This window comes from Nuphar pumila, chromosome 5 (assembly GCF_984573655.1).
Source record: "Nuphar pumila chromosome 5, dmNupPumi1.hap1.1, whole genome shotgun sequence".
In the NCBI taxonomy this organism is placed as follows: Eukaryota; Viridiplantae; Streptophyta; class Magnoliopsida; order Nymphaeales; family Nymphaeaceae; genus Nuphar; species Nuphar pumila.
The window spans coordinates 109683765-109755853 of NC_143253.1; the positions used below are offsets into that span (position 1 = coordinate 109683765).

General features: G+C 37.0%; 1 protein-coding gene across 1 annotated transcript; it reads right to left on the reverse strand.

Annotated features, from left to right (window-relative positions):
* Window positions 1-431: 431 nt before the first annotated feature.
* On the reverse strand, window positions 432-59310 carry FK (Ergosterol biosynthesis ERG4/ERG24 family). Its single transcript, XM_090006360.1, has 13 exons — window positions 59215-59310; window positions 58989-59106; window positions 57127-57197; window positions 26312-26368; window positions 24716-24807; window positions 23477-23524; window positions 11915-12035; window positions 11784-11830; window positions 9279-9360; window positions 2303-2379; window positions 2045-2164; window positions 857-931; window positions 432-770 (listed from the first exon to the last, which is right to left on the reverse strand). Exons 1-13 carry the CDS (start codon window positions 59251-59253, stop codon window positions 617-619), a joined length of 1101 nt encoding a protein of 366 aa, XP_089862486.1. The 5' UTR covers window positions 59254-59310; the 3' UTR covers window positions 432-616.
* Window positions 59311-72089: the final 12779 nt, after the last annotated feature.

The window sequence follows — 72089 nt, forward strand, 5'->3', positions numbered from 1 at the left end:
GATCACTTGATAAGCCTTGTGACTGAGCACATATCAGATCTAGTGAATTGGACCAGGGATCCGTATATCAGATCCAACCTTGACTGGATCTAAGCGCATAAGGTTTGGTAAAACTTTACCCATTTTAGGCTAACGTCTGGGCTTCAGCTTAACAGGATCTGATCGACATCCAACTTGTTGCTTCCCTCAAGTCAATGAAACATAACTGAAGTGGTGGACAGCGTACATGCAGGTTACATCTTTTTTTTTTTTTTCTTTTTTGGGATAAACAGAGAAAAACCATCTCGCTCACCAATTTCATTGGTCTAAAACCCCTTGTCCCCGTACATTCAGCTTCAGCCTTGTGGCAAAGGATGCATGCCCTTGGGTTTCAAACTTGTGACATCCCGTCAACTTGGTGACGTTCACGACTTGCCCCTACCAGATGAGAATTCCAGCAAACAAGGTTTATCGGATACATCAAGGAAAAAGAGAGAAACATCGTTAACATAAAACTTCATATCATGGTTGTTAAATAATTCAGTTAAAAATTTCTTTGTTCATGATTCGGAAAAGACCCGCTTACTAGCCGCTGATTCTTGAACAATGCAGGAAGAATGAAGCACAGCCGTCTTTGCTAGTACACATATGGCAATATCCGCCATGGGACAAGCTTGCAGTACTCAACCCAGTCTTCTTTATACTTCTGCCTGCACCTAGCTTCATCTCTTCTTTCTCTCCAAATCAGCAGAATTAGAAGATATGTTGGATAAAAGTAAGGAACCACAGAACTGTAAGAGTAGAAGCAATTGCAGGATCAGTTGTAAACAAGCTTGCATAGTACATAATACATGTTTAAGTATGGTACGTAGGTTACCTAGCTCCACAAGGCAAGCTAAATGACAAAGCTAGCAACAAGTCCCCCAGGTAATTACAGTGCCTAGCGATTCCCCTGCACCAAAAATAAACAGCATTGGACAAGTCAAAATTTGAGTTGCTCTAATGAACATAAAGACACAAAAGTGCATCCTCAAATGAGAAGAGGAGAGGGAAGGAATACAGCTGTTTGGAGAATCATGAAACTTGAAAGTATAAATGAGACATCTAGCAGCAGATTCACAACCTCTTCATGCAATGCAAGGTTTTTTGTTTTTTGGATAGGGAGCTAATCACATGATTTTCGCCTTCTAAAGCTTATTAAATACGCAAATTTCTGATGGATGATGAAGTTTAGGGGGCTAATCGGATGAATTCCACCTACTCTGGAAGCAATTTCTGATGGACATGCAAGCAAACAAATGGGAAAAAAATATGCAGCTGATGTCACTGATACTCTAATAGATCAGTCATTTCCAATTAAAGATACGGGGAAAGAGAGAGTGCTCATCTGGTTGGGAAAATAGAGATAGAATATGATCCTAGTATAAAGATGGCCACAAGCGATCAAGGATGGATGTAGAGAAAAGGGAAGATCTTGCAGCACTGATTCCTTGAAACAGGGAGGATCAATCATTGCAGCATCACTTTTCATGATCAATGAAGAAAAGTTCACTATAGACCAAAGAATGCAGGGTGACAGTATGTATGGCTCAGAGACCTAGACGTTCAATATTGTTGCTTCATTTGGTAGTTTACAACCTAAACAGTTTGATACTGTTGTGTTTTGATTTTCAGGATATGTTAGGATAGAAGTAGTGATTTACTATCTGTTTTATGAGATTGCATTTCTCCCTGATAAATACTGCTGATTTCAATCGAAGTTTTCTATCTTTTATCACAAAGAACAACTGCACTGTAATTAACAACGTTTTTCAATTACCTTCCTTGGTTTTCTTTGCCAGAATATCTTAATATTTATACATTTATTTTTATATGTTTTGTCAAACATTTTCAACTTTTTGTTCAAAACGCATGAACCTTTGCAGCAAAACTTGAAACTATTTGAAAAAGCTCAATTCAGAGAAAATACAAAGAGTAAAAATGATGATTAACACTTTCTTGCATGTTTACACTAGTTTCAAAGCTAGACTAGGATCTATATACTGCACAAAGCCAAGAACAATACCAGTAGCCAGAGGCAAGCAACTTTCCACCAATAACCTTTGGAGGCTTCCCCCATATGTGAACTTTGGGGTCCTTTTTGAAAATATGCTTCTGCTTGTTTGACCCTCTAAATACCTGATAACTGCACAGTTCAAGAGTAACTTTAAGGAAAAAGAAGTATATGCACGCATGTGCAGGCACACAGAGACAGAAACACACTCACACACATGATCATACTGAAAAAAAATGTTAATAAAGCATAAAAAAGAGAAGCTATGACCCAATCACAAAAACCAAGGTGTTGATGACAGCCGCAGCCTTTGTCAGATCCACTTTGTTTTCCAAAAGCCACCAGCCCTAGGCCAAAGATGAAAATTTATTAGATCAACTAAATAAATCAAATGGCTAAAAATCTAAAAGCTTTTGTATACTCTGCACTTGTTATAAAAACTTTGTACCAATAACAGATCTACAAATTACCAAGAAATAAGGAGGGTTTAAGCATTAGAAATTTTAGCAAATTTCATCTGTAAGACAAAAAGTCTACCACACCCAACTATGTTATATCTTCCTGGATTTATCAACCAACCAAAAGATTAGAAGCTTGAGGAGTGCCAAAGAGTAAAATAACCCAGATCTAAGGAGACCTCTAGGAATAAGGCAAGAGGGCCATTCAACTAAAAGATGGGTCCGTGTAACCAGTTCTATATGTGTGTGAGTGTGCACACGTGTGTTCAGAATGTAACGAAATGCTAAAGCTTGTTGAGACTAAAGGCTATGTCCATAATGCATATTTGTCAGAAAGGTATTTCCAACTCATATAGTGATTTAATATCATACGTATATAATGAAGGATCTTAGCATCAATCTCAATATATGTTGACATCTAAATGTTTCTCCTGAGAGAAATTTACAGAAAATATTTAATGGCAATGGATGAAATTTGGTAGTTTTATATGTTAAAATGTGTGTGTGTATATATATATATATATATATATATATATATATATATATATATATATATATATATATATATATATATATATATATATATATATATATATATATATATATATATATATATATATGCTTGTACATGTAGGAAATACATATATACATAATATATTATGTATATATATTTTTGTAAATACTGTTTTTGTATTTTTATTCTTTTTCTGCATTTTGACCTAGTCAACATAGTGTTGACTAGATGGCATAGAGCTGTTGGAACTAGTCCAATGGCTATAATTATAGCCGTTGGACTAGCTTCAACAGCTCTATGGGCCCCTCTTGTTGTATATGAAAGGGGATGACTCCTCACATTGTATGGATAAATTATTGCATTATCATGTTAATAAAATATTATTGTTTTTATATTTCTTGTGTGACCCTTGTGTGGGTTTTGTGAGAATACCCCTTTGTGGATTTTGTGTGTGGACTCCATAGTGAGCTTCCTCTTGTTGATTGTCCACTTGTGTATCTATTTGGTGGACTTTAGTAGTGATATTTGAAGATCACCATTTCAATACATGGTATCAGAGCTTGGAAGTGTTGAAGCTCATGTGTGAGTTTTATTCAAGTACTCGTGAGATCGTGATTGTGCAAGTGCTCGTGTGATCGTGATTATGCATTTAAAAATTCAAGTGCTCATGTGATTCATTGGTGGTGCTTGTTTGGTGGTGGAGTGCTTGTGTTCTTCACCTTGCTTCTTCTTCTCCTTTTTCTCCCTGTTCTTCTTTTTTGCCTTTCTATCTCGCTTAGCCCTTGTAAAAATAGATGATAATGAAAATGTCACTATTAAACCCATTCAATGATTTCAACTATTTAACATGGACTTCAATCATGAAGCACCTCATATAGGGAAAAGGATTATGGGGACTTGTGTATCTATTTGGTGGACTTTGGTAGTGATATTTGAAGATCACCATTTCGATACATGGTATCAGAGCACAAAAGTGTTGAAAGAAATTTGTGACTTTTATTCAAGTGCTTGTGAGATCATGATTGTGCAAGTGCTCGTGCGCTCGTTATTATGCATTTAAAAATTCAAGTGCTTGTGTGATTCATTGGTGGTGCTTGCTTGGTGGTGGAGTGCTCGTGTTCTTCATCTTACTTATTTTTCTCTCTATTTTTCTTTCTTCCCTTTCTATCTCGCTTAGCCCTTATAAAAATGGATGATAATGAAAATGTCATCATTAAACCCATTCAATGATTTCAACTATTTAATATGGACTTCAATCATGAAGCACCTCATATAGGGAAAAGGATTATGAGAACTAGTTGTTGGGTCTGAACCAGAACCTAAGGATTATGGGGACTTGTGTTGAAGATCATGTGTGAGTTTTATTCAAGTACTCGTGAGATCGTGATTATGCATTTAAAAATTCAAGTGCTCATGTGATTCATTGGTGGTGCTTGTTTGGTGGTGGAGTGCTCGTGTTCTTCACCTTGCTTCTTCTTCTCCTTTTTCTCCCTGTTCTTCTTTTTTGCCTTTCTATCTCGCTTAGCCCTTGTAAAAATAGATGATAATGAAAATGTCACTATTAAACTCATTCAATGATTTCAACTATTTAACATGGACTTCAATCATGAAGCATCTCATATAGGGAAAAGGATTATGGGGACTTGTGTATCTATTTGGTGGACTTTGGTAGTGATATTTGAAGATCACCATTTCGATACATGGTATCAGAGCACAAAAGTGTTGAAAGAAATTTGTGACTTTTATTCAAGTGCTTGTGAGATCATGATTGTGCAAGTGCTCGTGTGCTCGTTATTATGTATTTAAAAATTCAAGTGCTCGTGTGATTCATTGGTGGTGCTTGCTTGGTGGTGGAGTGCTCGTGTTCTTCATCTTACTTATTTTTCTCTCTATTTTTCTTTCTTCCCTTTCTATCTCGCTTAGCCCTTATAAAAATGGATGATAATGAAAATGTCATCATTAAACCCATTCAATGATTTCAACTATTTAATATGGACTTCAATCATGAAGCACCTCATATAGGGAAAAGGATTATGAGAACTAGTTGCTGGGTCTGAACCAGAACCTAAGCTAGTTCTTACCAAAGTAGAGGGTGAGAAAGAAATACCTCTTACGGAGGTTGAGAAAACTAAGGTTATGACTACCTATAAAAAGAAATGGAAGGAATAGAGGATGGGGCATCCCAAGATTATGTCTTGGCTTATTAGTAGTGTAGATATCAAAAAGTGTTTTAGCCTTACCAAATTTGAATATACAAACAAGGCGTGGGAATAGCTCAAGAGAATGTATTCTCTTAAGGATATTGCACATGTGTGGAATTTAAAAGACAAGATCCAAAATATGACTCAAGGGGACAAAAGTATTAGATAATACTATAACAAATTTTTTGAGCTTTGAGAAAAGTTGGCTCTTTTAGAACCAAAATGTCATTGTCCCAAAGATACAAAATTTCACCAAAAGCAAATAGATGTGAAACATTCCTACCAATTCATCAAAGGATTAAAGTCGGAATTTGAATCCACAAAATCAGTTATCCTTCATAGAGGAAAAGTTTCTCTATTGAAGACACTATAGAAGAGTCAAGTATAGAGGAGAATAAGTTAAAGAAACGTTCTACAAAAAATGAGGATAATTTAGTCCTTGCCGTATCTAGACCAGGAAATTACATACGTACTTACAAGCCACCACATTATGGAAGACAAAGAAATCAGTATGATAAGAAAAATATAATTTGCCACTATTGCCACAAACCGGGACACATCAGGTCCCAATGTCCCAAACTTAGGACTTATAAGAAGGCTGCTTGGGTTAGCTCTCCACAAGAGCCAAATGACATTGCTCCTACTCAAGAATCAACCATTAAAAACATGTCCCTAGATCAACTTATAGATGCTCTTCAACCTCTTCTCAAAGGAGCATCATCATCTATTGGAGTCGTTGTCTCGTCCTTGAATCCCGATAAAAATCCTTGGCTTCTTGACTTCGGTGTCTCATTTCATGACACCTTATGGTGATGTTTTATCTGAATGTCATGGTAACTCAAGTGTGTCTGATGTGTTTACTGTTGATGGTACATTTCTTGAAATAAAAGGAATAAGAAATTTTGAAAACTTTTCTCAAAAAGAAAAATATATTTCAAAAGTTAGATTTATTCTTAAACAGAACTTAAATCTTTTATTTGTTTCACAAATATCTGACCATGGATGTTATGAAGCCTGATTCAGGGGGTTTTTCCTTAAATTTTGTAGCCCAGAAAATTTTAAAAAAAAATAAAAAAATAGACCAAAATGACCCTGGGTGCGTTGACCGCACCCAGGGTCGGGTTGACCGAGTCTGAGCCGCACCTGTGTCTGTGCGTGTCGACGCGGGTGCGGTGACCTTGGAGCCGAGTCCGTGTAACATAGCTTATAGCAAACCAAGTACCAAAAGATTTTTGGGTTGAAGCTATTTTAACTATTGTGTATCTTATCAATAGAATGCATCTTCCGTTTTGCAAAACATATCACCAATTGAAAAACTTTTCAAATTAGCTCCTGATTATTCTAGATTAATTTTGATGCAAATGTTTTGTTTTTACCAACAAAAATGATAAATTTTATCCTTGTGTCTTTTAAGGTTATGCAGATAACCAAAAAGGCTATAGGTGTTTTGATTTTAAAAATGAAAAATTGGATGTTTCCATAAATGTATCTTTCTTAGAAAATAAAAGATTTTTTTACTTTAAAAATTCTAAGAAAATAACATAGTATTCCTTTTTTTTTATCTAATTTCAAAATATGATGATGATTGTGAGTATGATCTTAGTGAAGATCATGAGCCTAGGAATGACTTGGTAAATGAAGACCAATCCTATAATGATGAAAATGGTAAAGAGCAATCCCATAAGGATAAAAACTGTCTACAATACTCTAGGCGTAGGGACCCTAAACAACGATGTGCATTAGAAAAATATTTCAACACTGAAGCCAGTCCAAAGTATCAACTAGAAGGTCATCTAAAATCTCAAAACCACCTGAGAAATTTGTGTCCTATGACTCCCCACCTAAGTACAAAGCATGCATTGCTTTAATTCATTCATATATAACCCACTACTTATGCTCAAGCCAGAGAACATCCTCAGTGGAGAGAAGCCATGAGAGTAGAACTAGAAGCTTTAGAAAAAGCAAAGACTTGGACTATTCAAGACATCTCACATGAAAAGACGCCCATGGATTGTAGATAGGTATTTAAGGTGAAACCAAGAGTGATGGAACTCTTGAAAGGTACAAAGCTATGTTAGTTGCCAAGGGATATTCTCAAGAATATGACATAAACTATGAAAAACCTTTTGCCTCAATTGCTAGGATGACCATCATTAGGACTTTAGTAGCCTTAGTCTCTGTTAAAAAATGACCTATATACCAAATGGATGTCAAAAATGCATTTCTTAATGAAAACCTAGTTGAAGAAGTATATATGAAAGCTCTACCTGGTGTAACTATTCTTAAGGAAAAAACTCTTCGTTTAGACAAAGCTCTTTATGGTATTAAACAAGCATTGAAAACCCAGTATAATAGGTTTGGTTGGGTCATGCTTGATATTGGGATTTGATCTTGTTTGATTGACACTATATTATTTGTTAAGATTTCTATTACAGGTATTATCATTCTTTTTCTTTATGTGGATGATATGATCATCACTGGCGGAGATAAACAGGGAATCAAAAACATTAAAAAACTTTCTCAAAAATTATTTTGAAATGACTGATTTAGAATTTTTTAAATATTTCTTAGGGATTGAAGTTGCTTACTCTCCTAGAGGTTATCTATTGTCTCAGTCTAAGTTTGCCTTTGATATTGTTTCCAGGTTTGGTATCACAGATGACAAGAAAGTTAATACTCCAGAGATTGTCAATGCAAAAATAAGAATTGATTATGGGGAACCACTTACAGATCATACACCCTATAGACAGTTAATCAGAGCTCTTTTTTATCTTTCAAACACTAGACCTGATATAGCACATGTTGTACACACTAGTCAATTTTAGTACAGTCCTACTTATGTTCATAGGGGAATTGTTTTACACATTATTAGATATAATAGGCATTCTACCTATCAAGGTCTTTTCTTGTCTACTTCGTCTATCTTGGATTTAACTACCTATACTGATGTTGATTGGGTAGGTGATCCTAATAACAGACACTTAACCACAGATTTTTGTGTTTTCTTAAGTGAATTTTTAATTTCATGGCGATGCAAGAAGCAACAAAAAGTTTCTCTCTCCTCAACTGAAGTTGAATATTGGTCATAGCTACAACAACGATAGAGGTAGTCTGGCTTAGAAGATTATTGGTCGGGAGTTCAAATATCACGACTGTATTATGACAACAAAAGTTTCATCTACATTGTCAGCAATTGAACCTTTCTATGAGTGTACCAAACACATCGAGATGAACTGTCACTATGTTCGAGAAGAGTATCTAAATAGCACTATTGATCTACCATATGTTACATCCGAGTAACAGTTGGAAGACTTCTTCACCAAAGCTCTCGTCGCTCCTCGTTTTCACTTTCTCTTAGGCAAACCTTCGGTTATCATACCGTAAGTTTAAGGGCAAGTGTTAAAATGTGTGTGTATATATATATATATATATATAACATATATATATACCATATATATGCATGTATATGTAAGAAATACATATATATATGTATACATATATATTATGTATATATATTTTTGTAAATACTTGTTTTGCATGTTTATTCTTTTTATTCTTTTTCTTCTTTTTGACCTAGTCAACATAGTGTTGACAAGAAGGCATAGAGCCGTTGGAACTAGTCCAACGGCTATAATTATAGTTGTTGGACTAGTCCTGATGACTCTATGAGCCTCTCATGTTGTATATAAAAGGGGATGAGTCCCCTCATTGTGTGGATGCTTTCTTGCATTCCCGTCTTAATAAAATATTATTATTTTTATATTTCTTGTGTGACCCTTGTGTGGGTTTTGTGAATACCCCTTTGTGGGTTTTGTGTGTGGACTCCATAGTGAGCTTCCTATTGTTGATTGTCCACTTGTGTATCTATTTGGTAGACTTTGGTGGTGATATTTAAAGATCACCATTTCATTACATTATATTGGTGCCCAGGAAAAGAACGATTCATTAAGTACCATCATACAAAATAAATTGAGCATTCAGTAATCACAGATTATATGAGAAGAAAAGCAAATTCTTTCACTTATGGAAACTGAAACAGACAGAAACAAAATTCGAGGATGGTGATTGCATGCCTGTATACTGAAGGTGAATGGGATCCAAACTAAATCTCCAAAAACCAACATGAAGCCCAATCTCTCTGCAATAATGTCCCATCTGCATGTAAAAACTATATTGTGTTGATAGAGACAACATACATGCTAGATCACTAGGAAAACCAAAAGATATTTTAGGAGAGGATAAATTGCAAGTTTCTCTCTCTCTCTCTTTGTGGCTGGTGGCTGTTGCTGGCCACTAGATGGTTTCCAGTGGTTGACTGTGGCTGGGTGTTGCAGGTCACCATTGCAACAAGAAGAAAAGGAAGAGGATGAAAAAGAAGATCAGGACGAAGAAAAGAAAAGGAAAGAGGAAGAAGAAGGAGAAAAGAGGGATGGGGACCTCGGTCATTGGAACACCATCCTGCAACCAAGTTCTAGCCTATGTCACATAGGTGCGGGTGCGGTTACTGGTGTGGATGCGGTGATGCGGCACTTTAAAAAAACTTAGGTACAGGGGTGCGAGGAGGGTATATATATATATATATATAATTTTTAACAGTTTTAAGTTAACACTACGTGTATGTTTATGCATTTATGTATTTATATATATAATATAGATAAAAATGGACTTGATTAGGGTTAACTGAATCTACTTTTGGATAGAAATGGACCTCAATGTGGTGGACTTCACCTAACACAACGGAAGTTGTGTCCAAGTGTCGCACTCGCACCTAGGCGGGTGCGGTGCCCTGTTAGAAGAGTCTGTGTGACATAGGTTCTAGCCTTGACCAACCACTCGTGACCAGAAAACAAGAGATCAGGAGAGGAGGAGAAAAGTGGAACGATTGCCAGGCACCAGTCGCCAACAATTGGCTACCAATGCCGACAAGCCATGGGTAACTGGGTTTCCTAAAAATGAAAGAGAGAAATCCTGCAATTGAGGGGAGAGAGAGAAAGAGAGAGGTTTACAACATCTTAATGAATTTACAGGAAAGTACATCTCATCTTTTCCAAAAAGATCTTTTAGATTTGATAAATATAAATAAAAAAGGAGGTTTGTGCTTTCTTATAAGTTCACTAAATATTATTAAAATATCCTTTGTTTGCCGACTAATACATGTTACCACCATTGCATTCTAATAGTAGTTACAGCCAAGAAACAGTTGTGGTAACGTCCATTGGAAATGTATGCACATTCATGTGTGTGTGTGTGTGCGTCAACCAATAAAGATGAGAAGCCACCATAGGATTAGAGACACAACTCTCAACTTCAATTCCTTTAGAAAACTAGATTGAAGGATAACTAATAGGATGACTCCAATCTTTTAAGAAAGGAGAAAACCAATGTTGTATGATATCATGCAATAAATCATAGTATTGTAGGTCCATACGGTATGAAACACCCTTTGTATTAGAAAAAGGGTGCAACATACTGTATCAGATAGTATTGTACTGTGCAATACCATATCACCTTAGATATAACTCTCTTTTTGGTTTTTTCAAATCCAAACTTTTCAAACAAAAATGTTTTCTATTTTTTAATTACACATTTTTTTACAAGTAAAATTTTATGAATCCTCATTTAACTTAATTGTAAATGAAATAAACTTTTTTCGTAGCTTATTATAGTAACTTTTTGGACCAAAAAACAGAAATGAAGAAGGATAGAAAGGAAAGGATTCTATGGACGAATACCCATTCTTTATTTTTTTTTCATAATGATTATTGAAACAAATCAATAAGAGAGATCACGAAACCTTTTTATTGTTATTAAATTATTCTATTTGACACTTTCAAACTTATCATACTCTTAAAATTAATTCTTAAGGGCTGATGGTCTATTTACAATTTTTAAGGTGTGGCTTACTATTTTGTCCAGAACCTCTTTCTCTCTCTCTCTCTCTCTCTCTCTCTCTCTCTCTCTCTATGAATATGTCATCATGTGGTTGCCAATACATTGCATTTATGCTTATGGTTATTTTTGTTGATATCACATATTTATATCCAGTAAATATATATTAATTCTATAATTCCTATTTATACCATAATTATTGTACTTATATTCTTTTGCATATGAGCATCTATCATCTTTTGCCTTAATGATAAATTTTTTTGAATTTTAGCAATTTTCATTTCAAATGGCATTCTAGAATTTTAAGATACTATTAAAAAAAAAATTTAAATTCAATCCATTTTTTACATGATATCGTATGATATAAAACAAATTTTTTTACATCTGACCGTTCTGATACACTATACACTTTTTTACAACATTAGGAAATACAATCATTTTCTACTTGAATAGATACCATTTTTTTTATTTAATGCTGAAATCTGGTCAGAGGATTTCTTTCATAGCAAGTGTTTATGAACTTAGCATCCAAAGAAATATTCATCCAAGGTATATACAAAATTACACATACATCCATGAATATTTAGCATGTGTCAAAGAATAATCTACATAATATTAGATTAGCTTGAACATACACTAGTAGCCCTATAAGAAGTATAATAACATAAGAAACAAAAGATACAACTTACGTGGTGGTCATGAACTCCTCGTACCAGAAATAGTCCAAAACATACAACTGAAACAAATAAAAAATAAATAAATAAATAAATGGAAATACACAATATAGTTCAATGAAGTCCAACAGACAAGTGAAGAATACCGTGCAATATGTTTGGTAAAGGATCATTGAAAGGGATAATTTATCATCAATGACGCTTTTTGCCAAAATAGAAAGATTGATAAGAAGCCATCCCATCATCCCAGCTCTAACAAAAAGGAATCTACACAAGCAGCAAACAGGGTGTCATAATCCCCATAAATTCTGAGATAAAAAGGATACATATGGAAAATCATAAAAATGATGGACCAGTTGAAATATATCATCTGCAAAACCATAAGATTATGCTGTAAGATATATGTTTTGTGGGATGTGTGTGTGTGTGTGTGTGTGTGCAAGCTAACATAAACTTTTCACTCTTGACTATGTTGTATCATAGCCTATCATATGATATGCTATGATACATATCGTACCTATCAGCTAAAGCAATATGACACGTGAAACCCAATTAGGGTGTGTATTGTATGTGTATCCAGGGTGTACGATAGGCCCCTGTATCTTGTAAGATATTATCTTCATTATTGAATGTCCGATGTTTTATATAGTTCATAATTGTTTGATATATGACATTATGATTTCCTTTGTTGTTAACATCATTGTTTCTTGCATTATGAATTTTTTTATAAATTTCTAAAATTGTATGAATTTTTATTTACAAATATGATTTTTTTACGATATGATATGAGTTGTACATACATTATTTTGGGCCTGGCATATACGGGCATCGAAACACTTTTTATGATCTGACTCTTGAGAAAAGAAAAAAGCTAAAGCGTTCAGACTTTCTCCAATTCGCAATACCAAGAATTGAAATTTGACTGAGGTATTCTCTTCCCTATAGCAATTCCTTCACATGTATCTTGTGGAGAAGTTGGTATTTTGTATTACTCTGCCGTTATAGTCTATAAACATAGCAAACCAGTCTTTTCGTTAAGAATACACCATATCTTCTCCAACTGAAGAACATGATCGATCAAACATGCCATTTTAAGTTGTGCACAGACCAAAAGCAGTGTCCCACCAGAGGAAAAAAAATCTGTTTACTGCAAACCCTGGATCATAAAAATCTTTATCCATGGTAAGAAACAATGGATGAATGAGTTTTTGGTAGTTTAGATTCTTTAGAACATAAATATACTTCATAAATGTTGACTAAGTTATGCTCCCATTTGCAACCATTCCAGATCTAGTTGTTTTATTAAATATTATTTTAAGGATGAATTTTATGTACTTTAAACAACAACAATATGAAGGTTCATATATCGCATCTTTTTTAATTTTATTTGTCTACCTCAATCAACCAAATATCTATCAGATATTGTTGTCCATATGAAGATATCTACGACTCTCCTAGTACTTCACCATAAATTTAGTGAGAAGCACAACGAAGTTACAATCCCATATGCCTGCATTATATTGGAGAGATGCAGTGTTAACTGCTGGTTTTCTCATAAACCGCATGCCTTCAACCTCTGTAGGGGATCGTATACCTATCCAAATTCTTCATCCAGAGGCTTCTCTTTTTCATATTCCACCTAAAGTGTTCGGGTGTTTGTGCTTTGTACATAGATTGGAACAAAATCGGGACAAGCTAACAGCTCAATCTACCAAATGTGTTTTCCTTGGGTATCCTCCAAACCAAAAGGGGTATCGTTGTTATGACCCAATATCCAAAAAGGAGTATATTAGTGCGGATGTTTCTTTCTTTGAGTCGATTCCCTATTTCTCAAGTGGTCATCCTCAATTGCAAGAAAGTCAAGGTAATATTTTTCCTCTACCTATTCCTCCTTTTCCCTTGGAGTCTGTTCCCCAAGAGTCTCTTGTTGAGTATCCTTCTGTGCAACAATACCGGGATCCTCCACAGGTATACACACATCGATCGTCACTTGATTGCATGTCTCCATCTTCCCCCTCCCCTGAGGTGAGTATTCCTGATCATCCTGAAACATTTGTTGTAGATGATGATCTGCCTATTGCTTTACGCAAAGGAAAAAGACAGTGCACTCTTCATCCTATTTCTAAGTATGTCACAGATGTGCGGCTTGGAAGGAACATGCGGAATTTCATCTCAGCATTGTCTGTGATATCTGTTCCCGTCAATCATCATCAAGCTCTTCTGGATCCCAATTGGAAGCAAGCAATGCAAGATGAGATGGATGCCTTATTGTCACGTGGTACATGGGATCTAGTTGTTCCGCCCAATGATGCAGATATTGTTGGTAGTAAGTGGGTCTTCTCTCTTAAGTATAATTCAGATGGCTCTCTTGAACGGTATAAAGCTAGATTGGTAGCCAAAGGTTATACTCAGACCTATGGTATTGATTTCTTTGAAACTTTTTCGCCTGTGGCTCATCTTGGCACCATCCGGTTGGTTTTATCTGTTATTGTACACTATGGTTGGACCCTTTCTCAACTTGATGTGAAAAATGCCTTTTTATACGGGGATTTAATGGAAACTGTCTACATGCAACAACCTTCTGGATTCGAGGTTGAGGGGGAGTGTAAGCAACAACATCTGTTGTAGATGATGATCTACCTATTGCTTTACGCAAAGGAAAAAGACAGTGCACTCTTCATCCTATTTCTAAGTATGTCACAGATGTGCGGCTTGGAAGGAACATGCGGAATTTCATCTCAGCATTGTCTGTGATATCTGTTCCCGTCAATCATCATCAAGCTCTTCTGGATCCCAATTGGAAGCAAGCAATGCAAGATGAGATGGATGCCTTATTGTCACGTGGTACATGGGATCTAGTTGTTCCGCCCAATGATGCAGATATTGTTGGTAGTAAGTGGGTCTTCTCTCTTAAGTATAATTCAGATGGCTCTCTTGAACGGTATAAAGCTAGATTGGTAGCCAAAGGTTATACTTAGACCTATGGTATTGATTTCTTTGAAACTTTTTCGCCTGTGGCTCGTCTTGGCACCATCCAGTTGGTTTTATCTGTTGTTGTACACTATGGTTGGACCCTTTCTCAGCTTGATGTGAAAAATGCCTTTTTATACGGGGATTTAATGGAAACTGTCTACATGCAACAACCTCCTGGATTCGAGGTTGAGGGGGAGTGTAAGCAGCAGGTGTGCAGATTGAAGAAGGCCATTTATGGTCTTAAACAAAGCCCTCGTGCATGGTTCCAGAAACTTTTTGAGATAATGCCAGCATTTGGCTTTGTCAGGTCAGCCTCAGATCATTCTCTGCTTATTAAAACTTTTTGCGCTGGGATTGTTGTGATGGTGGTATATGTAGATGATATCATACTAACAGGCAACAATGCCAAAGAAATTTTAGATACAAAGGCCCATCTTCAGACTCATTTTGTTACTAAAGATCTTGGTCCTCTTAGATATTTCTTGAGAATAGAAGTTTCAAGGAATCGTGAGGGTTTGGTATTGTCCCAACGAAAGTATGTTTTAGATCTTCTTAAGGAAACAAGAATGCTAGAGGCTAAGCTTGAAAATATTCCTATGGACCCTAAGGGCCACATGTATGATGAGGATTCAGAATCCATAGACAGTGGTAGTTTTCGTTCCCTTGTTAGCAAATTGTTATATGTGACAGTGACCAGACCTGACATTTCATTAGCAGTGAGCAAGATAAGTCAATTTATGGATAAACCTAATAAGGATCACTGGCAGACAGCTATGATGGTTCTTAGGTATTTGAAAGCATCTCCAGGAAAAGGGTTGTTGTCCAGTCAAACCCCGCCATTAGAAATCATTGCTTATTCGGATGCCGACTATGTTGGGTCTGTTAATGACAGAAAGTCGACAACTGGGTTTTGTGTATTTGTGGGAGGAAATCTGATTACTTGGAGAAGCAAAAAGCAGACAGTGGTAGCCAAGTCAAGTGCAGAATCAGAATACAGAGTTATGGTTCAAACTGCTGCAGAAATGATGTGGATCAAATCAGTGCTAACTGATCTTCAAGTGAAAGTGTCATGTCCTATGGCGATGATGTGTGACAACAAGGCTGCTACCTATATTGCCAATAATCCGGTGTTCCATGAAATAACAAAACATATTGAAGTTGATTGTCATTATGTACGAGACTTGGTGCAGACTGGGCACATCTATACTAAACATGTTTCATCTGAAGATCAAGTAGTTGACGTCTTCACCAAGCCTCTTGCTAGTTCCAGTTTCCTTAGATGTTGTGACAAGCTGAGCATGATTGATATCTATGCTCCAGCTTGAGGGGGAGTGTTGAGAGTATTAGGCATGTGCCTTTTATACTCTCGTTAGTTTAAACATAGAAAGGGGTAGTTTGTTATTATGCATTTTTTTCAAGTCTCTATTGTAACTTAGGTTTTTTGGCTAATCTCTATTTAAAGGTGATTAGACCTAATGTTAAGTGAATTCTTTTTCGGCGTCAAACTGCTCTTCACGCACTGCTCCTCACGCTCGTTCTTTTCCAGCGTCAAACTGATCTTCACGCAATGCTCTTCACGCAACAAGGAACATAAAAAAGGTTATAGATGTTATGAATTAAAAAATGAGAAGCTATATATTTTGAGAAATGTGACTTTCCTTGAAGATGAGAATGGTTTTGAGAAATAAATGATTAAGAAAGATAATGATTACTCTTTCCTATTTGATTTAATGTCCAAGGAAGTAAATGAATCATCAAACATTGATGAAGTATATGTGAATGATGTTGATAATGATTGCACCACTAATGAGCCCAGTACTATTAGTAACGACCATAATGATATTTTTTATAATGTCTCTCTGAACATCATTGGTAGTGATGATAATGTTAACAAGACCAATGATGTACAAGAGCTTAATATCTATTCCTGGTGAAACAAAGAGGAATATCCATGTGCACTTAATACGTATATGCAAAATCAATCCATAAATAATACCTACCTTAGGAGATCTGATCGAGTATCCAAAGCCCCTAGTAGATTTATGTCATATGAGTCCTCTCCTAAATATAGAGCCTATCTATTAGCTATTTATGCCTTTTATGAACCATTTACATACAAAGAAGCAAAGGATTATCCTCACTGGGTAGAAGCTATGAAAGATGAATTGGATGCCCTTCATAAAACCAAAACTTGAGAAATAATGAGTTTTCCCTTAGGAAAGAAAACCATAGGAAGCAAATGTGTATTCAAAGTTAAAACTAAGAGTGATGAAATATTAGAAATGTACAATGCTAAGTTAGTGGCTAAGAAGTATACTCAGGAATATAGGATTGACTATGCGAGAAACCTTTGCACCAGTAGCTAGAATGAAGTGTTAGGACTCATATAGCAGTAGCCTCGATTAAGAAATGACTGATTTACCAATTAGATGTTAAGAATGCATTTCTTAATAGGGATCATAATGAAGAAGTGTACATGGATCCTCCATCCGAGTTAGGCATTGAGGAAGGTAAAATAATTCAGCTTAAGAAAGCTTTATATTGTCTCAGACAGACTCTTAAAGTATGGTATGTCCGTTTTAGCAAAGTTATGATTAATCTTGGCTTTATTTCTTGCTACACTAACACTGCTCTTTTGATAAAGAATGCAGGGACAAGCATCATTATTTTACTATTATATATGTAGAAGATGCACTGAGCCTTAGATAGAGAGAGAAGAGACAGAGAGAGAGAGACGGCTGCACAAGAAAAAGAGAACTCGATATTGTTATTAGGGCCTCTCTCTATGTTAAATAGAGAGAGGCTTAAAAGCATAATTATAAAAGCAAAAATACAAATAGCATCTAATATAAAAGGACTTCACTTAAAACCACCTATTCTCAACACTCCCCCCTCAAGCTGGAGCATAGATATCAATCATGCTCAGCTGCTTGTCACAACATTTTGAGAAATTTGGTCTAGCAAGAGGTTTTGTAAACATATCTACAACTTGGTCTTCCGACTTTAGAAATTTGGTAGTGATATGACCAGCTTGAACCATATCCCTTACATAGTGGAAATCAACCTCAATGTGATTTGTTCTCTCATGAAATACAGGATTGTTCGCTATATATGTTGCAGCTTTGTTATCGCACATCATTGTCATGGGAGAGGAAACCTTCACCTGAAGATCAAGAAGAACAGTACGAACCCACATCAATTCAGCAGTTGTTTGGGCCATAGCCCGATATTCTGATTCTGCACTCGACCTAGAAACCACATTTTGTTTCTTACTTCTCCAAGAGATCAAGTTGTCTCCCAGGAACACAAAATCCCGTGGTAGATTTTCTATCCACTACAGATCCTGCATAGTCAGCATCAGAATAGGCCACTATCTCCAGAGTTCCACCTTTCCTGAACAATAACCCCTTTCCAAGAGAAGATTTTAGATATCTGAGAATCATAATAGCTGCATTCCAGTGTACCTCAGTTGGTTTGTCCATAAACTGACTAACTTTGCTTACTGCTAAAGCAATATCCGGTCTGGTCACAGTTACATGTAGTAGTTTCCCTACTAGGGAGCGATAGCTTTTGCTATCAACCAGTTTTGACCCTTCTTTAGACAACTGAACTTTATGGTCCATGGGAATATTTGCTCATTTAGCTCCCAACATTCTCGTTTCCTTTAATAAGTCAAGAACATACTTCCGTTGAGACAAAACCATCCCTTCACGGCTCCTGGCAACTTCTATACCCAGAAAATACCTGAGTGAACTAAGGTCTTTTGTAACAAAGTGTTTTTGAAGATGAGCCTTTGTGGCTTCAATAGCTTTCACATCATCTCCTGTAAGAATGATGTCATCCCAGGGTTACCGGAAGCGCCTAGCTAAAAGGGGAAGTGCGAAACGCCGCGCTTTCGAAGCGTGGGGGGAAGCGTCCCCCTTTTTTGGGAAGCGCGCTTCCCTTTAATGGGGGACACGTTTCCCTTTAATGGGGGACGCACTTCCCTTTAATGGGAAGCACGCTTTCCATCACGCTTCCCGTCACGCTTCCCCCTCGCTTCCCCTGTTTTTTTCAATTTTTTGTATTTTTATTTTTTATTTTTATTTTTTTCGCTTCCCCCTCGCTTCCGAGACGCTTCCTAGGTCGCTTCCGAGACACTTCCCGAATCGCTCCTAATTGGTCCCACGCTTCCCCGCTTCCTAAAATTTTGAAAGTGCCTCGCTTCCCGCTCCTGCTTCCCGTATCGCTTCCCGCTCCCGCTTCCTCAACTGGCAACCATGTGTCATCCACATATACCACCATAACAACTATGTCAGAGCTAGTTTTCTTTATAAATAGTGTATGATCTGCTGCTGACCTATTAAAGCCAAAGCGTGACATCACTTCAAACAACTTTTGAAACCATGCACGAGGACTTTGTTTCAAGCCATAAATTGCCTTTTTCAATCTACACACCTTCTGACACTCCCCCTCAACCTCGAATCCTGGAGGTTGTTGCATGTAAACGGTCTCAGATAAGTCCCCATATAGAAATGCATTTTTCACATCTAATTGGTACAAGCTCCAACCATGTTGAACAGCTACTGAGAGAACAAGACGAATGGTACTCATCCGTGCAACAGGAGAAAAAGTTTCAAAGAAATCAATACCATATGTCTGAGTATACCCTTTGGCTACTAATCTGGCCTTGTACCTTTCAATAGAACCATCAAATTTGTACTTTATGGCTAGATCCCATCTTAGATATTAAAGCACTTATTTCTTCTTGCATAGCCAGCTTCCAGCGAGTATCAAGCCCTGCCTGCTGATAGTTCAGAGGAATAGTTTCAACAGATAAGGCTGAAATAAAAGATTTCATCTGATTTTCAATTCTGGCATCAGAGACAAAATGAGATATGGGATATAAGGTACATTGTCGTGTCCCCTTTCGTAGAGCAATAGGCTTGTTATCATCATCATGAAGATCACTATTGTCAGTAAAACTTACCTCAGGGGAAGAAGAAGATGAAGGCACTTGCAGAGGTGGATCTCTACGCACATATACCAATGGAGGATTATGAAATCTGGAAGAGGATGAAGTTTGGTTCGAGAATGAGGGCATGGATTCCAAAGGAAAAGGAGATATAGGTAATGGACAAGACTCAGCTTTATCAACCTGCAGCGGGGAACCGGTACTAGAGTAATATGGAGTGAATTCCAAGAAAGATACATCCGCACTGACATACTCTCGACGAGAAGTAGGATCATAACATCGATATCCCTTTTGATTTTTGGGATAACCTATAAATATGCATTTTGTAGCTTGAGCAGCTAATTTATCACGGTCAGGGCCAAGTTTGTGTACAAAACAAACACATCCAAATACTTTGGGCGAGAGGGAGAAAAGGGGGGTATTGGGTTTTAGGATATGAATTGGAATTTGATCACCCACAAAAGATGAAGGCATGCGGTTGATCAGATAACAAGCAGTTGTAATTGCATCACCCCAATATAACGCAGGAACATTGGATTGAATCATAATGGTCCTGGCAACATCAAGTAGGTGACGATGTTTTCGCTCAGCCACCCCATTTTGTTGAGATGAATAGGCACAAGAAGTTTGGGGTTGGATGCCATTATCTTGGTAAAATTGTAACAGACCTTTTGATTTAAACTCGAGAGCATTATCAGTGCGAACAATCTTGACACTAGATTCAAACTGAGTTTTTATTTCAAGAATTAAAGATTTGATAATACTTGGAACGTCAGATCGTTCCTTTATTAAAAACACCCATGACAACTTAGAGAAATCATCAACAATAACTAAATAGTATCGACACTGAGTCCTAGTAGGAATCTTACTAGGACCCCATACATCTGCATGAAGAAGTTCAAAGACTTTATTACTAGACTGACTCTAACTCGAAGGGAACGAACTTCGATGATGCTTGCCCAGCTGACATGCTTCACACTGAAATGATGTGGTGGAGGAATCTGAGGAAAGACCGAACGGAGCTTTGACAATAAAGGATGACCAAGACGACGATGCCACTGAACAGGACTGAATGAATGTTCCACTGCAGCATGAACAGTACCCATTGGATGATGTAGGTAGTAAATTCCATTTTCTTCATAGTCTCCACCAATCTTCTTCCCCGTCAGCAAATCCTGAAAATGACAACCCATTGGATCAAATATTACTCTACAGTTTTGTTCTTTTATAAGGCAACTAACAGAGAGTAAACTTTGAGGAAATTTTGGAGCATGAAGAGCATTTTTCAACTGTAATGAGGAGGATATAGAAATATTTCCCTGACCAACAACCGGGGAGGAGCTCTCATCGGCTAATGAGACTCCAAGTGAATTTGGATCTGAAAAAAACAAGTGAATTTCCACACAAATGTCTGGATGCACCAGAGTCAATAATCCACTTACTGTCAGTCGGATGAAGATGATTTCCGGTAGAATAGGCAACACCAGCTACAGGAGGGGTGGAACTCAAAGGACGAAGAGCTATCAGCTCATCATATTCAGCATAACTGAGAGTGATACTACTGTCACTTGCAGAAAAAAAAAATTCAGCACGACAGTGAATCACGACCAACATAACTTCTGCATACGCAGAACCTGTTTCATAACAGGGGCAGCTCCCCAGACATATACAGCTCGACAATCAGTCATTTTTCAATCACGAGCAACACCACTACGAGTTGGATTGCTGTTTCTCAAAAAAAACAGGAAGTCGCGGCATGAAATCACGATAAAAACAAACTCAGGGCCCAAAAATCAGGGTATCACGACTGAAATAAAAGCACTGATATCTTTCACACATTCACTGCAGATCAGAAAGCAAAGAGAGTAACACACAGGAGCTAACGTGGTTCAGTGCAAACTGTACCCATGTCCACGATATCAAGATCTCATGCAATAAAAAAAACTGGGCCCAAACATTTGCAGAATCACCAACAACAATCAAACTCCCAGCGTAGGTAGTCACGAGAACTCACAGCGAAATTACAACCAACATTTTCAGAATCACCAACAACAATCAAACTCCTAGCGTAGGTAGTCACGAGAATCACGAGAACTCCCAGCGTAGGTAGTCACGAGAACTCACCAACAGCAATCAAACATTTGCAGAATCACGGCAGGAACTACCAACTCGGCAGTAGGTAGTCACGAGAACAAAAAAAAACAACACCGACGAGCTACGAAACCCACAACAAGCATCCACAACCAGCAGCACGCCCAGATCTGTCATCAGATCTTAAAAAAAAATTTAATCGCTGACTTGATTGGAAAAATATTCATTGGATCGAAGTTTGATCACGATCAAGAAAGCCTCCACGATCGACTGTGCTTTGATCACACTCGATCACGCTCCCACGATCGGCTAGGCTCTGATACCATGTAGAAGATGCACCGAGCCTTAGATAGAGAGAGAAGAGAGAGAGAGAGAGAGACGACTGCACAAGAAAAAGAGAACTCGATATTGTTATTAGGGCCTCTCTCTATGTTAAATAGAGAGAGGCTTAAAAGCATAATTACAATCAAGCCCCATTATAAAAGCAAAAATACAAATAGCATCTAATATAAAAGGACTTCACTTAAAACCACCTATTCTCAACAATATGTAGATGACATGATTATTACTGGTAGTGAAAAGATATAAAAATTATTCTTAAAAATAATTTTTATATGTATGTCTGATCTTAGTTATTTAAGGTATTTCCTAGGGGAATTTAAGATTGTTGCTAGATCAGGATTGTTAACGAAAAGGTTTTGGACACACTTGAAGTCATCAATGCTAAATTGAGATCTAACGATGGAATCCCTTTGGAAGATCCAACGCCTTATAGACAGCTGATTGGATCTTTTACTTTTTTATTACTCGACCTGACATAACATATGTGGTACACAACACTAGTCTGTTTCAGTATGCACCCACTTTAATTCACATGTGTGGTCATGCGGATCATCTAATACATCAAGGGCACTTTAACTAGAGGATTATTTCTCCTCTTCTTCTTGCTTAAATTTAATTGCTTATACTGATTCAGATCGAGGAGGCAATCCACCAAATGATCATATTTTTACATGTTATTGTATTTTTCTTGGTGACTCACTTATTTCTTGAAGGTGCTTATCACTATATTTGCGAAGAGTTTCTCAGGGGCACTATTGGGCTTCCCTATGTAACATTTGAATATCAACTTACGGACTTCTTCACCAAAGCATTCTCGGCACCTCACTTTTCCTTTCTCCTTATCAAACTTTCAGTGATCTCACCATCAGTTTGAAGGGGGTGTTTTATATATATTCAAGTGAATGTATATATATATATATATGTATTTTTATTTTTAGAATATATTTTAGGTTAAAATGTACTTTTATTTTTTTATTTTTTTTATGTATTTTACCCCTTTTATAAGGGGTATTTTTTCCCCATCTTGCTAGCTGTTGGGACTAGACCAACCGCTAGCTCTCATTCCTCTCTCCTCACTATTGTGTATAAATAGGTGTTAAAACCCATCACTCCATAATGCTTCTCTTGAGCATTTTGAGTATTAATAAAACTATATTTGTTTACTTTGTGAACTTGGCTCTTTAGTGGCTTGTGTGTGCTCTTGAGTGTCGACTTCTAGCCCTTAGTGGCATATGTGCATGTCCTATAGTGGACTTGTGTGTGTGCACATCCTTTCCTTGTTTCATTACACAAATATCATGAGAAGAGATGACAGAATAACAAGATCTAACTCAAGGGATTTACATACTTGAGGTCAATCCCAAGGATGTCTGGATTTAATTGTACCCCGTACCACCTAAAAAATGAAATGAATAGAATGAGAAAGAGAATTCCACTGCTAATAAAAAGTCAAAACTGGACAAGAGAAATACAGTAAACCCTTAGGGTAAAGAAATTGCAGTCATGCCCTAGGTTCAATACGAGCATGAGAACTAACACTTGTAAGAATTCTAGTATATTTATTTTAGCAGTAAAATCTGTGACAGACATGAAAGAATTATACTGCGGCATGCCTTTTAGGAGCTAAAACGTTTTCAGGTTTTTCAGGATACCATTATCTAGAAACAGGCTTCTTTAGAAAATGTATCACACCAGCAGCCTTGGGTGGTTTGATGGGGCCCTTCGCAACTACATGGTTGAAAGGAACACGGTTGTATTCTTCCTCAACAGTAAGACATAATATAGTTTCCACACAAAAAGCAAACTCAAACAGATCATGTGCAATAGTTGCAGTCAAATGACTAGAATGGCCATCAATTTTGGAAAGGAAAAACAGAAGAGTGATAACACAGGAAGATATCAGAAACCCTCAGTCAGGTCGATTACTTTGCTATTAGCTTCCTGAAAAATTAGAGGAAAGTAAATTGGTGCAAAAATGAGCTGAAACAACAGATAACTATAGAAAACACCCTTCTATGATGGCCATAAATCTGGACTACACCTATTGTGATGGGACTGAGATTAAACAGCTAAACTGGGATATGTTTTGCAGAAAGTTACTGTAAATACCAAGGGTAATCTTAATTTTTATCCTTTTCCATACACACAAAGTGCCTGAATATAAAAGATTCTTCAAAATAAAAAACTGATACAATGTTGGTGCTTGGGTTGGATCAAATCATGAAAAGTACCTGATGAAATGCACAGAAGCAGGAAAATTAGCTTTTCCTTTATTTTTTTGAACGTCCTATTGAAATACTGATTTCCAGCTTCTGTACATTTCCTCACATATTTTTCATGATTTGATCCAACACAACCACCAGTATGTAATTCTACACATTTTTTGGAAAATTAACTTTGCTGAAATCATTAAGGGACACTAAAGATTGTGACTGTGTGCATGTCTTTGCCTGTGTCCTCCTTCAAGTGTTACAGGAAAAAATATTCTTAACATCAACACTTTTATGTACAGAATCTATTGAGGTGGTTCAGTAATAAAAACCACACCAAATTAGTGAAACTGGGTAAGTGGCTTTCTTGTTATTACCAGTCATGAATAATATTTCCTGTAACATGTGCTCTTAAGGATGAACCCTTGTCACCAGACCCACGACCCACAGCATATAATATTGAGGATACCTGTGCTAAAACAAAGAGGAAAAGATAATAATGATAAGTTTAAACAGCAACTGCCTAGGTGCACCTAGTTGTTTTTAGTACAAGAAACTAGGTGCACAAATTTCAAGCAAGACAGATCTTGGCTATAACAATTAACCCATGCTAGTAAATAGAACTTCTAGAGTGTGTATCGGATGTAGTTGCATAACATCCTGGGTATCTTCCATCAGAGTGTTTTTCTTCTGTATTGCAGGGACTCCCAAGAGAAGTCTGACAATTGAGCTATAAGTTTTCCTTTACTGCATCTTTTTATTTGAAATGAGGGTCACATTACTATAATGAATGAGATGTACAGCTTTCTATTTACAACCTGGTCACATTTTGACAACGTTGTCTTTTATATTCCTCTTCACTTGTCAAGAAATATATTTCAGCAATAATATGGAAAAGAAAATCACATTTAAGAGAGTTGAAGGTAAACGAAGTTTCTTTGGTTGTAAATAAGTTCTTATACTATTATGGCAAAAGCTGATATTTTTTGTCCTTGACTCGGTTATGTTTCTTCTATAAAGTATTTTGCTCCAATTAACTGTTATTATTTGGGTGCTCCAACAGTGAAGCAGAGATTGATCAGGCCCATTATGAACAGATTTTAAGATTTGCATTGTGAATCTGGTATTCTTCAATGGCTGTAACACAGAAAAGGAGAAAGTGTAAAGAAGGAAGAAGAGAAAAACAACACTTTGCAAGCCAAAGAGAAAGAGCTACCAATTGGGTGCTCCATGGCCTTATTTATAGAAAAATAATTTACTTGGACTACAGATTACCTTTACATCTACTTATACAATATTAATTCATTTTTTATCTACCTTTACATAAAAGGACCCTGGTACAGTTGGAACATGAGGTTGCAGGTTACAGGCTGTAGCATAAGATGAAGAACACAGGGACCGCAAAATTAAAGCAAGCATTATTATCAACCAACCAAAAAATTCAGAAACAGAACTAGTAATTCAAAAGTGCATGAATATTAAGAATATTACTACTTAACTAATATCATAATGGTTTATCTCATCCACCAAATGAAACTTCAATGACTCGTCAAAAAAAGCACTAGCAAGGGTAGTTCAACTTGGTCATAAAAATTCTCTGGAAAAGTTGATAAATATATTTGACAATTTCACTTTTATGATCCTAAGATATATAAATCATATCTCGTTCAAAAAAATTCAACTTCTTCCTGGTTTTTTGGCAGTTATGCAACACAAATTAATTACGGTGTCATAACCATTCAACCTCATGTTTGTTTCACTAACACAGCCATAACTCCTAATTATGTGTTCCCCTTCTTTCTGCCGATGCCCAACAATGCCAAAATTCAACCTGAAATCTTTTTTTCGCCCCTCTATTTATAAGATTTTTATTTATTGACTCTCCATTTGGGCCACATATAAATTTAAGGAAAAAAAAAGCTATTAATTAGAACCGAATTTACCAAACTAACTAAATACAGAAATGAACTTACCAATACACTGAACAGAAGAGTAGTTGAGAGTAGCTCTCCACCCAAGTCAGACACAACCTGCATATCCTCTTCTGATGTCATTAAGACACTCGTATGCATGCTAAACATTAGGTAACGACCACAGTTAACTATTCAACATGCCAAACAATGACACCACAACAGCAAGAAAACGAAAGTCTTGTTCTTCATCAAATGCATGCTTGTCAAGATAAAGATGACAAAATGGTGCATCCATACAATGTCATTGTGGTTGTAGAAGATTGACTAGTTTTTAATAACTCGTGTGGAATCATTATTAGAGACCATAGATTAGGTATTGGAAGCCAGCCCTTGTTTTATATATATATATATATATATATGTGTGTGTGTGTGTGTGTGTGTGTGTGTGGTTTATTAGAATGTATTTTGAGTAACTATGTACTTTTTTATTTTTCTGTTTTTATTTGTGTAATATACCCCTTTTATAAGGGGCATTTTAGACTTATTGGCTAGCCAGTTAGCCATTGGGACTAGCCCAACAGCTAACTAGCTAACCGTCTCCCGTCCCTTCACTTTGTGTATAAATAGGGGATTAAACTCCTATCTCTAATATGCTTTGCTTGAGCATTCTTGAGATTAATAATTTTTTATTGTGTTGAAGCCCATTAGTGGCTTGTGTGTGTTCTTGAGTGCTTGTTATAGCCCTTAGTGGCTTTTATACTTTCTTCCATAGTGGATTTGTGTGTGCACTACTTGTTCAAGTTTCATTACATGGTATCAGAGCCAATAGGCTCTTGATTCTATCGGTGGCCCTACGCAGTGATCGAGCTTTGTCATGGAGAATGTGCCAAAGCCATCAAATCTTCATCAACTCTCTCTCTCTCTCTCTCTCTCTCTCTCTCTCTCTCTCTCTCTCTCTCTCTCTCTCTCTCTTGCTTCAATAACTCGCTTGCTCATCATGGAAAAAGAGTTTGTGTTCATCATGCCCATCAAATTGAATGGCTCTAACTACCGTACTTGGGCATCTACTATGGAAAATCACATACTATCAAAAGGACTCATCAAGTACATCAAGGGAGATTGTCCAGAGCCTTAACTTTCATTCACAAAGATTGTGGATGAAAACGTGAGGTTCTTTGAAGAAGATGAAAAGATTATTGCCACTCTTGAGTTTGAAAGAAGACACACGGACTGGTGAATACACAATGCAAAAATTCTTGCATGGATTGTAGTAGTGTCGATGCTTCCATTCTTGATAGTGTAGCCCAATTCAAAATTGCCAAGGAAACATGGGAGTTTTTTAGAGACATGTATACTATGAAAGACATGACTCATTGATGGAACCTCCATAAGAAAATGATGTCATTAAAACAAGGCAACAAAATCACCCGTGACTACTATAACGAGATGACTCTTCTATGGAGGGAACTTGTCATCTTGAAACCTAAGTGGGAGACCAAAAGGGATCTACGCCTTAAACAAGAACAACTAAAAAGCGAATAAATTTTTATGTTCCTCAATGGTCTAAGGCCTGAATTCGAAGGGTTGAGAATGATGTTGCTCCATAAATCCAAGATTTCTTCTCTCCACAAGACTCTTACAGAGTTAAGTATGGAGGAAGATTGAAGGAGAACAAAGAAGAAAAAGTAAGTGACACCGTTCTTGCCGCTTCCGAATTCAGGGCTACTACCAAAGCATATAGGCCTCCACACTTTGGAAAACAAAACTATTGATGACCTAGAAAAATTATTTGTCACTTTTGCAATAAGCCAGGACACATAAAGCTGACTTGTCCAAAGTTAAAGAAAGTGTCTTTGGTTAGAGACTCCTCTACAACAAGTAATGATGTCAACAAAGGAAGAGAACTTAAAGATCTCTCAATTGCACAATTGGCAGCAACTCTACAATAATACTTGAAGACTTCCACATCAAGTGTCATGGTATCATCTTCGTTTCTTTCAGGTATGTCACCTTGGATCTTTGCCTCAAGAGCTTCTTTTCGCACGACCCCTAATGCATCTCTATTCCAATTGTCGCACCAATGAAAATTTTTTTAGTGTTTCTATCGCCAATGACACTTCTCTAGAAATTACAACTATTAGGGATTTAGAAAATAATTTTAAAAACTTCTTTATTCTAAAAGTAAGTTATTCCCAAATTAAATTTAAATTTACTTTTGGTTTCTCAAAATTTGATCATAGGTATGAAATATCTTTCTTATCTAAGGGTTGCTTTGTGCAGGACCACCAGTCAAAGAAGCTGACTGAGGAAGGCCATAGAAGAGGAGATTTATACTATATGAATTTTTTATGTGTACCAAGAAAATCTTTTTGTAACTATGCCCAAGAAAAAATATTGAAACTTGACATAAAAGATTAGGTTATCCAAATGTATTTAAACTTTCTTTTTTTCCTTTTTTTGGAAAAAATTTGTAATGAGAAAGAATTTATGTAAAGATTATCTTATGAAACTAAAAGACCTTTTGAATTTGTGCATTCGAATTTGTGTGGACCCGCCCCGGTCATGTCTAAAGGAAGATTCTCCTATTATGTTACATTTATTGATGATTATACTATATATACTTGGATTTATTTTCTTAAGCAAAATCAAAAACAATTTTTTTCTTTAAGAAATTTCATAACTTAATTAAAAATCAATTTCAAACTAACATTCATATCTTTTGCTCAGATTCGGGAGGTGAATTTCTATCAAATGAGTTCAAATGTTATTTGAAAGAAAATAGAATTTCACATCATATATCTTGCCCAAGAACCCCTCAACAAAATGGCCTTGCCAAAAGAAAACATAGGCACATTATAGAAATCATTATAACCTTACTTATTTCAAAAATTGTTCATAAAAACTTTTGGGCCGAAGCCGCTCTCACTGCAATCTATTTAATAAATAGAATGTCATCTTTCGCCTTGAAAAACATCTCTCTTAGAAAAGCTCTTTGACATTGAAGAGGATTTTAAAAGACTAAGGGTTTTTTGTTGTAAATGTTTTGTGCTTTGTGAAAGAACTAATAAGTTATCCCCTAAGGGCATTGAATGTGTCTTTCTTGGTTATGGGTATTAAAATTGTATATATACATATTTTGTAGATACATATGTATATGTATATGTATTATGTATATACATATGTGTATATATATATATATATGTATTATATATATATATATTGTAATTAGGTTAGTTTTTCTTTTCCTTTTCTAGTTCTTTTTGAACTAGTCAACACAAGGTTGACTAGTCCAAAGGAGACATTGGAGTAGGTCCAACGGCTCTACCAGCCCCAACGTCTCTATGGAGCTCCCATGATATGTATTTCTCATTGGACCAGCCCCAATGTCTTTATGAGAGGGGTGAAACCCCTCTCATAAAGCAATGCTTCTTGCACGTATTTATCATTAATAAAATATTGTTTTTTATATTTTGTGAGCCTGTTTTGTGTGCCCCTTTGTTGGTTTTGTGAGTGAGCATATTTGTGGATCTTTGTGTGTCCACTTTGGTGAGTTGGTGGACCTTGTTGTGGCTTTTTTTTTTATCCACTTTGGTGATTTGGTGGACTTTGGTGAAAGCTCTCATTTTCTTACATGGTTCCAAGCTTCATGTTGATGTTTGTGGGATCATGGTTGCATACTTAAAGATTCAAATCTAAGTGTTCGTGTGATCTTTTGGAGGAGTGATCGTGCTTGCCTCTTTTTTTCTCCCTCTATATCTTTATCTCTCTCTCTCATATCTTTTCTCTCTCTTACCCTTGTAAAATGGATGACAAATAAAGTATTACCATTATGCCCGTGAAACTTAATGATTCTATGTAACATGGTCTTCAATCATGAAGCACCATATTTGGGGAAAAGGGTTGTGGAGACTAGTGGATGAATCTGATCCAGAACCTAAATTAGTCCTCACTAAGGTAGAAAAAGATAAGTGTCTTTGAGAATGAAAAATGCAAAGCCCTTGTTACTTATGAGAAAAGAATGGAGGATGAGACATGCCAAGATCATGTCTTAGCTCATTAGTAGCATTGATATCAAAAAATGTTAAGTCTTGCAAAGTTTGAGCATGCAAATAAAGCTTGGGAATACTTCAAAAAGATGTATTCCCTTAAAGATATTGCATATGTGCGCAATGTACAAGATAGAATTCAAACTATGACTCATGGGAAAATAAGCATTAGAGAATTTTATAGTGAATTATCTAATCTTTGGGAAGAGTTAGCTCTTCTTGAGCCAAGATGGCAATGCCCCGAGGTTATAGAATCCAGATAAAAACAAATGGATGTGGAGCACTTCTATCAATTTGTAAATGGTCTAGGACCAGAATTTGAGTCTACAAAGTTGGCTCGCCTTATAGAGGGAAAGTCTCTTATATTAAGGACACAATTGAGGAGTTAAGCATGGAAGAAAATAGTCTTAAGAAGAGGATTACTAAGAGTAATGATGACTAGGTACTAGTTGTATCTATGCCAAAAAATTATGTTTGTACCTACAAATCACCACACTATGAAAAGCAAAACAATGAGTATTATGAAAAACAAGACAATGAGTATGAGAAAACAAAATTACTTATTAGTGTCCTGTCTTAAGTTAAAAAGGCCATATGAGAAGAAGGTTACCTCGGTTAGTCCTCCACACAAGTCAAATGATGTCAGAACCACACAAGACTCATCTATTGGGAACATGTCCTTGACACAACTAGTGGACGCTCTTCAACCTCTCCTCAAATGAACGTCTTCATCAATTGGAGTCGATGTTTCATCCTTTGGCTTCTTTGATCCCGATAAATCTCTTTGGCTTCTTGACTCAAGTGTTTCATTTCACATGACACCAAATGGTGATTTTTATCTGAATGTTGTAATTCAAGTGGGTCAAATGTGTTTACTACTGATGAGACATCTCTTGAGATAAAAGAAATAGAAAATTTTGAAAATATTTCTCCAAATTAAAATAAAATTATTTCAAAAGTTAGATATATTTCTAAATTAAATTTAAATCTTTTATCGGTTTCTCAATTATCTAACCATGGATGTAATATTTCATTCTCCTCTAATGGTTGTCAGGTGCAGGATCGCAAGTCTAGGAAGCTGATTGGGGAGGGTCATAGAGATGGAAGCTTATACGACATGGATTTTTTTAAAATACCCAAGAATACTTTTTGTTGTAATGTTTAGAAATTAGATTTGGATTTATGGGATAAAAGACTTGCTCATCCTAATGTATCCAAAATTCAATATTTTTCAAAGATGGAAAAATTTTGTAATTCTGAAAACTTTACATGTGAAGATTGTATTCTTGGTGAAATGAAGAGATTATCATTTTAAGAATGAACCTTTGTTTCTTTTAGACCACTTGAGTTAATACATTCGGATGTTTGGGATCCAACGACTGTTATATCTAAAGGTGGAGATGGTTTTGCGTACTATATAATTTTTGTTGATGAGTTTTCTAGACATACTTGGATCTATTTCCTTAAACATAAATATAAAGTTTTCTTATATTTCCAAATATTTCGTAATTTGGTCAAAAATAAATTTAAAAATAATATTTTTATCTTTCGCACTGATTCATGAGAAGAATTTTATCAAAAGAATTTAAAGATTACCTAAATTGCATCAGACATCAAAAATATTATCTTTACACTCCACAAAAAAATGGTTTGGCTGAAAGAAAGCATAGGCACATTATGGAAACAACAAGAACCTTTCTTATTGCAAACCAAGTACCAAAAGATTTTTAGGTTGAAGCCACATTGACTGTTGTTTATCTCATCAACAGAATACTATCCTCTTCTTTGCAAAATGTGTCACGAGTTGAAAAACTTTTCAAACTAATTTCTTATTATTCCATATTTAATCTTTGGATGCAAATGTTTTGTTTTTACTGACAAGATTGATAAATTTTCTCCACGTACCATTCCTTGTGTCTTTTGGGGATATGCAAATAACCAAAAAAGCTATAGATGCTTTGATTTTAGAAATAAAAAGCTATATGTTTCAAGAAAGATGTCCTTAGAAAAAGAAAAATTTTTTTAATTTGAAAAATCTAAGGAAATAACTAAGTATTCGTTTGTTGGATTTAATTTTAAAACATGATGATTGTGATTTTGGTCTGGATAAAGACCATGAGCTTAGAAATGATATAGTGAGTGAAGAACAATCTTGTGATAATGAGATTAAATAAGAGCAATCCCGTAAGAATAAAAATTGTATATAATATTCTAAGTGTGATGATTCTAAATGCCCACGTACACTTGAAGGTATGCTAATAGCGAAAACCAGATATAAATACAAATTAGAAGGTCATCTAGAGTCTCAAGACCCCCTGAAAAATGTGTATTATGACTCATTTTCACCTAAGTACCAAGCCTACAATGCTTTAATGCATTCCTATATAGAACCCTCAACCTATGTTCAAGCAAAAGAACACTCTGAATGGGTAGAAGCCATGAGGGCAGAGCTAAAAGCTTTAGAAAAAGTCAATACTTGGACTATTCAAGACATTTCCTAAGGAAAAAAATGTATAGGTTGTATATGGGTGTATAAGATAAAAACCAAAAGTGGCGGAACTCTTTAAAGATACAAAGTCAAATTAATTGTCAAGGGATATTCCCAAGAATATGGCATAGATTACAAAGAAACTTTTGCTCTAGTTGCTAGGATAACCACAGTTAGGACCTTAGTAGCCCTAGCCTCTGTGAGAAGATGGCCCATATATCAGATAAACGTTAAGAATGCATTTCTTAATGAGAATTTGGTTGAAGTTTATATGGAAGCACCACCGAGTGTAATTATTCCTAGAGAAAAAGATCTTCGTTTAGATCTTTTATGGTCTTAAACAAGCACCGAAGGCTTGGTATGATAGGTTTAGTCAAGTTATGTTTGATATTGGATTTCAATCTTATTTGACTGACACAACTTTGTTCGTTAAGATTTTTTATGCAGGTATTATTATTATTCTCTTCTATGTGGACCACATGATCATCACCGGAAGAAACAAACAGAGAGTTGAACACATTAAGAAACTTCTCAAAAAACATTTGAAATGACTGACTTGGGTTTTTTAAAATATTTTCTTGGAATTGAAGTAGTTTATTATTCTAGAGGTTATCTATTGACTCAATATAAATTTGCTCTAGATATTGTTGCCGGATCTGAAATCTCATATGATAAGAAGATTGACACTCCCGAGGTTATCAATGCTAAGATGAGAATTGATGATGGATAACCACTTGAAAATCTTATCAATGCTAAGATGAGAATTGATGTTAAGGCTGACACGCCATAGAGATAGCTTATCAAGGTACTTTCTTATCTTTCAATTACGAGACCTGATATAGTGCATGCAGTTCACACAACCAGTTTCAACATGCTCCCACTTCTGCTCATATGGGAGAGGTTTTGAGCATTATTAGATATATTAAGACTTCTATTTATTGAGACTTTTTCTTATCTGCTTCATCATTAAACTTAACTGCTTATATTGATGCTGATTGAAGAGGTGATCCTAATAACTAGCACTCAACGACATGTTTTTGTGTTTTTAAGCATCGAAATGTCTCTCTCTCTCTCTGACTGAAGCAGTATATCCACTATGGAAGTGATTTGGTTTAAATAATTGTTGGCTGATATGGGAATTCAAATTAAAGGAGACATTGCTAGCAACCGGACCTTTCACGAGCGTACTAAACATATTGATGTTAAGACTGTGTTTCTAATATATATATATATATATATATATATATATATATATATATATATATATATATATATATATATATATATGTAAACCGAAATATATCTTTCTAATATCTTGTTACTTTTAGTTTTAATCTTATAGACCCACGTGCATCCTATAGTTTTCTTTCATTTAGGTAATGTTTGAATTTTTCAAGTTTTTGCCTTTTAAAGCAATAGGCAAAAATTGTACCCTTAGGGGCTGACTATACCCTTTATTTTATTTTTGTTTTTTTTACCTTTTCCTTTTTATGACAGCGATTGGGACATCTCCAACTAGCTGTTGGAGCTGCTCCCAATGGTCACAACCCAAGATCTAGTTGAGTTGCTCCCTATCTCATTCTCTTGTTCTAAATAGGGGTTCTCCCCTTATATTCTTTAATGCTTTCTCAAGCATTGTGCAATACAAAAGCTTTATTTTTATTCTCTTGGCCCTTGTGTGGGTGGTGTGGATTGTTCTATAAGTGGTTCTAATTGTGTTCTTGTAAGCCCATAAGAGGCTTGTGTTGGTTTTTGTTCTTATTTCATTACATGGTATTAGAACTTTGGTGCTCTTAGGTTGTGATTCATTCGTAAAAGCCAAGAAAAAGATTGTGAGATTGGTGGAGCATCGGTTCGTGGGATCGTTGCATTGAGAAGCGCACCATCAAAGTTTCTTCAACAAAATGCTTGTTACCTTTTTTTTTCTATTTCACTCTCTCTAAAAATGAAGGGTGAAAGAGAAGTGGTCATCTTTATTCTCGTGAAACTTAATGATACTAACTATGTGATGTGGGCATCCATAGTAAAACATAAAATATGGGAAAAGGGTCTATGGGGGTTTGGTTGATGGCAACGAAAGAGAGCCTAAACTTATACTTACCAAGATGAAAAATGGAAGGAAGTGGCTCTTCAAGGAGAAGAGATGTCTAAGGCTATCACCGAATATGAGAAAAAATGGAAAGAATGGAGGATGGGTCATTTCAAGATAATTGGATGGTTCATCAATAGTGTTAACATCAAAGAATGCTCTAGCTTAGCAAATTTGATTTTGCTAATGATGCATGAAAGTATCTTAAAAATATGTATAACATCAAGGATATAGCTCACATATGCAATGTGCAAAATAAAGTGAGAACTATGACCTAAGAAGAGATGAGTATTAGGGAATATTACAATATTCTCTCTTCTTTGGGATGAATTGGCTCTTCTAAAACCAAAGTGGCATTGCCCCCAAAATGTAGAACTTCGTGAAAAACAAATTAGAACGGAACACTTCTACCAATTTGTTAATGGGCTTAGACCCAAAATTGAAAGGACCAAATCGGCCCTTCTTAGTAGAGGAGGTGTACCTACCATAGTTGAAACTCTTGAAAAATTAATTATGGAGGAAAATAGGTTAAAAAATCATTTGCTTTAAAAGAGAGAATCTGTGCTTGCTATGTCAAGGCCCGAAAATCACACAATTGCTTATAATCCCCCTCACTTTGGAAGAAGTAAAGAGAATGAAAGAAATTTCAATGACTATAGAAGAAGCCAAAGTGACAAAAGAGGTGATCATGAATACAAAAAGAATGGCAAACTAATATGCTATCATTGCTATGAGCCGGGTCATATCAAGCCTTTTTTTTCTTAGAAGAAGGAAAGAAGATAAGAGATGATAAGAAGGTGACTTCGGTGGAACCATCTCTTAAAAGAAATGGTGTACATGACTCCAAATGCATCGACTCATTATCCTTGACACAACTCATGAAGGCAACTAATGTTCAAGAATCAAGCTTCTTCCTTCTCGGTCGTGGGTACATCAAGCTTCTCCCTTCTCGGTCGTGGCCGTATCCACATACATTAACCCTGGTAAAACTTGGATTCTTGATTCTGGAGCTTCTTTTTATATGACCCTAAATGAGTTCACTATCTGAATGCCATACTAACTCAAACTATTCTTATGTTTTAATTGCCGATAGAATTTCTTTAAAAATCAAAGGTTTTGGGTCTTTACAAAAATATCAAACATTTTTTTGTACCAAATATTAGAGTAGTACCAAAATTAAATTTAAACCTCTTATCTGTTTCCCAAATTATGGATCATGGATGTAAAATCTTGTTTTCATCTAATGATTGTTTGATACAGGATCTCTAGTCCAAGAAGCTGATTGGGTAGAGGCCATAGCAGAGGAGATCTCTATGTTATGGACAATCTTGAATTATCAAAACATACTTTTTGTAATTTTGTAGAAAAGAAAGATATAGAAAATTGGCACAAGGGACTAGGATATCCTAGTGTGTCAAAATTACATTTGTTTATATTTCTTACAAGTTATAAAGAAAGGGATTTTATTTGTGAAGATTACATCCTTAGTAAAATGAAATATTTAGCTTTTGAGCCTCGCCATTTTATATCAAAAAAACCATTTGAGTTTATACATTTGGATGTATGGGGACCGGCTCCGGTTATATCCAAAAGAGTATCCTATTATATTGTTTTTATAGATGATTATAGTAAACACTCTGAGATATATTTTCTTAAACATAAATCTGAAGTATTTGATTATTTTCAAAAATTTCATTGTTATAGAAAGACTCAATTTAAAACCAATATTAAAATCTTTAAAACTGATTTCAGAGAAGAATTTGTATCAAAGGATTTTAAAAACTATCTTGACTTACACAGAATTATTCATCAAAAATCATGTCCTTATACTCCTCAACAAAACTAGCCGAAAGAAATCATAGACATATTATTGAGACTACTAGAACACTTCTTACATTAAGAAATGTTCCAAAAATGTTTTGGGCCAAAGCCATTCTTACGACGGTTTATTTGATAAATAGAATGCCTTCAAAAACTATTGAAAACATTTCTCCCATTGAAAAATTATTTATAACATCACCTGATTATAAAAGGTTGAGCCTTTGGTTGTAAATACTTTATCCTTACCTACAAAAATGATAAACTTTCCTCAAAAGCTATTTCTTGTGTTTTCCTAGGCTACGCTGAAAACCAAAAAGGGTATAGATGTTATGAAATAAAAAAGAGCAAGCTATATGTGTCAAGAAATGTCACTTTTCTTGAAAATGAAAATGGATTTGGTAAAGATAAAAGCTAAGAGCATTGTGACTATTCATTTCTTTTTTACCTTGCCAATGAGTGTGTGAGTTGTGATGACATTCATGATTTGCATGAGTGACAATGAGAACACTCATGATGCACATGGGTATACGAATAAGGATCTTGATAATATAGATCAACCTCATAGTGAAATTCAAATCTATACTCGACGTACCGAAGACCATCCTCCATGTGCTTTAGAAAGATATTCTCAAAATCAAGACATAGATTCCTCTAGTGTTAGAAGATCCATGAGAATTTTAAAGGTTCCTAGTAGATTTGTATCTTATGATTCTTTTGAACCAAAATATAGAGTATATCTAATAGCTATACACTCATATGTAGAACCATTGTCTTATCATGATGCTAAAAATCATCAAAAATAGATTAGACCAATGAATGATGAATTTGAAGCTTTAAAAGGCAAAAACTTGAAAAATTCAAACATTACCTAAATGAAAGAAAACTATAGGATGTACATGGGTCTATAAGATTAAAACTAAAAGTAACAAGATATTAGAAAGATATAAAGTCAGACTAATAGCCAAAGGATATAGCCAAGAATATAGAATAGACTATAATGAGACATTTGCTTCAGTCGCTCAAATGACTACTGTTAGAACTCTTATTTCTATAGCATCAATTAAAAAATGACCCATTTTTCAAATAGATATGAAAAATATTTTTTTGAATGGTAATCTCAATGAGGAAGTTTACATGGATACCCCACTAGGATTAAGTTTAGCATATGAAAAAATTCTTCGAATTATGAAAAGCATTGTATGGTTTAAAACAAGCCTCTAAGGCTTGGTGCGATCGATTCAGTAGTGTGATGACACAACTTGGTTTTAAATCTATACTGACACTGCATTATTTGTTAAGTCTTCTAATGCAGGAATAATGATATTACTTCTCTACGTTGATGATATGATTATCATAGGAGGTGATAAGCAAGGAGTTAGTCATATCAAAGATGTGCTCAAAGCCAACTTTGATATGACAGACCTTGGTTTTTTACGGTATTTTTTTGTAATAGAAGTGACTTACTCACATCGTAGCTACTTGTTATCGCAGACTAAGTATGCAGCAAAAATCATCGAATGGTCGGAACTCTCAGATACAAAATGAGTTGATACTCCAGAGGTCATCAATGCAAAGATGAAGAAAGATGGTGGAGAACCTCTGAAGGATCCAAGCGAACTTCTTCACTAAAGTACTCCTGTCACCTAAATTTCACTTCCTACTTGGCATACTCTCAGTTGTTACACCATGAGTTTGAAGGGAGATCTTAAGATTATACTTCTAATATATATATATATATATATATATATATATATATATATATATATATATATATATATATATATATAAAATCTGAAATACCCTATTTCGATCATTTTGCTTAGTAATAGAAGTCAACCCATTAGGGGCTCACTATACCCTTTATTTTATTTTTGTTTTTTTACCTTTTCTTTTTTATGTCAGCGATTGGGACAACTCCAACTAGCTATTGGAGATGCTCCCAATAGTCACAACCCAACATCTAGTTGGGTTGCTCCCTATCTCATTCTATTGTTATAAATAGGGGTTCTCCCCTTGTACAATACAAAAGCTTTATTTTTATTCTTTCGACCCTTATGTGGGTGATGTGGATTGATCCATAAGTGGTTCTTTTGTAGGTTGGTTGGGTTCTTGTAAGCCCATAAGAGGCTCGTGTTTACTTTTATTCTTATTTCATTACAATTGAGATGGACTGTCACCATATACGAGAGGAGTATCTACAAGGCACTATCGATCTTCCCTATGTTACCTCAGAATACCAGTTGACAGATTTCTTCACCAAAGCTCTCATTGCTCCTAGATTTCACTTTCTCTTAGGCAAACTTTCAGTTATCCAACCGTAATTTTGAGGGAGAGTGTTAAAATTGTGTGTGTGTATATATATATATATATATATATATATATATGTTGTAACTAGGTTAGTTTTTCTTTTTCTTTTCTAGTTCTTTTTAACTAGTCAACACAAGGTTGACTAGTCCAAAAGAGCCATTGGACCAGCCGAAATGTCTCTATGGAACTCCCATGACGTGGATAAATAGAGGTGAAACCCCTCTAATAAAGCAATGCTTCTTGCATGTATTTTTCGTTAATAAAATATTATTTTTTATATTTTGTGAGCCTCATTTGTGTGCCCCTTTGTGGGTTTTGTGAGTGAGCATATTTGTGGCTCTTTGTGTGTCCACTTTAATGATTTGGTGGACCTTGTTGTGGCGCTTTTGTATGTCCACTTTGGTGATTTGGACTTTAATGAAAGCCCTCATTTCTTTACAATGGGAAAAATAAAAAAGGTTATAGATGTTATGATTTAAAAAATGAGAAACTCTGTATTTTGAGAAATGTGACTTTCTTTGAAGATGAGAGCAGTTTTGAGAATGGAATGATTAAGAAAGATGATGATTACTCTTTCTTATTTGATTTATTGCCTAAGAAAGTAGATGAATCATTAAACATTGATGAAGTGTATGTGAATGATGTTGATAATGACTGCATCACTAATGAACCAAGTATTGATAGTGATGATTATAATTATATTATTGATAATGTCTCTCAAAACATCGTTGGTAGTGATAATAATGTTAACAAGACCAATGATGTTCAAGAGCTTAAGATCTATTCCCAGAGAAACGAGGAACACCCATGTGCACTTGATAAGTATATGCAAAATCAATCCATAAATGAGACCTACTTTAGGAGATCCGATCAAGTATCCAAAGCCCCTAGTAGAATCGTATCCTATGAGTCCTTTCCTAAATATAGAGCTTGTCTATTAGCTATTCATGTCTTTTATGAACCATCTACATATAAAGAAGCCAAGGATTATCTTCACTGGGTAGAAGCTATGAAAGAGGAATTGGATGCCCTCCATAGATCCAAAACCTGGGAAATAGCGAGTCTTCCTTTAGGAAAGAAAACCATAGGATGCAGATGTGTATTCAAAGTTAAAACAAAGTGTGATTGAACATTAGAAATGTACAATGCTAGGTTAGTGGCTAAGGGGTATGCTCAAGAATATAGGATCGACTATGCGGGAAACCTTCGAACCAGTAGTTAGAATAACAAGTGTTAGGACTCACGTAACAATAGCCTCGATTAAGAAATGATTGTTTTAGCAATTAGATGTTAAGAATGCATTTCTTAATGGAGACCATAATGAAGAAGTGTACATGGATCCTCCACTCGGGTTAGACATTTCAGAAGGTAAAATGCTTTGGCTTAACTCTTAAGAAAGCATTATATGGTCTCAAGTAGGCTCCAAAAGCCTGGAATTACTGTTTTAACAAAGTTATGATTAATCTTGGTTTTATTTCTTATTATACTGATATTGCTCTTTTTGTCAAGAATGCAGGGACAAACATCATTATTTTACTATTATAATGTAGATAACATGATTATTATTAGTAGTGATAGAAAAGAAGTTGAAGATATAAAAACTATTCTTAAAAATAATTTTGATATGTCTAATCTTAGTTTTTTAAGGTATTTCTTAGGTATCAAAGTTGTCTACTTTCCTCAAGGGTATGATTTTTCTAAAGTGAAATTTATATGTGAGATTGTTGCTAGGTCAGGATTGTTTGACGAAAAGGTTGTAAACACACCTGAAGTCATCAATGCTAAACTGAGAGTTAACTCTGGAATCCCTTTGAAAGATCCAATACCTTATAGACAACTGATTAGATCTCTTACTTGTCTATACTCGACCTGACATAGCACATGTGGTATACAACGCCAGTCAGTTTCAGCATTAACCCACTTCAGTTCACATGAGTATAGTCATGCGGATCATCAGTTACACTAAGGGCACTTTAACTAAAGGATTATTCATCTTATCTTTTTCTTGCTTAAATTTAATTGTTTATACTTATTCATATTGGGGAGGCAATCATAATTATCGTATTGATAGGTTACTGTGTTTTTATTGACGACTTACTTATTTCTTAGAGGTGCAAGAAGCAACAAAAGGTGTTTCTCTCTTCCACTGAAGTCAAGTACCATGCAATGGCAACTACCACCCTAGAGATTGTTTTGTTGAAAAGTCTTTTGAAGGACATAGACGTTATCATTTCCACTCTATCGAAGATGTGTTGCGATAACAAGAGTACCATCTACATTGCCAACAATCATACCTTCCATGAACGCACGAAGCACATAGAGATGGATTGTCACTATGTTATTGAAAAGTAGTTTATCAGATGCACTATTGAGCTTCTCTATGTAACATCCAAATACCAAATTATGGACTTCTTCACCAAAGCATTGTCAACAAGTCACTTTTCCTTTCTCCTTATCAAACTCGCAGTGATCTCACCGTCGGGAGGGGGGTTAATATATATATATATATATATATGTGTGTGTGTGTGTGTGTGTGTGTGTGTGTGTGTGTGGTTTATTAGAATGTATTTTAGGTAACTATGTACTTTTTATTTCTTTTTATTTTTGTTGTTTTTCTGTTTTTATTTGTGTAATATGCCCCTTCTATAAAGGCATTTTAGACTTTATTGGCTAGCCATTAGGCTGGCCGTTGGGATAGCTCTCTCTCCTCTCCCTTCACTTTGTGTATAAATAGGGGATTAAACCCCTCTCTCTAATATGCTTTGCTTGAGCATTCTTGAGATTAATAAATTTTTTTTATTGAGTGTTGAAGCCCATTAGTGGCTTGTGTGACATCCAGGAATGTAGATGACATGAAAGATGGGGGCATCTATTGATTACCCTATCAATAGAGTATCAAAGACTATTCAGAATAAAGAAGCAAATAATCAAGTGAACTTTGGTCATATAACTGGATACAAAACTGAGAGTAACCATAACAAGTCAAGTATAATATAGAGAGAAAAGAAAGCAATTTACTAAAACAATAAGACCGTCAAGAGATAGAAAAAGACTTAATAATAGTAAGGACAATGGTGGACCCTAGCTTGCGATCTCAGCCAAGGTTTTAAAACTCGCCGAGTCAACTCGGCTCGGCTCGGCTCGGCCCTCCAGCGAGTCAACCCGGCAAGGCAAACTCGGGTTGCCAAGACTCGGGCTTGACTCGGCCGAGTCACGAGTCATGCTGAACTCGAGCGAGTGTTGTCATTTTCGGCTTTACAAAACTCGCTAGAGGGATCGCTTGGACTCGGGCGACTCGAGCCGAGTCACGAGTCAAATAGAATCGAACAGTTCGTGTTAATGACAATTTTGCAATATTTGTTTCTTTTACCTTTTAAGTTGTTAACGAAAACCCTTAAGGTCTCCACTGTTCAACCCTCGACGGAAGAGAGGAAAAGCCAAGAAGGTGCGGTGCGGTGCGGCTGCAGCTCCAGCCATCCGACGAGAACTCCGGCGTGAACAGCGACGCCGGAAAGGAGTTTCCGACGTGAATAGTAACTCAGGCGTGGTTTGCCATCGTGTTTATTTTTTTGCATTTTGTATTTGCATCGCGAACAGTAACTCCGGCGTGAACAGTAACGCCGACGAAGGCACATTGACGGTGAATACTGAATAGTAAGGCGGCGTCGCAGCTCCGACGCGTCTTATCCAGCAAAAATAGTGCATCGACGAGATTTTCCGACGCCACTAGGTATGTTTTTTCAATTTTTCCCTTTTTGTGTTTCTTTTTGCCGCTGCGAGAATTTCTGGCAAGATTTTTTGGCGAGTTTTGTGAAGGTATGTATGTTGTACGCACTCGTTACACTAGAGCGTGGGACAAATGAATATTTTACAAGGCCACAAACTTGGAATTGCAAATGGACCACCGAGAGCGTTGTAAGGTTATGACTTTGGCCTTTTTATCTGGTTCGGTCAGACAGAGAGTGAGTTCAACCTTAAATTTTATTTTGATTCGGTTGACTATTGCTTGAGCCTTCGTCATCTACTTGATCAGTCCATATCAAGGTGGTCCAATTCCATGGCAGGAAGGCTGTAAGAGTTCCAAAATGTAGGCTATGAACAAATGATTGCCTGTCATGTAACAAAATTTTCTCTTCAGACTCTCAGAGACCAAGGAACACAAAAACAATTAATGAAGAATATTAGAGACCAAGGGGCATGATTTCTGAGAAGTCCAAATCTGTCGGTTTTGGGTAACGGGTACAGGTTTTTAGGATTCTGATTTGGTTTCGATTTTGGGTTCTCCCTGTATAATTTATTTTTTTTGGCAACGAAGCATGCACTAATGGTTTTTTTTGTTGTTGATAACTTGATCATGCTAGTGTTAATAGTAAAAAAAAATGATAACTTGCTTATGCTGATGAGCATATACAATGTTCAGTTTGTGTGCATTATGTAGTGTACCATGTATAGTTTTATGCGTGCATCGATTTTTGGGATCATGTGCAGTTTTGACCAACTTGTAAATCTGTTTTGCAATCGATTTGAGGATTCATGTGGACCGAACCTCAATCGATTTCAGGTTACAGTTCACTGATTTTCTTTGATAGGTTTGGAGTCTTTGGACTGATCCATAATAAAAATTGGGTTGACCAACTTTCCTTGGAGGGTTTGGACTTCTCTACAATGAAAATCGAAAGTGGCTGGACTAATCGTATCTATGTTATTAACTTTCCTTGGTGGGTTTGTGCATAATCTTTTTAACTTTTCAAATTTAGCAGTTCTAGATTTATCAAATCATCAAAGAAATGTCAGAAGAAGGATCTTCAAGGACTCCAAGTACAACATTCACTAAGGGAAAGGACCCTCTGTGGGATTTTGGGTTACCTCTTGATAAAAAAAAGAGGAGGGTACAAAGTACTTGGTGTACAAAACAGATGAGTGGTGGCATTAATAGACTTAAGTATCATTTTGTTGATATTAAAGGAGAGGTGGATGTTAAAATATTATGTCTCTTTTAACTGTAAACTGAAATACCCAACAGGGGTATTTTAGTCCTTTTACTCAATAGGTGTCAGCCACCGTAATGGGCTAACATTTTTACTTTTTCTTTTTTTATTTACTTTTGCCTTTTACATCTTTTTCTTTTTACACTTTTTTTCTTTTTGACTGTTGTGAAAGGGACATCTCCATATAGTTGTTGGAGCTGCCCCAACAGTCACAAATGTGACAGTTGGGTGCAGCTCCAACAGTCATATTGAGCTGCACCCTATGGCTTCTTTTTGCATTATAAATAGGCCTTAGTGGCCCTTGTAAACACATCCTTTTTTGTGAGTGCATATGCAATAACAATGCTTTTGTAAAGCCCCTCTTGGGAACTTATGAATTGAAGTTCATTTTGTTTCATGCTTTTGTGTATGTGTATCTGTGCCTTCGTGCACTTGTGAGTGTTCTCCTTTGTGCCTTTGTGCACTCTTTGTATTTCTTGTATTGTGGTGTTACACACAATCTCTTTTTGTAGAGATTTTCACATGGTATCAGAGCAAGGTTGTTTGGAGAAAGAAATTGGTGTGATTCTTCTCAATATCAAGTGCCTCAAAAAACGTGCCTTCAACTTTTTGGTGATTGGAGTGGAGACTCTTCTTTATTCAATATTTTAGAAGATTACTACAACAAGAAAGATTTAAAATCTTATTGTGGTACGTATTCTTTTCTTTCTTCTTTACTCTCTAATGGGTGAGAAAGACTCTCATTTTTCTCTTGGTTTCAAGCTAAATGGCTCAAATTATCACGTGTGGGCCAGAAATATGAAAGCTCACATCAAAGGGAAAGGGCTTTGGGGTTACATTCAAGGCTCGATTCCAGAACCAGAGCTTAAAATTACTTTGGTTAAAGAAGGGGAAATCAAAATCCTTGAGGGAGATGAAAGAACTAATGCTCTTGAGGAATATAGTAGGAAACATGAGGAATGGGAAATGAAGAATTTCAAGATCTTGTCTTGGATTTTCTCTTCCGTTGAGACAAGGATTAATGCCAACATTATAAAGTTTAAAAAGGCTTCTCAAGCGTGGGAGTATCTTGAGAAGATGTATACTTCTAGGGACTTGTCCCATAAGTATTATCTTCAAAAGAGAGTGTTAACTCTTGTTCAAGGTGATATGTCTATAAGAAAATATTTTGCGAAACTCTCTTCAATTTGGGATGAGCTTGCCATGCTTGAACCCAAGTGAAGTGGAGAAGCCATAGAGCTTCGTCATAAGCAATTAGAAAAAGACCGATTCTTCAATTTTTTGAATAGGCTAAGGCCCGAGTTTGAGTAAATAAGATCTTCTCTCCTATCCTCTTTTACCTCTCCCTCTCTTGAAGATGTTTTAACTAAATTAAGTGGAGAGGAAACCCGTATGGGCATTAGCAAGCAAAATCCTAGTGTGCTTGCAATGTCCACAAATCAAGAAGAATGTGATGGTGTTAATGCCGTTTCTAGACCCGATAACAATTTAAGAACATATAGGCCTCCTCATTTTAAGAATCAAAATCAAGGTAATCAAGGAGGAAGAAGACATTATAGCAAAATATTGTGTCACTTTTGCAAAGAACCGGGTCATATCAAACCAGTTTGCCCAAAATATAAGAAACTTCTAGCAATGGCAACTACATCTCAACCATCCAAAGAGGAATCTTCAAAAGAAGCTCTATCTCTCAATCAAATTGTGGAGGTGCTTCAACCTCTTCTAAAGGGAGCTATTTCCGGTGCCGCCGTATCCACCTCTTCTCCTCCAGGTAAAACTTCTTGGCTCTTAGATTCGGGTGCATCCTTTCATATGACCCCAAACATTTCATATCTTTCCGAGTATTCTAAAAATGTGTCACCTTCTTTTGTTTCGACCGCGGATGGTACTTCTCTCGAAATTAAGGGAATTGAAAATTTTAAAACCCAAAACTTCTTTATTCCAAAAATTAGACTTATACCAAAATTAAATTTAAACTTGCTTTTTGTTTCTCAACTCACGGACCTTGGGTGTAACATTCAATTCTTATCTAATAAATGTTTAATACAGGATCACCAGTCCGAGAGATTGATTGGGGAAGGCTCTAGGAAAGGAGACTTGTACTATGTGGACTTTCTTTAAATTCCTAAAAACACCTTTTGTAATGTGGCCCAACATAAAGACAAATGTTTGGCACAAGAGACTTGGTCATCCCAACATTACCAAGTTATCCTATCTACATTTTGTTAAAGATCTTTGTAAAAATACTTTCTCTTGTAATGATTGTATTCTTGGAAAAATGAGAAGTATACGTTTTGAACCAAGAACTATGTTTAGTACTAAACCTTTTGAAATTATTCACTCGGATGTTTGGGGACTGGCACCTGTCATATCCAAAGGTGGTTTTGCTTACTATGTGATTTTTGTGGATGATTTCTCACGATATTGTTGGATATATTTTCTCAAACATAAGCATGAAGTTTTTTCATGTTTTAAAACATATCATATGATGATCAAAAATCAATTTAATAGTAATTTAAAGATATTTAGGACCGATTCCGAAGGTGAATATCTCTCTAATGAGTTTAAGAAATATCTTGAGGATTGTGGCTGTCACGGGCTAAATTTCGCTCAATAAGCCCATGCGGCGCAACGGTCCTCCTTGCCGTCACAAGCCTTCTAATCGCTATCTCATAGTCACTTTTGCCACGGACATGGAATAGCTCGCAACCTGTAGCACGCTAGCCTAGCCAATATGGCTAGAATAACAGCCACAAGCCACTCACCAACACTTTCAATGTACTGAATCAGAATATTGGCCCTGTGCACTACCCCGCGCACAGTTGCCTAGCGGAAGCTCTTCAAGCGCATCTTCAAATGCGTTCCATGTTATCAATGCCACTTTGTGCATAGTCGTCCCATACCAACTAAGCACTTCCGAGAAGGGCACCAACCTGCCTTAATTTGGAATGCCATGGTGCACATCGCAGCTCCATGCGCAAGCCAGTTGAAACCTCGCCACTGAAGGATCCAAGTCTTTCGACCCCCAGTCCGAAGACCAGTTCATGATTTCATGCCATAGCGAAGAGCACCACCCAAATTCATTCGCTGGCGCATAGGCTCTCTCTTGCCTAGCCCCGAGTATCTTTACTCGGTTGGAATCACCTAGTGTGACTCCTGGGGGAATTACTCCTAACCCACACGCACCCCCGTGCATCCAATCGCCTCGCGTGGGACATCCGCAAGTTGAGAGGTTCTTTAGCACTCTCCAAAGGCAACACCCTCTGGTCCGCTGGCACTGCTTAGCCAAACAACGCTTCACGTCTGTGCCGCCATACAACGATGCACTAACGACGATATTGTTGCCTATCGCATGCCATGCTACCACCGCATGTCACCGATCAAGCTGACGCATACCACGCGTTCTTACGCTCGATGCATTTTCCACTCAGTAGAGCTCTGCACTGCTCATGCCCCATTCCAACCTCGGCTCGGGACATGCTCCCCCACCCAAGCCATTATACGTCCTCGATAATGTTGGTGTAGGTAAGAACGCAGTTAGCTTGATCTGTCAATTCCCTTTTTGTGTTAACTTTTGGCTAACTTCTTTTTCTTCCAACTCAACTTGTTCTGGTGTCTATCTACCATCTTCACAATCTTCAATATGTCAAGTCCCATACCTTAGCGCATCTTTGATCGCTTAGACAACAGTCTTCCGCTTTCTCACAACGAGCATTCCATGCTCGTGGAACCCCAGTGTAGTTCCAACTCAAGCAGGGCATTTTTTTGCCTGCACGACAAGCTTGTTGTCATGAAGCTCATGGCTGGGTTGCCTTCCAACCTCATCAAGGGCACTTTGAGCCCTTTGTGATCCTCTCAGAGAAAGATGACCACCAATGTTTCCCGCAGAGATCTCTATCCCTTTAGGACAACATTTACGGTTTTCCAATGATCCATCTAAGTCCTCAAGTGGGAAATGCTTTGCTGGAGCATTAACCCAATGTGATCCTTCAGAGTGTCTTTGTGGCACTCGTCCTCCTCACATAGGCACCTTCGGCCCAATGCTGTTGCTCCCCTCCCGAAGCCTGCATGCTGCAACTCTCTTCTAGAGTCAGCAGAGAATTTCCGCAGGGATCAACGATCCAAGAACAACAACTCTTTCCGCACACACACTTCTCAGAGAACTTTCAATTTAAGGGATCAAACCGACGAGCATCTTTGCTCAACGTGGGCACTCCGCTAACCCACAAACTTGGGAGAGAGCACAAGTTTTATCAAGTCTCCCCGACCCAAAGGTGCAAATCCTACCAGCCGAATCCAACGTGCATTCTCCACATGCACAAGGCAAACGCTACGCTCCACCTGTGAGCCTAACGCACAACTGGTGAGAATCTTTTTGATTTATTTACGTTCCCTTAGCCAGCAACTGAACAGCAACCTTACGCTTCAAAATATCGTGGTAAAGATGTCCCATACCATCCAACCACTACTTTGCTTCAACGATTCGATTCACCAATCTTCAGTTACGCAATTTTGCATCACAAGAATAAACCATCTTTGTTCCTTTCAGTGTCGCACATGAATAACAAGGTCTCCGTGAACGTTTTCTTTTTTTAGTGTATCTTGCTCAAGATATCGATTTGCTCTGATGCCAATTGTCACGGGCTAAATTTCGCTCAATAAGCTCATGCGGCGCAACGGTCCTCCTTGCCGTCACAAGCCTTCTAATCGCTATCTCATAGTCACTTTTGCCACGGACATGGAATAGCTCGCAACCTGTAGCACGCTAGCCTAGCCAATATGGCTAGAATAACAGCCACAAGCCACTCACCAACACTTTCAATGTACTGAATCAGAATATTGGCCATGTGCACTACCCCGCGCACAACTGCCTAGCGGAAGCTCTTCAAGCGCATCTTCAAATGTGTTCCATGTTATCAATGCCACTTTGTGCATAGTCGTCCCATACCAACTAAGCACTTCCGAGAAAGGCACCAACCTGCCTTAACTTGGAATGCCATGGTGCACATCGCAGCTCCATGCGCAAGCCAGTTGAAACCTCGCCACTGAAGGATCCAAGTCTTTCAACCCCCAGTCCGAAGACCAGTTCATGATTTCATGCCATAGCGAAGAGCACCACCCAAACTCATTCGCTGGCGCATAGGCTCTCTCTTGCCTAGCCCCGAGTATCTTTACTCGGTTGGAATCACCTAGTGTGACTCCTGGGGGAATTACTCCTAACCCACACGCACCCCCGTGCGTCCAATCGCCTCGCGTGGGACATCCGCAAGTTGAGAGGTTCTTTAGCACTCTCCAAAGGCAACACCCTCTGGTCCGCTGGCACTGCTTAGCCAAACAACGCTCCACGTCTGTGCCGCCATACAGCGATGCACTAACGACGATAGTGTTGCCTATCGCATGCCATGCTACCACCGCACGTCACCGATCAAGCTGACGCATACCGCGCGTTCTTACGCTTGATGCATTTTCCACTCAGTAGAGCTCCGCACTGCTCATGCCCCATTCCAACCTCGGCCCGGGACAGTGGCATTGTCCATCAAAGATCGTGTCCTAAAACCCCACAACAAAATGGTTTGGCCGAAAGAAAGCATAGACATGTCATTGAAACCACTAGAACCCTTCTCATTTCCCAAAATATTCCTAAAAATTTTTTGGCCGAAGCGGCTCTTACTTCCGTCTATCTTATCAACCGACTTCCATCCAAAAATTTAGATAAAATTTCTCCCTTTGAGATTCTATATGAAAAAGAACCCGATTATAATAGGTTGAGAGTTTTTTTTTGTAAGTGCTTTGTTCTTACCGATAAAAATAATAAACTCTCACCAAAAGTCATTCCTTGTGCTTTCCTTGGCTATTCGGAAACTCAAAAAGGATTTCGATGTTATGACTCTAAGAATGATAAATTATATGTTTCAAGGAATGTAACTTTTTTGGAAAATGATAGTGGTTTTGAAAAAAATGAATCTCATTTAGAAAATGCCGATTACTCCTTTCTTTTTGACCTTTTATCTAAGGATGGTGATATCTCTAGTGATGATGAATCAACATATAATAGTGAAAATGAAATGGTTGTGATCAACAATAACTCTAACCCTTCTACCCCTCAAGAAGAAAATGTATCTAGAGAACCCATCACTTATTCTCATAGAGATAGAAGCACCTTTAGGAGTGCTATTGAACTATATAGTGAACCTAGTGAGACTATTTCCACTCATGATTCTCATCCTAGGAGAACTTAAAGAACTAGGACTCCCTCTAGATTCGTATCTTTTGATTCTTTCTCTCCTAAATACCGAGCTTTTTGAGTGTCATTCACTCTTATTTTGAACCAAAAAATTTTGGAGAAGTCAAACAATGTACTGAATGGAGAGAAGTCATGGAGAGTGAACTCAAAGCTCTTAAGAAAGCTAACACTTGGGAATTTCAATCTCTTCCCAATGGCAAGAAAACTATAGGATGTCGATGGGTGTTCAAGGTCAAGACTAAGAGTGATGACTCTCTTGAAAGGTATAAGGCTCGTCTTGTAGCTAAAGGGTACAGTCAAGAATATGACATTGATATGAAGAGACATTTGATCCAGTAGCTCGTATGGTTATTGTCAGATGTCTTATCACCATTGCTTCAATTTGAAAATGGAATATTTACCAAATGGATGTCAAAAATTCTTTTTTAAATGGAGATCTTAATGAAGAAGTTTACATGGATGCTCCACCTGGTATGGAAATCCTTCGGAGTGCTATTAAACTATATAGTGAACCTAGTGAGACTATTTCCACTCATGATTCTCATCCTAGGAGAACTTAAAGAACTAGGACTCCCTCTAGATTCGTATCTTTTGATTCTTTCTCTCCTAAATACCGAGCTTTTTGAGTGTCATTCACTCTTATTTTGAACCAAAAAATTTTGGAGAAGTCAAACAATGTACTGAATGGAGAGAAGTCATGGAGAGTGAACTCAAAGCTCTTAAGAAAGCTAACACTTGGGAATTTCAATCTCTTCCCAATGGCAAGAAAATTATAGGATGTCGATGGGTGTTCAAGGTCAAGACTAAGAGTGATGGCTCTCTTGAAAGGTATAAGGCTCGTCTTGTAGCTAAAGGGTACAGTCAAGAATATGACATTGCTATGAAGAGACATTTGCTCCAGTAGCTCGTATGGTTATTGTCAGATGTCTTATCACCATTGCTTCAATTTGAAAATGGAATATTTACCAAATGGATGTCAAAAATGCTTTTTTAAATGAAGATCTTAATGAAGAAGTTTACATGGATGCTTCACCTGGTATGGAAATCCCTAAAAATAAAGTTTTTCGTCTTCGTAAAGCTCTTTATGGACTGAAACAAGCACCCAAGGCTTGGCACGATAGGTTTAACAATGTAATGACTAAAAATGGTTTCACTTCATGCTATACTGACACTGCATTATTTGTTAAGAAATCTGATGCAGGGATTGTTATATTATTGTTATATGTTGATGATATGTTAACAACAGGTGATGATATCAAAGGAATCAAGAGCATTAAATCTATTTTGACTTCAAGATTTGAAATGTCAGACTTAGGATTTCTGACATATTTTTTGGGAATTGAGGTTGCCTATTCTCAGAGAGGTTATTTTTTGTCTCAAACTAAACTTGCTTGTGAGATTCTTGATAGATCAGGAATCACAGATGACAAGGTCTGCGAAACTCCTGAAATAGTAGGTTCAAAGATGAAGATTGATGATGGGATTCTCCTAAAAGATCCCACACCTTACCGGCAACTGGTTGGATCCCTAACATATCTCAACATTACCAGGCCTGATATTTCTCATGCAGGACATGTTGTTAGTCAATTTCAACATGCACCTACTACAGTCCATATGAGCGCCATCCTTCGCATCATCAGATACATAAAGGGTACAGTAAACAAGGGAGTATTTCTATCTTCTACGTCTGAATTAAGTTTAATTGCTTATACTGACTCTGATTGGGGAGGTGACACAAATAACCGTCACTCCACCACTGGTTTCTGTATTTTTTTAGGTGAATCATTAATCTCTTGGATATGCAAGAAGCAACAAAAAGTATTGCTTTCATCCACCGAAGTTGAGTATAGAGCCATGGCATCTACTACCATGGAGATTGTTTGGATTCGCAACTTGTTGGAAGATATGAATATTCAAGTTCAAGGGCCCACAAAATTATGTTGTGATAATAAAAGTGCAATCTACATTGCCAAAAATCACACATTTCATGAGCGCACGAAGCATATCGAGATGGACTGCCACTATGTTCGTGAAGAATATTTAAGAAAAACCATTGACCTTCTTTATGTTACATCAGAATATCAACTGGCAGACTTCTTCACCAAGGCACTGTGTTCTCCAAGATTTAACTTCCTTCTTGGCAAACTTTCGGTCGTGACACCCTAAGTTTGAGGGGGAGTGTTAAAATATTATGTCTCTTTTAATTGTAAACTGAAATACCCATCAGGGGTATTTTCAGTCCACCCATCAGGGGTATTTCAGTCCTTTTACTCAATAGGTGTCAGCCACCCTAATGGGCTAACATTTTTACTATTTCTTTTTTTATTTACTTTTGCCTTTTACACCTTTTTCTTTTTACACTTTTTTTCTTTTTGACTATTGTGAAAGGGACAGCTCCATATAGCTCTTGGAGCTGCCCCAGCAGTCACAAATGTGACCGTTGGGTGCAGCTCCAACAGTCATATTGAGCTTCACCCTGTGGCTTCTTTTTGCATTATAAATAGGCCTTAGTGGCCCTTATAAACACATCCTTTTTTGTGAGTGCATATGCAATAACAACGCTTTTGTAAAGCCCCTCTTGGGAACTTATGAATTGAAGTTCATTTTGTTTCATGCTTTTGTGCATATGTATCTGTGCCTTCGTGCACTTGTGAGTGTTCTCCTTTGTGCACTTTTTGTATTTCTTGTATTGTGGTGTTACACACAATCTCTTTTTGTAGAGATTTTCACAGTGGAACCATGCGACAAAGTCAAAGAATCTTTAAGGAAAAAATTCGTAAGAATTTAGAGTCATTTAAGGAACACAAATTATATAAGAAAAATATTGTAAATGAGATTGGTTCCTTTGTTGAAGTAAATGATATGGACTTGTCAGATGAAAGTGATGAGTCTTCTGAGAAAAGATATATAAAGGGAAAAAAATTGATGAATGATGCCCAAAAGCATAATCTTAATGCTTTTGTTCAAGTGAAGGCAGAGTCTCCATCAATGAAACAACTTGGAATAAAAGCAGCTTTGGATAGAAAAGCTAGAGATAGGTTATGTTCAGTTATTGCGAGATTTTTTTTATCATTCAGCCATTCATTTCAACGCAGTCAATTCTCCTTACTTTACGAAGATGATTGAAGTTTGTTCCTCAGTAGGAATGGGATTGAAGCCGCCTTCTTCAGCTGAGATTTCTAGAAGATTATTACAAGAAGAAATTTAAAAAATTGATGATTATTTCAAAGAATACAAGGAGTCTTGAGCTGAAATGGGTTGTTCTATTATGGCTGATGGTTGGAAAGATGCAACACAAAGGACATTGATAAATTTTTTGGTTACATTGTCCAAGGGGCATTTACTTCTTGAAATCAGTTGATGCAACAAGTATCGTGAAGAATCGAGAAAATTTATTAAAATTATTTGATGAAGTGGTGGAAACAGTAGGTGCAGAGAATGTTGTTCAGGTATATCATTTTGTTCTTTTGAAATTTTCTATTGAACATTGATATTTATAATTTGTCTAGTATGTTAATAATGTTTTGAAATTGAAAAATCGCAGATAATCACAGATAATGCAGCCAACTATCAAGCAGCTAGAAAGATGTCGGAGGATAGGAGGAAGACCATATTTTGGACTCCTTGTGCAGCTCATTGCATAGATCTCATGCTTGAAGATTTGTCTAACATAAAAAGCATAGCTGGATGTGTGATTATCAAGCAGCCAACTATCAAGCAGCTAGAAAGATGTCAGAGGATAAGAGGAAGACCATATTTTGGACTCCTTGTGCAGCTCATTGCATAGATCTCATGCTTGAAGATTTGTCTAACATAAAAAGCATAGCTGGATGTGTGGAAAAAGGAAAAAGGATCACGAAGTTCATTTACAATCATACTTTTGTTTTGAACTTAATGAGAACTCAATTTTCTAATAAGAAAGAAATTCTAAGACCGATTACTACAAGATTTGCCACTAATTTTATCATGCTTCAATCTTTGCTAGAACATCGAAGTGGTCTTAGAAAAATAATGGCATCAGATGAATGGAACAATTCAAAATATTCATCATTTGCTGAGGAGAAAGAGATGGAGGATATTATATTGAATAGTAATTTTTGGAGAGTCGTAGAATCAACTGTTAAAACTATAGAACCTCTAGTCAAAGTTTTGAGAATGGTCGATGGAGAAGAAAAACCTACAATGGGTTATCTTTATGAAGCTATGGATAGAGTCAAAGAGGCTATAAAAGAAATTCATGACAATGAGGAGAAAAAGTATAAACCTTATTGGAAAATAATTGACAATCGTTGGAAAAATCAACTTTATCACCCTCTTCATGCAGCAGCATACTATCTCAATCCCAAATACCACTATAGTCCACAATTTTCTAAGGTATGTACTATGTATTTGTTTATATCTTTTTATTAATTATTTTAAATTTTGAATATGAACTTTCTTTTATCAATTATCATATTAATATATTTGACTATTTGCATTATTTCATGCAATTCACAAAGCATCCTGAAGGCGTGGTTTAATTAAATGTATTGAGAAGTTGGAGCCAAATATTTCAGCTAGAGTAAGAGCATGCAAGCAACTTGAGTTATTTGAAGATGCAAGTGCAGATTTTGGTACTTCTATAACTGTTATGACTAGAGATGAGCACAAGCCAGGTGATCTATCTTTAACATTATTGTTGTGTTGTGCAAAAGAATATTTCTTTAATCAATTTTACATTTTTGTGTGTTTTGGCGTTATGCAGCAATGTGGTGGAAAATGCATGGAATATGTGCCCCCGATCTCCAAAAAATTGTTATTTGTATACTTAGTCAAACATGTTCTTCATCTAGATGTGAACGAAATTGGAGTACCTTTGATCAAATTCACACTAAGAGAAGAAATAGATTAGCTCAAAAGAAACTTAATGACTTAGTGTTTGTCCACTATAACTTACGTCTGAGAGAAAAGCAATTAAAGAAAACACGTCTTGACCCAATTTCTTTGGACAATATATATTTGCAAACACCAATGGGTGAATGGGTCATGCAAGGAGTTTTAGATGGAGATGAGGTAAAACCATAAAAGTTTGTTTGATATTTTAACTTGATTAAAATTCTTTTAATTTAGTTTTTTGTCTTTCTCTATTGCATGCTAACTCAAATGTGTCATATTTTATTTAATGAAGGATTTCTTAAGGGACTTGGAGATGGAAGTTGAAAACATTGAAGAAGCTAATCTTATTGATGATGAAGGTGGTGATGGAGTTGAAGATGAAGAAGCAAGGGAAAATGCAACCACTAGTACTCCAATTCAGCCATTAATTTCTACTTCCAACTCAAGAATTGATTCAAATGAAGTTCCAAATAATAGCACTTCGCCTCTATTTAAGATTTGACTCTTGACTTGAGAATTGAGATATCATATTTTGTAAAAGTGGATGAATTTTGGATGTTTGAAATTTGATTTTGTCATTGTGTTATGATTATTAACTTTATACTTATGAACTTTGTAATTTTGTTATATGGCCATGGGTCTAGTATGGTTATTGCTGAGATGCGAAAATTGATTGTTGAGATGTATTGCATATTGCTAAAGTAAGGTTATCTTTCCTTTAGTTTTTACTCTTACTCTTGTAAGTTTTTAACTTTACTTTAGGGCTTATTTCTATTGAAATATTGAATTATTGTTTTGCTTGGTTGTTCAATTTCTTGTTATTAGATGAGTAATTATAAGTTAGATATAGTTTTACTTGATGTTATTTTACTTATTAATCAATTAAACTAGTAATTAAGTCATTCTATAAACCTTTATATGTTTAAATGATAATTTATATATTGTTTTTCTTTTAAAATCAAAAGTTAACAAAACCCGGTCCGAGTCAACGAGTTGACCCGCCGAGTCACAAGTCGAGTCCCGAGTCACAGGTTTTAAAACCTTGATCTCAACAACTCAACTTTATGGCTATGGTGATCAGTTTGATGCATTGAGATGATCTACCTAAAAAAACACGTGTTTGATTTCACCTTTAGAACATTTCTAGTTGTAGTTCTTGTTAGCCATGTCGGTCTCTAAGTTTATTTTTATGCTTGAGTTTGTTATTTTGTTCTTATTATTTGTATTTTTGTCAGTTAAAATTTTGTTCAGGGTGCATGTAAAGTTTTATTAAGGTTAAAAGAGGGGGCTTATGATATTAATTATTTGTTTTTTTTCATTGTAAAATCCCTTCTGCCATGTGACGCATGGACTCTAAGTGTGAAATTTGTTGTTGTGATGTATTATTCAACAACCATGGCACGGTTCCAAGAGCTAAAGACCTAAGACCTCAAAATCCATGCCTACCTGAATTAGTGAATTATTGTAGAATCTCTTCACTTTTTGACATTGTCTGCTTTGACAGTTAGAGTTCGATAATTTTGGTACATTGGGAGGATAACATCTATGGCTTACTTTTTGTTTTAAGCGCAAGAACCGATTTTCCTAACATCTATGTTTAACATGTGGACGAAAGATTTTGGATGAGGTTTTAGAACTATCCTATGGACTCTCTATCTTCTAGCTAGTGTTAAGAAAATCTCACATGCATTTTATATCAAAGAAACTATAACACATTTATAAGCCATTTTCAGTGTTACAAGTTTCTAAATTTCTTTCCACGGATTTAGCACAAGAAAGAGTACCTCACATACTTTACCATATCACACTCTTGACATAGCAAAAGCCATGATATCCAAGTTCTGTTTTAGTCTCAACAAGTATCATAATAAAATAATATGACGAATTCCAAAAAAAATGAAATTGCATAGAAATAATGCTCTAGAGAAGCAATAAAGAAAATGAGAAACATACATATTAAAGAGTAAAAATGAAATCCTAGGGGAAAAGGCTATGTTTGGAGACACGAGGAAGATACCGTAGGTAACATCAGCTTCATGCCAGCACCAATCCCCAAAAGAGTTATCAGTAACAAAAGTGAGAGCAATCCTGGCCATGGAATGAAGGATATTGTAGGTTAGCAAGTTCACATGTGCTTCCCATATAAGGAAAAATATAATGCCAACATGATTCCTAAGCAATTAGCTTAATTGAATAAGAAGATCATCCCAAACGCTAATAAAGTGATAAAATAAAATACATATTAGGACATGGAAAATCATCAGATTGAAGCATCCCGTGGTCATCTGCAACTCACAGCAATATTTTTGAGGAAAATCTGCAGTTGACCAGCAAAGGCCAAATATCATATGAGGAAAAAAAGAACAGACTGATTCTATGAATTTTTTTTTTTAATGGTTGTTTGTCTTTGTGCATCAAAAATAGCTCGCAGAGATTATTAAATTCACAAATCTGCATGTGAAGATATCTTATCATCTGCCAATTGTTAAGAGACTACTAGGTTCTCATATTTTATCTTGCAATGATGAGGTTGAACTATTTTCCTAAAGCGTTATGAATAAAGTTATTAAGCAATATGTTCAACATTTATTTAAAACAATAAGCCATGAATATGAATAGAAAAATCAGAAAGTTTTCTTCTATGCAAAATCTCTCACAATTTTTGTAACCTTTTCAATGTTCTGAACTGAAGACAAGCCATTTCTCCTGTGGATGGTTTCTCGGAGACCAACAGGGGTTATCCTTCAAATCAACTGCAATTTTCAGCCTCTAAGATGCACAATGAACACTTTTATTGTAATTAAGAACTCATTTACATTAAGATTCACCATTGAGAAACCAATCACTAGAGAGCTCAAACCAAGGAAGGTCACAAAACAACCAGGCGACAAGATTGAGAATATCAACATCAGAAAAAGAAAAGAAGAACCGGCAATCCATAGCAAACTATGTGAATCCAAATGCACATCCAAACTGAGCTAACTACACAAAAAAACATCAAGCTGAAGGTTGTCAACAAAGTGGAAGTCACAAAATCATTTCCTCGTGCCATGGCTACTCAAAACCGCTAATCACCAGTGTATAATAGGTAGCTAATAGCTACGCCGTTCAGTACATAAAATATTTATTGTCTTTTTCATGGACAATTCGGACACCTGAAAACAGAAGAATAAAAGATAATATGCACATTTACCATATAGACTTCAATCCGCATTAGAGCTTAGAAACAGTGAAATGATGGGTATTGCTTCAACTATTCCTGGAGGGAGGCAAATTAGGTCCCATTCTTCTAAGCCTTCCCTGGGAATCCAATATGGTTTTCTTCTGTCTCTTGATCCATAGCTAAAACCACACAAATTGAATTGACACCACTGCTTCCTTTTTCAATTTCCAAGAAAAAAAATGGTTCTTAATGAGATAGTTAATGGCGAAGAACTCTGATTTAGATTAAAGAAAAAAGAAAAACGATATGTCATTCTTCTCCATATAATAAAGCAATGCTGATCGACACCTTGCATTTTCTCCATTCTCCAAGCAAAAAAATGGTTTTTAATGAGAAAGTTAATGGCGGAGAACTCTGATTCAGATTAAAGAAAAAAGAAAAACGATGTCATTCTTCTCTATATAATAAAGCAATGCTGAGCTACACCCTTGCATTTTCGCCATTCTTTTCCTCTCTTAGAGGAAGTTCACCGCTGCCACTGTTTCACCTTCCAAATAATTGCACATAAACTCGAGGACATCTAACTCAAGATTCGAAACTTACAAAACAACCCACGATTGGTAAACACTATGTAAACAAGATCTCTGGAAAACTTTTGCAGAGACGATCCAAATTCATTAATCAACAACGAAAAAGGAAATTCATCTCACTCTCACCGTTGCAACGATAGTGACGGCGTGTGCCATCGGATAGAACCGCTCCAGGAACGAGCTTCCCCGGAAGAACGTTTCCCGCGATCCCCAGATACCCAAAGTAAAACAGCAGCACCCAAGCCTGTGCCCACAGAGGGGGAGAGCGAGAGAGATGAGTGCATGCTTGACAAGAGGGCCCTAAAGGAAAGCCAAAAGGAAAATGGACTTTTTCTTTTGCTCCGTTGATTACCTCCTTCCAAGAAGGAAGAGCCAAGAGCGAAGAAAGCATCCTCTCTCTCTCTCTTCTTCTTCTTCTTCTTCCTCTGCTCCTCTGAAACTCGCACCCGATCTGGTGGTTGCAGCTGCTGCCACGCTATTTATACTTAGTGCGCACGGTGAGCTCATCAACTCCCAAACGGTTCGGGTATGAGTCAGGTTGGGCAGACCCACATCCATGGCACGTGGGTGAGAGAGAGGCCTCCGCAAGTTGCCAGGAACGCCAGCGCGCCGTGGTCCCAATTCCCAACGGATCTTTTTGCTTTCCAATATCTACAGTACAATACCCTTATACTTTTACATGTTTTGTCGTTTGTAAAAAATTTTATAAACTAAAAAAAAAAAAAATCCCAAGTGTCACAACTCTCTTCCCAATATATGGCAAAATTTAGATGATTTCCTTGTTTTAATTTTTAAATATTCGTATTACGCTTTTAAATTACAACAATGTACGGAGATTTCCCTACATCTTTTGGGAAAATTCTATTTTATTACAATAATTTTTCAGACTTTCACATTAAAGCGTTGTTTTTTATATGGATGGCTCATGTTAAGAAGGGCTAACATGCATAAACAAAATGTGAAAAGATCAGTTGCAATATGATTGCACAAATATTTGTGCATTAAGCACTTAATCACCCTCCCTATTGGGGACAGGATCTGTCCGGTGTGGGACTCAATCGGGTGCTTAATGCACAAATTTTTGTACAATCATTATGTTTTTGGATCTGGACGGAGAGAGTAAGAATTCCAATAGTTGCCTTCTTGCACAAGATCTTTGAAACTAAAGCTGCTTGCAACTCCTTGGAACTCGAACCAATATAAATTAACCAAGCAGCTCATTTACTTAGAGCGTATTTGATAGAGGAACTAAGCAGCTCATTTCCTTCTTCTTCTTTTTTCTTTGAAAGGCAAGCTGGGGTTAGGCAGACCCCACACCGTAGCATAAGGTTTTGAACTTGCAACCTCTCAACACAAGGTGACTTGCACTAACTGCTCCTACGCGGAGCAGGTTGTATGTTACCCCCCTGAACACGGGGTTGCGTGTTCAGGGGACGTGGCACTCATTCGGCTGGTTATGTACGGAGGAAGGAATATTACATAACCAGCCGAATGAGTGCCATGTGGCACTCATTCGGACCCCTGAACACGCGGCCCCGTGTTCAAGGGGAACATACACCACCCTCTCGATCCTACGGGACAAATGGAGCCCCCGGTAGGTAAGCAGCTCATTTACTTGGTAAAACAAGCTGGTCTAAGTGATCAACAGCCTCTAACCCACTTTTCTTGTATTTTTTTCATAAGGGCACATGTTTAAAGGGTCAACGTATCTGCTATGAAATTTTCAAGAGATTTACGATTTTTTTTATTACAGTTTACATGAAATTTTTATAAATATAACCATATTTTGTCATCATATTATTTTATTTAAAAAAAAAAAGCATACGCAGAGATGGACTTGTGCAATTATGGATCACAGGTAGTTGGTGCTTTTGATGTTAGGTCCGTAATTTTTGAATCAATATGAGGTGAACGGTGAAGCAGGGCACGTCCACATCGCCAACCTCAAATCTGTAAGTGACAAGCTAATTTATTCTTTCATGGCGTCTTCGGTAACTGCTGCGTCTGACCTGCTCCTTTCTCTGGTTGCAAGTTCTCCACTGTAAAGATCACCACTGAACGAACGATAGCAAATCAGGTACGGCAAGAGGGTTCCTCGACGTCTTAAACATCATGGTTTTCAGCTATGTCACAAAGATTCGAGTTCGACTCGCAGGCTCAACAAATTTCAGAAAATAGAATACGAGGACACGAAATATTTTTATTTTCATCAGTAAAAAGTTATGCTTTTTGATATTTTAATAACAAATTATGTTTTTTATGAAAAATTACAGAAAAATATTAAAATAATAGCTGTACATATTGGTACCCTTGAACGTGTCCACTCGTGTCATCAAGGATATGCATCCAAAATGTCGTGTCCCTGTGGCATAGGTTTTGAGATTGTTCCCTAGCATTCATTTTTTATGCTCTAAATGCCATTTATTTAAAACATCAACGGATCACAAAAAATATATATATATATATTTGTGGGACCCACCTTGCTTCAAGATGCCATACTCACGTCACTGAAACCTTCAAACTGCCCGTTATGCATTCCTTCAACACTGCACTTGCCACATTTCAACTATTGCACAACACAAAATAATTTACACACACCTCTTTCCCAACACTCGTCATCTACCTGAAAAACCCAATGTTTTTCTATCACCCACATAACAGTTGTGTCATCAATGTTACCTCAAAATTCTCACTGCACACGACAAGGTCCGTGAGCCCCAAGACTATGCATATACATCAGTCCCCAAAAATCAAGTTGCATCTTTCACCCTCGTGCCCAACAGTGTCTACGAACTTAGTCTGTGACACCAACACTGGCTTCTCTAGTGATGTAAAGTTGTGGTGCACCCCACCACCCAGGGAATCACCTTGCTTCGCATCAATTCTAAAAGAAGGTGCTAACACAGAGACTCGAACTTGAGGTAAGAGATACCTCCCTGTTCACAAGTATTAAGGTAAGAGAGATCTCCCTATTCACAAGTATGAGACCATGTGAGCAACCCCTTGGGGTTCTCAAAAGATGATTTTTAGCCACGGGATTTTTAGTAATCACTAATCTTAAATGTTAGAGCAACCCCAAGAGACTAAAGGTCACGTTTGGAAGTGAGAAACATATAGGAAAAGTGATACAAGATGAAAAAATCGTGTGGTTTTTCCAACCCTTCCAAACGAGAGACTTTTTCTATGAGGGAGTTGTTCTAAAAAGTAATTTTTTTTATAGGAAACAATCCTCCAATGGGGTAGAGGAATGTTTCCTATTAAGAGAAAATTGTGAGATTCACTCTCCATAACCCATCTCACCACCATCGATCTCGCCACCACCTTTTCAAGTTCATTGACTGCTACTGCAGCCCGCCAGGCCCAACCCGGCCAATGGGAGATCACCATCTGCACCTATTGCCCAATTCAAAACCCTATCCTTGCCCTTCTCTAAAATTTTGCCCAATCAAAAGCACAAGCAGAATTTTATCGAAAAAGCTTGCTTTTCACCGTCTGATCACCGCCCTTACTTTGATCTTCCATCTTCCCTAACCATGACAATGGCCATCTTCGAAGCTGATTTTTGAATGGACTAGGAGCTGGCTCGAGATGATACACTAGGAAGCCATCAAAAAATGCCCGCCACCCACCATCTTATTGTTGTAGATACACCGTGTAGTAGCAGGCCACCCTCTTTTATAGTATTAAGCCTCTTATTTTTCCTTCTCACCCTATCATCCTCCTGTTGGAGTCACCCACGTACCCACATTAAGGACTCCCATAAAGGTGTTCATATCGGATAAGCCCCACGATTTTGGAAGGGAACAATTACGTAATTGTTACCTAATAAGGATTAATGCTATAAAAGGGGGTGTTGATGAGAGACCTCTGTGCAGAAAACTAAAAGAAAATCATACGTGATTTACATTGCTGGGATTGGATCCTCCTCACCATCGTTGAAGGCCATGCACTCATTGAGGGTAGCGATCGGCTGGGGAGTCAAACATCTCAGAAACGCTCAATTGGTCCACCGTCGGCTATTACCAAACAGTCATGGCCGCATCATGTATGCTCTTCATATCTCCTGTGCGCAAGCAATCCCAACATTGGGTTATGGGCTCACACCATGCATTTCTGTTGTGTGGGCCTGTTGGCATTTTTCTGCGACTGGCGCCATAGGGCGGGTTGGTTTCTATTGTTGCCATGAGGCGATTGTTTTTTATTTTTATGGCAGTCTGTGTTGCGGGGCGACTGTAACAAACTGAGCTTGTGGCCGTGAGGCGACGTGGCTCATCTGTATTCAGAAAGCAGTCCCTTGAAATCGGTCATCAGTTAAAGGTGACTGTCGTCGTGGGGCGACAGTGTTTTTCGATAGCCCATCGTTGCAAGGCGATGTGGTTCATTGGTATTCAGCCATCGGCAGAGTAGAGTCGTTGTGGGGTGACGTTGGTCACAGGCGGCAACAACCGGCTACAAAAAAAAATGCAGAGTTGGGATTTTACCTATGTCGTTGGGTTGTAGGGAGGCCGAATGGCACCGGGGTTGCCTCAGACCGTCGTCGGGAGGAAATTATTTTTGCCAGATTGCTGATGTCCATCTGACGACGTGCAACAACAAGGGTTTTAAACCCCCCCTTTTTTCCATTCTTTGTTTCATCCGTCGTCGGGCAGTGGGGCTTTCTCGCCGACGACTGCAAGACATCGTGGGTGCATCGTCGGGAATTGAATTAAAACTTCAAATATTCAATAACAGTAGAGAGATTAATATTTTTAAGGTACTTAAACAAAGATTAAATTAAAACTCAAAGCATAAAAATTTTAAATCTAGGTTTTAGCTTTCCACAGAATCAAACAAAATAAATTTTTATGCAGGGAATCTCCAGATAATTGAAAAATACCTAACACCACTAGGAGTGTTCTAAAACAAACAAGTGACAGTGGATTCTTGTCAGTTTGATACTTTAACAACACTTTTTGGGGACTCAAACAGCTGATTCACGAAATGGCTTCAACTACAAAGTTTTATATAATCATCTTAGCTTTCCGAGAAGCTAAAGATAATCATCTTAGCTTTCCGAGAAGCTAAAGAACGCGAGAATCCGACCAGTATCGAGGCCGATACAGGTGATTCTTTAGAGTCATTCTAGACAACTCGGGATTCGAGAATCCGGGTTTTTACAAGAAACCAACTTATGTTATAACAAATAGAACTGGAAATCTTACGAACAACAAAAATCACTTAATAATGAAAACACTTCAAACATTCATTCTAATCAAACAAAAAATGGTTTACTTGCAACTTTCAAACAATAATCTTCAAGAAAATCACAGAAAACTATCAATGTAGGAACAAATGAACCCGGGAATATGATATCCGGATAAAGAAGACAATGGATGTCGTTGGGAAGCAGCCGACACCGGAATGACGATTCATGAACAGCTACCAACTAGAACCATGAACATTTGCTTCAACTCGCAAGGTCGATCTTGACAAGATCACCTTCACGCCCAAGAAGAAAATCAATTTCTCTCCACCGAATTTTCTGTCACCAAAACAGAAATATTTTTTGTCAAAGAGGAGCATCCCCCTTCCACTTGGTCGACCTCCACTTATAAAGGCACTAGAGCATGATGAAGAGCCACATTAAAGAGGCAAATGGCCTTCCCAAGCTATGCTCTAAAAAAAGGATTTTGACTGGACTATTTTTGGCTAAAGCTATTAAGGGCCCAACAACCATATTTGACTTGGACTAGTCAAGGCTGGATTTTGAATGAGGTCCAAGATGGTCCACTCCAAAATGGTGCCAACTAGGACCCCCTTTGGAAATGGATCTTGATCCAGATCCAAAACATGCAGTGAATTGGATCCTGCACAAAACGCATTAGAAAAATACAAATGCAAAAAAATAAAAACTACACGCATTCCCCATACACCCTCCAGTACTACAAAAGAATCCTACAGAGCACTAGAACTATCCAGATCTGTAGAATCCGGCTCCTAAATAATAATAAAAAAGATTACAAATAAAAACATATTTAACGTGATTCTTCACATGCCAAAATGGAATTGAATAATAAAAATACAATCTCTGAGAAAGATGCAAAATATCTCAGATATTGTAGCACGATAATTAAAATGGGTCTAGGTTGGCAGAGATCTAATTGGACCCTGATAGTCCTGCATGATTGAATCTGCCCTAGATCGCATCTTGGATTGGATATTGGGAATTAGATTTGGATCCAATTCATCTTCAAAGCTTGGATCTTCTGGATGCTCTGCATCATTCCTTCTGGGTCGAAAGGCTTCATCCTCAAAGCCTGGTTCTTCTTAATTGGCGCTCCATAATCTTTGCAAAAAGTCAAAATATAATCAACACAAAATTTGTTCAAGACAATAACAATAGACTTAAACAGTACAAGAAATTCTCTATAAGAATGACAATAATATTTGATGCAGTATAATGCAATATACTCTATAAAATGCAATTCAGACAAATTCAAAGTAGACCAATGTAATTGAATCTCAAAAGCATCGAAGACATCGTATTTAATAATCTTACCTTGCATCAACAAGCTGCAGATAATAATAAAATTTGGGTCAACAATGGATAACAATTGACTATTTATCATGCAATTCAAAATGTCAAATTTTGCACTAAGATTTTGATAATCACAAGATAAGTCACAAGCAATACAATGTAACAATAGACCAAATTTACTATCAGGATTTGTCAAAGAGACAAAATCAACATTATCTACTAAATCTTGATGGTCATAAACAAGATTTGGGGTTTTAATGCAAACTAGACCTATAGCGTAATGACTAAAATGAGACTCTAAATTCAACTCCGCAGAAAGAGTTTCAACATCTAAGCGCTCATTGACACACATGTCTTGTTGATTCTTATCAATAAAATCCATATTTTTGACAGTTGACTCGATAATGGATATACTAATGAGACATGTCGAAACAATGTCGACAATCATGTCAGATGCAATGCGGGGGTAAACCGTAACATCCATGGGTTCACTATGAGAGTTTTTAAAAATGTTAGGTTCATTGACAAGGATGTCCATAGACTCACTAAGGCTTGGATTAAGCTTTTCAATTTCGACATCAGCCTAAAAAATAGGGGTATAATTGACATGCGTGAAGTCATCAACAACATCTTCACATGCAAGCATCTCTTCATCTTTGATGCTTTCACCAACTTCTCCGAAGAGCAAATTTTCAAAGATGAAGTTGTCATTGACCAAGCTTAGACAACCTTCGAGGTTCTCCATGAATAAAGGGTTGTCAAAAATGATATGAGATCATTCTTCATGATCTTCTATGTCAGAAAGTGAAAAAGGTCGGATAATTCTTTGGACTCTCTAACAAGGATGGGTTCTTCATTCATCTATTCAAAAATTGGATCAAGAATGACTGCACTGTTAAAAACATCCTCAAATACAGGTGATGACTCCTTCACGATTTCTTCATTAACTTCAATGATAGGATCACTACCGACTTCGGGAGAAGGATCCGTTAGGGAATCCTTTGCGACAACATGAGATTTCAATAAATCTTGAGGTTCATGCTTGACGATGAACACACTGAGTCCCTTAATTTGAGATGCAGCGATCTTAAGGAACTCATGAGGAGAAATGAGGATGCCAGAAGAAAATGGAGGAACCATAACAGAAATGGTGGATTGGACCACGGATGATGAAGTGGAAGACAAAATAGGCAGATCTTTTGACGGAAGTAGCTTGATTTTTCTGCCTTCAAAAGTGAAGGAATAGACATTGGACTTACCATGATGTATGACATTTCGGTCATATTGCCAAGGTCTTCCGAGAATAAGATGGCTCGTATCCATAGGGAGCCTATCATACTAAACTTGATCAAAGTAAGTGTTGCCTATCAAGAAATTGACCAAACATTGTTGGTCGACACGAACATCGATGCTCTTCTGGAGCCACGACATCTGATAGGGACGAGGATGAGTCTTACAACTCAAACCTAACTTGGTCATGGCTTCGACTGAAATTACATTTTCACAGCAATCAGAGTCAATGATAAATCGACATACTTTCCTATTGATGGTACATTCAGACTCAAATATGTGAGTTCGAAGCCAACGGTCATTCACTTCTTGACGCAGGGTTAAACAAATCCACCTAGAAATGAGTGCTTCACCTCTATCAGGCAGTAACACTTCTTCCACATACTCTTCTTCGGGATTTTTTCTCAAAATCTTTTTGTTTTTCATTATAAATAGGATTGGATTTTGGATCCAATCTTGAATCATCGTCAATTTGCAATCCTTCGATGAAGAGGGCCTTGCCACGACACTTTGTGGACTTATGACCGGGTTTTCCATAAGTATAGCACTTGATGAGGTTATTGGAACTAGAAGTTCGAGCTTGGGTTCCTACTTGAGCATTCTGACTCATAACCCTAGACGGATTATTCGCATTGGGGTGTCAGTAGAGTGGGTCAACTTTTCCATTTGGGACTACTGGGGCCCGCACTGGGAGTCCAGTAATCTGACTAGATTTCGCCAAGGTCTTTCGCTTAGTAGACATTTCCCATTGACGTGCTTTCTGATGAGCCTCAGACACAGTCCAACACTCAACGAAGTTAAGCATATCTTGCAATTGGAAGTTCAGACCTCTAATATATTTCGATACTAACTGTTCTTCGCTTTCACAGATGTCATTTCGAGCAATGAGATCATAAAAATCTTTGGTGTATTGATCCACCGAACGGGTTCCTTATTTCATACTTTGATATTTTTGATATAGTTCATGATGATAGTTTAACGAAAGGAATTGTGCACGAAGTTTCTGCTCCATATGCTTCCAACGCTCAATCAGGGCACGACCATGATGTCTGTGTGTTTGCTTGAGTTGACGCCACCAGGCTACATCTCGACCCTTCAATTTGAGGGATATCAATCCCACACGATGATCCTCTGGGACTTTCTTAAATTCAAGGATTTCATGAACTTTGTTAATCCAATCTAAGAATTCTTCAGGAATTCCAGTCCCCTTGAATTCTGGGATATCAAATCGCAAGTCTGAATCCCAATGGGATCTCCTAGGTTGTAGGTTATCTCTTCTTTCTGAACTTCCTCGGTGTGACTCGAAGTCATTATCAGAATCGTATGAATGAGTCTCACGAGTTCTTCAAGAATTGTGTAGACTCCACTTAGCTCGTTATTCGTTAACTCTAGTATTTTTAGCCATTTGACGAGTTAAATCTTCAACTCGACGATTAGCCTCGGTGAGTTGTCTTTGTAAATCTCGCACCTCATATCGATGATCACGTTCATCATTTACTCTATTAAAACTATTTTGACCTCGACCGCCCATTCGACTCACCATGGTGAATGGTAGCTAAAAAAAAATTTGACCTTCGACAGAACTGAAAATCATGTGGGATTGAAAAATCTGGCAACCCTCGTTGTAAAACCAAAATGATGCAATAACACAATGTGGACTCGGTACGCACCGATCCACGATCCAAGATCCAAACAAATCTTGACACGCGCAGTATGATAATGAGTCTGAACAGAACTTGAAGAAATAGTATTTGTCAGGACCTATGCACTCTGTTTTGACAAAGGTGTTCCAAAGGAAAGTTGTGCGTGATTTGCATGCCTTTCCAACAAATCCAAAATCACTAGATTCGAATCAGCGATGTCTGTTCCATGGATTCGGGACTGAGACAGACGAACAAGGCCATGACAGACTTCTAGATTCTGCAGACAGTCTGTTCAAAGGGGTTTTTGACCCTGCAAACAGTGGAGTTTGCAAAAACTCCCAACTGAGAAATCGAAGGTCAGATCTAGACCTTTCTAACAAACTAAGATTAAGAATGTTTTGAGTTTTCTACAAGGCTCTATGAATTTTTGAATTCAAGAAATGGTATGAGATATTATCAAAGGAATTAAAACTTCAAATATTCGACAACAATAAAGAGATTAATATTTTTGAGGAACTTAAACGAACATTCAATTAAAACTCAAAACATAAAATTTTTAAATCTAAGTTCTAGTTTTCCATAAAATCAAACAAAATGAATTTTCATGTAGAGAATATTCAGATAATTGAAAAATACCGAACACCACTAGGAGTGTTCTAAAACAAACAAGTGACAGTGGATTTCTGTTAATCTGACACTTTAACAACACTTTTCGGGGACTACAACGGCTGATTCACGAAATGGCTTCAACTACAAAGTTGTAGATAATCATCTTAGCTTTCTGGAAAGCTAACTAATGCAAGAATTTGACCAGTATCAAGGCCAATACAGGTGATTCTTCAAAGTCATTCCAGACAACTCAGGATTTAGGAATCCAGGTTTTTACAAGAAACTGACTTATGTTATACAAATAGAACTGAAAATCTTATGAATGACAGAATCACTTAATAATAAAAATACTTTAAATATTCATTCAAATAAAACAACAAATGGTTTACTTGCAACTTTCAAACAGTAATCTTCAAGAAAATCACAGGAAACTATCAATGTAGGAACAAATGAACTTGAGAATATGATATCCGGATGAAAAAGACAACGGATGTCGCTGGGAAGCAGTCGACACTGGAATGACGATTTACGAACAGCCACCAACTTGAACCACGAATATTTGCTTCAACTCGCAAGGTCGATCTTGACAAGATCACCTTCACGCCCAAGAAGAAAATCCATTTCTCTCCACCGAATTTTCAGTCACCAAAACAAAAAAAAAATTGTCAAAGAGAAGCAGCTCTGTCCTCCTTGGTCAACCTCCACTCATAAAGGCTCTGGAGCATGGAGAAGAGCCACATTAAAGAGGCAAATGGCCTTTCCAAGCCATGCTGGACTATTTTTGGCTAAGGCTATTAAGGGCCCAACAACCATATTTGCCTTGGACTAGTCAAGGCTAGATTTTGAATGAGGTCCAAGATGGTCCACTCCAAAATTGCGCCAACTAGGACCCCCTTTGGAAATGGATCTTGATCCAGATCCAAAACATACAGTGAACTGGATCCTACACAAAATACATTAAAAATTACAAATGCAAAAAAATAAAAACTACCCACGTCACCCTCTACTACCACAAAAGAATCCTACAGAGCACCAGAACTATCCAGATCCGTAGAATCTGGCTCCTAGAAAAAAAAAATACAAATAAAAACATATTTAACGCGATTCCTCACATGCCAAAATAGAATCGAATAGTAAAAGTACAATCTCTGAGAAAGATGCAAAATATCTCAGATATTGTAGCACGATAATCAAAATGGATCTGGGTTGACAGAGATCCAATTGGACCCTAATAGTCCTACACGATTGGATCTGCCCTATATCGCATCCTAGATTGGATCTTGGGAATTGGATTTGGATCCAATTCATTTTCAAAGCTCGAATCTTCTGGATGCTTTGTATTAGAAACCCTTTCGGTTTCTCAGGATATGTAAACAGAAATCAGGTTTTTGTTTTAACGATGGAGTCAGATCGGGTCCAGTTTTCTGACCTAGTAACAGGCCCGATCCTAACCCATTTTTGGTGGATCAGGTCTTCCAGTATACCAGGTCTGGCCTAACCCATTGGATTGGACCCGGACCCATAATGGTTTCGGGTCTGGGTCTGATCCAGAAAGACCGGGTTCGACCCGAGTTATGGTTGGATCTGGGTCAGGCCTGGATCCAATTTTTACCGGGTCAGACCCAGATCCGATTTTTATCGAGTCAGATTCGAATCTGGTTTTTACCAGGTCAGACCCCGAATCTAGTTTGGATCGAGTTAGACCTGGATCTAGTTTGGATTGGGTCAGATCTAGATCCAGTTAATACCGGGTCAGGCCCAGATCCAGTATATACCGGGTCAGACTCGGATCCAGTATGTATCAGGTCAGACACAAATCTTATTTGAACCGGATTGGATCCATGCAGGGTCCAGACACTATTTGTCCTGAACCAGATCTAGAACTGATACCGCCCTTTCTGGGACCGGTTCTTTCCAGATTTTCACCGGTTTCGAGATGCTAAGACATTGTTTTCATAAATATATAAAGATATAGGGATTTTGGCATACAATTATAGGGTTTTATGAACTTTTGTTCATACTTAGCACTAGTTCATAAGGTTCATAACCGGTTCGGACCCTTGGATGACCGATTTGGGGCTGTTTCAGACCGGTTTGCAGTGTTTTCAGACCGGTTTGGGGTGTTTTCATACTGGTATCTGCTTGTGGATCTCAGGTTTTACCCATTTGAGCTTGTTTTGTCATTTATCATGCATTTTATTTGAGATTATGCATGCATTATGTATGACGGATATTGGAATCAAGAATAGTTAGATAACTTAGTGAATTCATGTTGGCAAAGTAACTGGATGCACATATGTTTTCAATTTTATTCTATCATATAGTTTTATTCAATATTGATGTTGTAATTAAATTCATAAAACGATGAGCGACCCAAAGAGAGTTTCATCGTGTTCAAAATCGAAGTAGGGTAGAATAAGGCAAGTGTGTTGAGATATATCGTGCATGAGTATCCAAAGGTACCATGTGTTGATGGTCTAGCTTCACATGAGCCTTAGTTTTACCAACTGTAGTCAGTAGGCATAGTGATTATGCGTGTCGGAGCTCTTACTAAAGTAGGACTCCGATGACCCCCTTCACTCGCCCGAAACTAAACATATCATGGGCCTTTTTTTATTTATTGCTTTTTCCATCAAGTTTGTCTCGTATATGCTTCCTTTGATACATGTCTTTTGTCATGCGGTTTCTGCTTCTGTGATTTTAGATGGCTCAAATACTATTCATTTTTTTGATGGATCTAATTTTAGTGATTGGAAAGAAATTATCCTTTTTATAATAGGATATATGAATTTTGATTTGGCCTTAAGAATGGATGAGCCTGCTACCCTGACAGATCAAAGCGTTGTTGAACAAAAGAGTGCTTTTGAGAAGTGGGAGCGCTCAAATAGACTTAGTTTGTTGCTTTTGCAATCTAAGGTGGCTAAGAATATTCACACTGCTATCCTGCAATGTAGGACAGTGAGGGAATTCTTGAGTGCCATTAAGGCACGATTTGTCAGTTCGAATAAGACCAGGGTCAGAACCCTAATGTTGAAACTTATAACTATGAAATATTCTAGAGGGGGTAATATTCGCTAGCACATTTTGGAAATGAAGAACATAGCATCCCAACTGAATAACATGAAGCTGACCATTTCTGACTCATTCTTAGTGCATTTGATTCTAGCG

Coding starts and splice junctions, on each gene's coding strand:
- FK (XM_090006360.1), bottom strand. CDS start 59,253: ATGCTTTCTTCGCTCTTGGCTCTTCCTTCTTGGAAGGAG. Junction 23,525..24,715: donor GGAAATATTATTCATGACTG/GTAATAACAAGA, acceptor TTCATTTTTTAG/GTGGTACGGGGTACAATTAA. Junction 771..856: donor AGCTTGCCTTGTGGAGCTAG/GTAACCTACGTA, acceptor CTACTCTTACAG/TTCTGTGGTTCCTTACTTTT.